Source organism: Capsicum annuum, chromosome 5 (assembly GCF_002878395.1).
Source record: "Capsicum annuum cultivar UCD-10X-F1 chromosome 5, UCD10Xv1.1, whole genome shotgun sequence".
Taxonomy (NCBI): Eukaryota; Viridiplantae; Streptophyta; class Magnoliopsida; order Solanales; family Solanaceae; genus Capsicum; species Capsicum annuum.
This window is the reverse complement of record NC_061115.1, coordinates 79,568,932-79,641,020: the sequence shown is the minus strand read 5'-3', so window position 1 is coordinate 79,641,020 and position 72,089 is coordinate 79,568,932. Positions and strand designations below refer to the sequence as shown.

Here is a 72,089-nt window from a genome sequence, read left to right as displayed (position 1 = left end):
TTGAATTGAGAACCCTTATACGAAGTATGATAAATATTCAATGGAAAACTCATGCAATATCCCAACCACGAGGTCCTGAATAATATGCTTTTCAAAATCTTATACTAGGCTCTTGATCCTCTCAACAAGACCTTGGTAGATAATTCTATAAAGGGCTCTCTATTGAAGTAGAATTATCAAGCGGCAAAATTTTCATAAGAAAGTTGCCAAGAATAATTGGGGATGGCATACATGATATGTCGTGGTACGAAAAGGATCCCCTACTACCTCCTTTATTGATAAAGAGAAAAAGAAGAGGGAGAAAGAAAGGAAGGAAAACATGGCAAAAATTATGACACACTTGGACTTTCTAGCTATGCATGTGATGGGTGCAGCCATAAAGGAGGTAAATGTCATGGCATCCAAGACCAATGATGATAAAGAGGCCAAGAATCTTAGTGAGGAGATTCATTAATTGCCAAATTATTTGAGGGGTTCCATACTTCCTCCAATCCAAGGCAAAATGGGAATCAAGATTAGACAGATCGTGATCGTGATTGTGATCGTGATTGTAGATATAGAGACCGCGACTATGATCATTATGTGCCTCCTCATGGTTGAGAAAAGAGAAAAGAAGGTAACCACGCCAACCTCAATAAATACAAAAGCAAATATATATTAGCAAGAATTTTGATGAAAGTGGAGGGAATAGACAAAATGGTCTGTGAATTACAAGGTGATTTTTTGTAACTCAATCAAAAATTTGTATCCCACTTCACTCCTATCAAATAATTAGAAACTCAAATTGATCCAATCTCCACTCAATATAATGCTAGACCAGAGGGGGTTCTTCCTAGTAACACTATTGTGAATCTGAAAAATGAAGCTTAAGTGTTGGATATAGTCACCAGAAGTGGTAAGAACCTTAGTGATTATTTAAGATAAGTTTAGGGAGAAAGTAAGGGTGGAAAAAAGCCCTAAGGGTGGAAAAAAGCCCTGATAGGTCTGGCTTTTTCTCGTCAAGAAAGCTCTCTTGACTTTCATAGCCTTTGACTAGGTTTGACAATATTGCCTCCATTCTAGACTTAGTATCACAGCTACCTGGTGGTACGTATCTTTCACACTTCTATTGGTAGTCATATTTATGTCTCCAAATATCATCTCGATCCCTACTTCTATCTCTGTATCTATCATTATAATAGTTCAAACCTTGATTCCTTTGCCCTTGGGCTCAAAAATCTGCCAACTGACGATCAAGATACCTTATTTCCTCTTCAAACTCAGTCTTGTAAGTTCTAGAAGTAGAAATTTATGCCCTTACTACATTTATTTTCTCAGCACTCATTATTGTAAATTGTTTTATAAGAAGCCCAATATCTGTTCGAAGTTGTGAAACCTCTTGTGCTACCAAATCATGACCAGCTCCATAATCATTAACTTCTCCAATAGCATATATACCTACACTATGCTCAACATCTTTAGTATTCTAACCTCTATTGGTTACCAAAATATCCTTCAGCATCTCTTGTGAAGCGTCATATTGAAGTTTCATAAATGCACCTCCTAAAATCATATCTACCATTGCTCTGGAACTGACATTCAGTGATTTATAGAAGATTTCCAATAGATTTAATCTTATGATTCTGTGATTAGGTACCATGCTCAGCTTCTTTTGGAACCTAAACCACACCTCATTGATGCGCCCAAATTACAACTCTCGTTAAAAAGTGTAAGCGGTCGCTGTCAAATATAGAACCCAACTGGGTTGGGTGTCGAATCACACAGGGAATACTATGATCACTAAGTATTGCAATTATTATTAGACTGTTGATTGAAGGTTCCAAGGTAAGGGGGGTTTCAGTTTAGGTGCACAATAATATTATCAGTGTAACGATGAGATGATATGTGTAATAATATTTGATCACAGAGAATGACAAGTTAGGGTATGTCCACCTTGTAGCTTCTACTTCTTTATTAACTATGAGTAATACGGATTTTATACATGCATGCACTTATAGAGAGACGTATTCTAATTCTAAATCAAATATTTTTCAACCATTAAGGATTTATTCACCTTAGTTCTTTCGAATCCAAAGTGTGCAACAAATTGTACGAACTCTCCAAGAAGTTAATCCTGCTAGGGCATTAACGTGTAAAATAGAGGTTGGAAACCCTATTTTCTCGTCACACTCTCTTTTCCAAACAGTAACTTTTCTATCGAACAAGTTATTGCTATAATGGCGCATTCCCTATGTTTGCAACCATGAGAATTCAATCAAAATGAAGAGAGTAATGATATAAGTGGATTAACACATCATAAATTCAAAAACCCATAGCAATAAAGAGTTTACTATAAGGTTTCCATAACCCTAACAGATAAACTTAGCTACTCATGAATAAAACAGAAATCAACATAGAAATATTCATCATACCAAAACTTAGAACGATCTTGGTGATGAAGGTGACTAGCAAAATTCAGAGAGAAACACGTTTCTCTCTCTCTGTCCTCAAGCTAAGCCGCTTTCTCTTATTTTCCAAAATAATACAGAATGTCCAATCCTCCCTAAAAATTCAGCAATAATGCTTTTAATAACATCCTTCTCTAATAAATTGCTACTGCATCCTTAACTATTTAAAAATATTGAGTTTACCCGGGAAAAAGTTCCCATACATCACATTCAGTCCAAAAGCTGCTTTCCTTTTTATGTGAAGTTTTCCTTTGCTGTCCACAGGTCCCCGAAGTACTATAATCTTCCTCATTAGTACCTGAAAAGCATGCTAATCATATAGGTCAGCTCACTTAACTAAAAATAGACTAAAAGCGGAAGAATTATGTATTTTATCCTCAAAACTTAGCTAAAACATGGGTAAGTTATGGTGCTTAGACGTATAAATACGCCCAACATCACTCATACACGGATTTTATAGGTAACTGTCTAAAATTGTAGATTTTATAATTCAACTATAGATCCTTGTAAGAGGAAAGAACTGGTTTAAAAATTGTCTATGTAACTTATGCCAAGTAGTGATTAAACCTCTCAGAAGTTCCCGTTACCATAGTGGTGTTGCTCCAATCAGCGAAAATAGGAACAACCTTAACCTCAAAGCTTCCTGGTCCATCCCCATAATAGTGTACAACGTAAAGATCCCAGTTAAATTAGCAAGATGCATGATTGCATTATCTGTTGTTGATCTCAAAAATACACCCATCAAGTTTAGCAATTGGACCATTGAACTAGTAATGTCAAATTTAACATTGGGGGTAGAGCAAAAGGAATGATGGATCCTATCTCAGCAGGTTCAACATATCCCATGTCCTCATCTTTTCCATATGGTTGAAGATGCTAATATGCGAGAATCACCAGAGAACTTCCTCTTTGAACTCTATCTTGACTCTCGTCCATTTGTCTTAGTCTGGCTAGCACTAATTTCTGGGCTAGCCTAGCCTCTTTATCTAATCGTGCTTCCTTAGCTATGATATATTTTTCAGCTATTGCTTCTAATAATTGCATAGTCTATCTGTCAGTAGTATTTTATGGATCATTATGTATGGAAGAAGGCACAATCTGAGGGTATCGAACCCCAGCAGGACCACCATCATGAACTTACTCTGACATTCTTTGAGGTGTTTAAATAATTCTTTCAGGCTCTGAATCCAAAAAGAGTAAAGGATTTCCTCTTCTTATTGTGTTTGACGTATACCGATGTATTCCAAATCAAGAACAAGAAATAAAAACCCGTAATCTTAACCAACTTCAATCAATAATTAACACTATCTTCCCCAACAATGGTACCAAAATTTAATGTCGCCCAAAACTAACCACCAAAGAAGTATGTTGTGGTCGATGTCAAATATAGTAACCCAAACAGGGTTGGGGTCAAACCTACAGGGAAATATTGAATAGTATGTCAAACTTGGCAGAATCCACGATCAGTGTGGATAAGTAAATTGGGAATTTGAAATGAACATAAGTAGTAATCAAACTTGAATTCTTGGGTTTGTAAACAGTAGAAGACGACCTAGGAATGTGTTCCCCCTGGATTCTCAACTCCACAAACCTGTCATTATCAACTCACCTATTCTCTTACTCTACATGCAAAGTTGATAAGTTATGTATCATCAACTGTCTTGTGAACGTGATGATAAATCATACTTTTTACCTTGTAAGTTTCAAGGTGTCGTTTTATTTCTCCTTGTCTGTAACCTAAGTTTAGCTTTTACCTTTTTGGTCTCAAGTTGATTAGGTGAAATATTGTAATTGTAAGATGGACGCAAATATCAAATTACTGTCATAATCCCCTTTTCCTAATCTCAAACTTCCTTGTGAGGACATTCTTGAATACAGGAAATCCTCAAAACTCTGTAGTAGCTCTAAGGTCAATTAATATGTAGAAGATTAAGATATATCCAATCACAATAAAATAGATGTATCTCCCACTTCCTCTACATAGTTAATCCACTAGGGTTCCCACAACCCTAGTTAGGGGAATTAGGCACTCATGTTCATGCAACTATCTAGGATAATCAATAAGGAATATATGTAATTAATTTCACAAGAATAAGAGAAAGAAAATTTGAAGTTTTCAATTGAATAAAACCTAAAATATCAAGAACAAAATCTCAAAGAACAAAGTATGTTAAAAGTAGTAGAAATATTGTAAAAGTACATAATAGTGTAATCTAATAAAGGAATAATCCTAAGGTATTTATAGTAATCAAAATAACCAATAAATTCTAATTAAAAGAGAATAGGAAAAGTATATCAACACAAGGTACAATTCACGTAGTCCACTCATAAGGTCTTCTTATAATTCGTACATTTCTTGTCTAAGTACTCCAGTGACTGGTCTTTCACGGCCTTAGGTTTCTATTTTCTTTATGACTCATCCTCATGAGTCATACCTAGACCATACGACTCATGGTCCTCACTCATCACCACCTGGGCCTTAATCTTTTAATGCCCTGGACATAGGTCTCTTCATAATTTATCCTTACGAGTCAAACTTAGAGAACTTTGCATACAACTATTGTTCCTTTATGGTTTGCGACACTAAACAAAGATGATTAGCATGATCCACCTCACTTTTCAAATAACCAAAATATCATCAATAATCACAATAACGAAGAGATCTAAATACTGCCTAAACACCCCATTCATCAAGTCCATAAATGCTGCTGGAGCATTGGTCAACCCAAATGACATCATTAAAAACCTAAAATGCCTATACCGAGTACAAAAAGCTGTCTTAGGGATATCCACCTCCCTAATATTAAGCTGATGGTACCCAGACTAAAGATCTATCTTAGATAAAAACTTGAAACCTTCCAACTGGTCAAATAAGTCATCTATCCGAGGAAAAGGATACTTGTTCTTGACCATCATCTTGTTCAACAGCCTGTAATCAATGTAAATCCGAAGGTAACCATCCTTATTACATACAAACAACACCAGTGCACCCCATGGATAAACACTAGGATAAATAACCCTTGTCCAGAAGACCCTTAAGTTGTTTCTTGAGTTCCTGCAACTCAGTCGGAGCCATTCTATATGGAGGAATAGAAATTGGATGAGTGTACAAAAGTAAATCAATACCAAACTCTATTTCCCTATCCAGAGGAACACCAAGAAAATATCCAAAAAGACCTTTGGAAACTAATTAACCACAAGGATCGAAGATAAAGAAGGACTATTTGAGTTAGAATCTTTAAACCAGACCAAGTGATAAAGACACCCTTTGGAGATTAACCTCCAAGCTCTAAGATAAGAAATAAACCTCTCCGTAGGAGCTAAGGAATTACCTTCCTATTTTGTAGTCGGTTCACTAGGGAACTTAAAGATAACCTTATGGGTGGTCCCGCAGGGCAAAGATTAGTAACAAAAATGCAACCAATCCATACCTAGAATTGCATCAAAATCTACCATATCCAACTTAAACGGATCCGCCAAGGTCTGCTTGTTACCAAAAGATACCACACACATATACTATAGACTCTCTTAGCACTAACCGAGTCACCTATCAAGGTAGAAATAGAAAAAGGATCTAAAATAACTTTTGGATCAAAACCAAAAGATACAGTCATATATAGAGTCATATAAGAAAGAGTGGACCCCAAATTAATCAAATAATACATCACTAGAGAAAAACTATAACGTACCAATAATGATATCAGGTGATGCCTTGAACTCCTGTCGAGACACCAAAGCATAGAACCTATTCCGACCAACACTAAAACCAGGAGCAGTAATAGAAGCAGATGACATACCACCAGGTGTAAGAGCATAAAATAAAGCCATAAGAATATTATTCTCCTCCGTAGAAACGTTATTAATCGGATAATTCCTGAGCTAATAGCCTTCCTGGACACACTTGAAGCATTTGTCCCTTCATTCCTCATAATAACCCTAATAAGGATGACCGCAGAATTGACAAGGAGGACACAAAAAAACTGACTGACCTCCGCTCGCTTGAGATTGGGCAACCTATGCCCAAGAATTATCACCACTTTAATGATGCCTATTTCTTGACTAGTAAGGAGCACTAGCAGTAAAGGATCTAAAACACCCACACTTGATATTCTACCACTTGCCACCATCTCTACCACTTCCTAATAAAAAAAACATGCTCTTCTTTCTCTGCCTATCCCCAAACTCTTCCTACCTTCTCTTCTCAACCTCAACCTATTGTATATAAATAGTCATCCTTGAGGTGTCTATATCCTTAATAAGAAAAGAATTTTTTCTCTCCAAGATCAAATATATATTTAACCCAGAAGCGAACTTTCTCATTCTCGACCTCATATCAGCCACCAAGTCAGGAACATACCTTGATAGCTGATGGAACTTCAAAGCATATTTCTTTACTGATATCCTCCTCTATCTAAGGTTCACAAACTCCTCTATCTTAGCTTCTCTCAACTCTTAAGGAAAGAACTGATCCAAGAAAGAATTAGAAAAGACCTCCCATAACCCTTTCTCTTCCATATCACCTTTATCCCTATCCCACTCCTCATACCACTAATAAGCAATATCCATGAGTTGATAAGCTGTAAGGTTAACCCCCTCTACATTGGTAGCCTGCATAACCTGAAAAATCTTTTCTATCTCATCCAAGAATCCCTAAGGATCCTCCTCTTCCTTCACTCTAGTAAAAGTAGGATAACCCATATTCATAAATTGATCAACCCTTATGGCCTTTGTAGAAAAAGCACCAGTGTACCCTGCTCAGCCTGAGTAGTAACTAGTTAGGCAATAACATGAACAAACTGACAAAATTTAGCATTCGTCATGTTGCCCAGAGGGGCCTAAGGAGAACTAGTCAAGATAGGAGGAACTCCAGCAGTATCAGGAATAGGACCATAAGATTGAAGATGTACTCTAGACGTCGGATGTACCCCTTCACCATTATCCCCAGATGCGATGAAATAATTTTCTTGTGTTCCAGATCTAGGAGGACTGGTCTGAAAAACAAGCAAACAAGGATTAGAGAAGATTCCAGGATTGAAAACCCAAGCTTAAAGATAGAATACCAAGAAAGTAAAATATTCCTAAATATCTTATAGTCTCTCCCTTATGAGTGTGGTGTGCTTCACACCCCTAAAAGAGACTCTACTCAACATGGCTTTATGGACTACCAAGTGATCATGAACCTAGGCTCTGATACCTACACAAGATATGATCCCGGGCCTTGTCATAATGAGTATCCCAAGTCAAACCAAGACCAGGTAACACCCCTTGTTACCTAGCCCAACCACCAATATCAAGCCTTAGATAGGCTAAATTTCAAACATATAACAAGATAGCGTAAATACTCTCATAAAGACTCTAAGATAGGGTCATAATCATGACCGATACAACTATGTCCACCCATGCCAAACCAACCATCTAACTATAATGTAATACCCCGTACTTCTGCCTAGCTTGAAATCATCCCAAAAATAATAGAAACTTACTTTAAAATATGAAACCATTTTTTCACACATGGAATTTTTAAGATTTTTACTTTACATCATATGGAAAATTGAATTAGCTTTCCAACGATACCAATTTCATCCAAATTCGGTATCAGAGTAAAAAGTTATGGATGTTTTACTCAGAACTGTTAGAATTACCCAGGTGCGACGGCCAGGTTGATGGACTGTCGATCTAGCGATGGACCGTCGATCTAATGATGGACCGTTACCTAGACCATCTCAGCCAAGGAATTTATTCAACCTTATAGATAAGGTATGACGGATAGGTTGACAGACCATCGAACTTGCGACGGACCATCGCCCAAGCCGTCACTGTAAGGCAATGAGTCTTTTTTTGGTCCACGTACGATGGTTGAAACGACAGACTGTCAAGCCATCGAAGAACTATTGCATGTCCCGTTCAGTGAATTTTAAGTCATTTTTAAAGGGTATTTTGGTCTTTTTCCATCTATTTTAATCCTAAATTATATCAGACTAAGGCTCATAAGTTCATTATTCATTCATAACATAAAATTAGGGTTTCCTGTAAAAAAATAATCCCCAAGAACAATATCCAAATCCTTATTCAAGAAAATAAGAGATTCAGGGTCTTCAAATCCAAGAACTTTAAGAAATTCACAACCCAGGTATGTCATGTGCTGATTCATGGGTCCCTTTCACCCATGAATCTCAAAAATCTCTTTTCAAAATCTAAGATTTGTGTATTTATGAATGCTTATGATTTAAATTGAATTGAAATTCATGTTCATGATGTTTTGGGGTTTTGATTCATGTTTGAAATTACATATTCCAATTATTGACCCTAAAATGTGGTGATTTGCATAATAATCATGATAAGCCCTTAAATTTATATGTCGATTGATGTATCCATAATTATTAGATGTGTTGGTGATTGTATAACCAAAGTATTCTCCTTATGTTTTCGATTAAATGCCTATGGGAAGGAAAAGTGCCATACTAGTATGAGAATATGAAATCCCTATTTATGTACAAATTTATACATGTCAAGTGTTTGATGAAATGTCTTAGTCAATGAGTTATGGATATATGTGTGGACATTGTGGTGCTTTAGAACTTCTACTTCATAAAATCTCCAACTTATTGTATTATGGATTATGATATTGGTCATGTATTTAAGAAAGTCATGCTTTGTCAGTTTCATGCTATCGAGTCTTGGGGTACTTGTACTCGATAATTAGTTGTGTGCCTAGAATCAGTCATGTTTTCAAGAAACTCTCAGTCAAGCCATGTTCATAGAAATTCAGTTAGTCATGTGACCCAGGAAAACTTAATAAACTCAAAAATATCAGAAATTCAGTAATCTCAGTAGTATTTCATCAGTTAATGAAACATAGTTAATTCAGTCCAGTTTAGTTCAGTAATCCATATTCAGTGTCTATTAAGATGGGAGCAGGAATTATCATTGAGTGAACCCAAGGATGGGAACACACACTGTTAGATGACAGTGTGATTCTTAGACATAATCCTTGCATTCCAGAACTACGTATCCAGCGTAGGTTGAGACATTATAGCCTATTATATAAGGGCAAATGAGGTGGCTTAACCTGTTATATGAGGGTTCCCACCATTCTAACTAGAGTTACCTGTTATATGAGGATTACTCATAAGTTATCCTTACCAGTGGTGCGATATTAACACCCTTCTAATTGTGGTTACAGATTGGACTCCAACTCAGCTAAAATGGTATATTAGGGGCATGTCGGTTAGATGACTACTTCCAACAATTTTAGTACAGAATCAAGACTGTCAAATACAGTCATTCAGTCTCAGTAATAGAACTCAGATAGCTATACAATATTCAGGACTGTCAGTTACAGTCAACTCATAATAGTATGGAACTCAGCTAGTTCCATCAGAACCTAGACTATCAGATACAGTCGCTCAGTATCAGTTATTTTAGTTATACAGATATCAGTATCTCATGCTATCAGTACTCAGACTCAGTAATCATTTTATCATAAACTCAGTTATAGTTATTTTGTTGTCATGTATGTATTCTCACATTCATGTTATGCAGTCAGTTAGTGTAGTTCATGCATATGAACACTTTTGCATTCAACCTACCTCACATGCATACCAGTACATTCAAATGTACTGACGCATTTGTGCTATGGTGTTTTATACCATAGGTTTAAAAGCACGAGCTCCACAGCATCAGTAGCATTCCAGTCTCCGTAGTCAGAGTTAGTAGTGAGTCCTCATCCTTCAAGGACATAACCATTACTTTATTATCTCATTAATTAATTTATTTCAGTAGTTGGAGTTAGTTGGGGACATGTCCCAACAACTTCTTATTTATACAGTTTAGTCAGTTATAGGCTTTTTAGACTACAGTATGTTCAGGTGATTTATTTCAGTTGTTTTGGGTACTTTATACCCAAACCATATGTTATGTTATATCAATTATGTTACAGTTTTGAACCTTATGGCCTTATAACCTTTATTTCCATATTTATAGAATATATTATGTAGTATTCAGGTACAGATATCAGTCATGAGTTAGCTTGTAGTCCTTCAGGGTCATGAGCACCGTGTAGAATTTGAGTACTAGATTCGAGGCATTACAAAATTAGTATCAGAGCCTAAGGTTCAATAGAGTCCTAGGAAGTCTGAAAGCCACATCTAGTAGAGTCTTGTGCATAGGTGTGTTGCGCGTCATATTTAGGTGCAGGAGGCTATAAGATGATTTAGGAATAGTTTTTCTTCTTTTAGTATTCATGTCGTGCCAGTGAGCATAATCTCCAATAAATCTCTCAGTCTGGTCTAATCCATTTGTCCCTTTCTTCTACAGAACATGCCTACTAAAAGAAGAACTAGAAATCAGCTAGCCCTTCTTCCCGAAGATCCTTTGGGCGAACATGTTTATCATGCAGTGTTCAGAGCTGCATTCACTACTCTTGCTCATTCAGTTGCTGCTCAAAAAGAATAACCAGTTGCCATTTCGGCCTACCCAGTGGCCAATTCAGCTGCAGCCAGGATTCGGGACATCACCCAAATGAATCCTCCATCCTTTTTTGGGTCTAAGTCAAATGAGGACCCTCTGGAATTTCTTGACCAAGTTCAGAAAGTTATGAATATCATGGGTGTTAATTCTAGTAAGAGTGCAGAGCTATCTACATATCAGTTACAGGATGTTGCTCACACTTGGTATAAATAGTGAAAGTAAGAGAGGGTTGTAGATGCAGGGCCTATTAAGTAGAGAAGTTTGCTACTGCTTTCTTAGATAGATTCTTTCCCCTCGAGCTGAGAGAAGCTAAAGTATTAGAGTTTATTAACCTCAGGCAGGGAAACGTGACATGAAAGAGTATTCTCTTAAGTTTACATAATTAGCCAGATATGCTCCTCATGTGGTTGCAGATAGTAGGGCTAAGATGAGTAAGTTTGTTTCTGGGGTTAATGATAGTGTAGTCAATAAGTGCAGGTCCACGATATTGAATAGTGATATGAGCATGGCCAGGCTTATGACCCATGCTCAGTAGATAGAAGAGAAAAAGATTAAGATGAGGGAGAAGCAGAATAAGAGAGCAAGGATAGGTTGTTTCAAGTTTACTAAACCCAAATCAGAAGGAGAAAACCATTCTCAATTTTGTCCTAAGTCTGCAATTCCAGCTCATTCTTCAGTGAGTGCTCCAACTCCTAAGTTCAGGGATGGTAATAGAGATAGAGCGCCAGGCTCTAAGTCTTAGGTTAGTGTTAGCACTTCCCATACCTATCCTCTTTGCCTGAGTTGTGGCAAGCACCATCAGGGTATTTGCAAAGCTAGCAGTGGTATTTGTTTTGGATGTGGTAAGCCAGGCTACAGAGTCAGAGAGTGTCCTCAACCAAGTCCTCAGGGGGTCAGTAGAACAGTTCCTCAGCTCAGTCCGGTCACCCAAACCAGCAGGGTGCCACCTCCAGCGCTACTAGTGAGCAACACCCAAATCAACTTTATGCTCCAGTCCAGGCAAGATTAAGAAAATTCACCTGATGTGGTTCTTGGTACGTTACAGATCTTTTATGTGCATGTTTACGCTTTGCTAGATCTATGAGCTTTTTATCTTTTGTTACTCCCTATAAAGCAGTCGATTTCGGAGTCAGTCTCAAAATTCTAGCTGAGCCCTTTTCAGTCTCTACCCCAGTAGGTAAAACCATCATAGCCCCACGGGTATACAGGAACTATCCGATTATAGTATTATAGAAAGTCACCTCAGCAGACTTAGTTGAATTAGAGATGACTGATTTTGATATCATTCTTGGTATGGATTGGCTTTATTCCTGCTATGTCATAGTCAACTATAGAAATGGAATAGTCCAATTTTAGTTTCCAAATAAACCTATCCTAAGGTGGAAGGGTAGTACTTCAGCTTTCAGAGGCCATTTTGTTTCCTACCTTCAGTCACAGAAATGATATCTAAAAGATGTGTCTATCATCTTATTTGAGTCAAGGACACTATTTCCAAAAAACCCAATACTGAATCAGTCCCAATCATGAATAAATATTCAGATGTCTTTCCTGAAGATTTTCCAAGAATTTCTCCCAAAAGGGAAATAGACTTCGGCATTGATCTTCTTCCAGATACTTGGCCCATATCTATTCCGCCATATAGAATAGCACCAGCAGAACTCAAAGAACTAAAAAAGTAGTTAAAAGATCTCTTAGATAAGGGATTCATCAGGACCAATATATCCCCGTGAGGCGCACCAGTCTTATTCGTGTGCAAAAAAGACGGTTCTCTCAGAATGTGCATTGATTATCGTCAGCTCAATAAAGTTATGGTCAAGAACAAGTATCCACTTCCTAGAATTGATAATTTTCTTGACCTACTTTAGGGTGCCAGCTATTTCTCTAAGATAGACCTCAGATAAGGCTATCATCAGCTCAGAGTCAGAGAATGTGATATTCTGAAAACAACCTTTCGTACTTGGTATGGTCACTTCAAATTCTTAGTTATGTCCTTTGGTCTTACCAATTCCCCAGTAGCTTTCATGGACTTGATGAACTAGGAGTTCAAGCAGTACTTGGACATGTTCATCACAGTCTTCATAAATGACATTTTGGTCTATTCTCATAGTGAGCGTGACCATGCAGACCCTCTCAGAATCGTACTTCAGACTCTCAAAGATCATCAAATGTTAGCCAAATTCATGAAGTGCGAATTTTGGCTAAGGTCAGTAGCATTCCTTGGTCATATCATTTTGGGTGATGGCATTTGGGTTGATCCTCAAAAGACCAAAGTGGTAAGAAACTGGCCCAGACCTGTCTCTCCATCAGATATCAGGAGTTTCTTGGGTTTGGCTGGCTATTATAGATGGTTTGTTAAGGGATTTTATTCTATTGTATCCCCTATGTCCAGATTAATCCAAAAGAAAGTCAAGTTTCAGTCGTCAGATCCTTGCGATAAGAGTTTTCACGAGTTGAAGACTCGACTCACCTCAGCTCCAGTCTTAACTCTTCAAAATATTCTGATGGGTTTGAAGTGTATTGTGATGCATCCAGAGTAGGTTTGGGTTGTGTTCTCATGCAGCATGGTAAGGTCATAGCCTACGCCTCTAGACAGCTTAAACCCTATGAGAAAAATTATCGTACTCATGATCTTGAGTTAGCATCCATAGTATTTGCCTTAAAGATTTGAAGGCATTATCTATACGAAGTTCATATGGATATTTTCACAGATCATAAGAGCCTTCAGTATGTCTTTTCTCAAAAATATCTCAATCTTCGTCAGAGAAGGTGGTTAGAGCTCTTGAAATATTACGACATGAGTGTCCTTTATCATTTGTGCAAGGCCAATATAATGGTCGACGCTCTTAGTAGACTCTCTATGGGTAAAGTTGCTCATGTTGAGGATAGCAAGAAGAAGCTAGCTCAAGAAGTCCATCAGCTTGCTAGACTAGGTTTTCACTTAGTCGATTCAGAGGAGGGTTGCATATGGGTTTAGAGTAGTTCAGAATCATCTCTAGTTTTTGAGGTAAAAGAAAACTAAGATAGAGATCCCAGTCTAGTCAAGTAAAAAGAGTCAGTCAAGGATCAGAAAGTAGAGGTTTTATCCTAAGGGGGAGATGGTGTTCTGCGTTGTCAGGGTCATTTATGTGTTCCAGGTGTAGACGACTTAAGGCAGTGAATTATTGCAGAAGCGCATGGTACGCACTACTCTATTCATCTAGGGGCCACAAAGATGTACCGCTACTTGTGGGAAATCTATTGGTGGAGTGGGATGAAGAGAGATGTTGTAGAGTTTATTGCTAAGTACTCTACATGTCAACAGGTTAAGATAGAGCATCAGAAACCTAGTGGTCCATGCAGGAGTTCAGTATTTCTACATGGAAGTGGGAAGAAGTGAACATGGATTTCGTGAATACTGTACAATCAGAGAGTTGGTCAGATTGTACAGTATTCTGTTATCTATTATCTTAGACAGAGGTACCCAGTTCACCTCTCATTTCTGGAAAGCATTCCAAAAGGGTATTGGTACCCAAGTTTATCTCAGTACAGCCTTCCACCTTCAGACAGATAGTCAAGCAGAAAGGACCATTCAGACTTCAGAAGATATGCTAAGGGCGTGTGCAATAGATTTCAAGGGTAGTTGGGATGACCACTTGCCTTTGATTGAGTTTGCATACAATAACAGCTATCATTCCAGTATTCGGATAGCTCCATTCGAAGCTCTCTATGGTAGGAGATACAGATCTCTAATTGGTTGGTTCAAAGTTAGTGAGGCTTTCGTTGTAGGGCCTGACTTAGTATACGATGCCTTAGAAAAATCAAGTTAATCAGAGAAAGAATCTAGGCTGCTCAGAGCTGATAGAAGTCTTATGTAGAAGTACCCAGAAAGGATCTCGAGTTAGAGATTAGTGATTATGTCTATCTAAAGATCTTTCCCATGAAGGGATTGAAGAGATTTGGCAAGAAGGGAAATCTCAGTCCCCGATATGTCGATCCCTTCAAAATTCTCAGTCGTTTAGGCAAGGTAGCTTACTGTAACGCCCGAAGAACCTGTCCCAAGATGTCACACGGTGCTTAAGGCCACACGTGGCCTCGAGCTAACCCTCTAAGACTGTCATCACTTTCAGAACTCACTATAACACTAATCATTTTAAAATAGGGAAACATAATCATCTCATGAGCATACTGTGATACAAAGAAATACTGTCCTATACAAACAAAATACTGAAAGTTCTGTACATACTGGTACTTTAGTCTAACAAAGCCTCTACTACAAAAGACTGAGGATTCATTGGGATAAATCCCCAACTAACTCGCCTGAACTGAAAAGAAACAACCATCTACTATCAAGGCCAAAAATCAGGGACATAGGTCCTCGAACCATGAGGACTCACCAACTGTAAGAATGTAGATAAAGGTACTCAAACATCACTGTTGCTGCTGAGACTGAGCACCTGAACCTACATCATGAGAAAATGTAGGACATAGAAGAGTATAGGAATAAGTACTTGGGATTGTACTGAGTATGTGGGGGTGTATGCAATACTTTTAAACAATATCATAAATGTAAAATAAAGTCACGCATGCTGACAATAATGACTCTCTTCGCTTGAAATTCCTGAAACATAATCTTCATAAATCATCGATAATAACGCACGCTCCACAAATCTCATAAATCATTGGACTCAACTCAAACTCTTTAAATCATGAATTAGAGTGACTCGGTAACTCAAGAAACTTAGATTATTATGGACTTGGGAGTTTCTTATAACCGACATAAACCATGTGAGCCACATGTAGTCCAATGTTTTACCCTCCTAAGGAAGGAACCCCACATTGGCAGAAGAGTTATACTTTTGCCAGGGAGTATAACCTCAAACTCATCTCTATGATCACAAACTCGGCTCTTTGGCCCTCAAATATCAATCCTACGATGGCAAGTACTTATGGTGAAGTAGGATGCGCTGAACCCACACTTTTCACTCAGTGCTAAATACTCCTCCCAGACTTAGCTCAGAACACGTTAGGAAATCCACCTTATCTAACTCAAGGGTCTATCATGAAGACTAAATCATAAATATATCTTATCTGTAAATCATAAACAACTTATGGATTCCTAACTCAACTCAATCACAAAATAATCTTTCTCATCATCAAGTACACTTTCTTGTCAAATTATATCAAGTATCAAAAGCTTCAAGAAAATATCATAGGACTCATTCTTGACTTTGAAGCTCAAATGTTAATATATATTTAATAATCAACTTCTCATGGAAAAGCTAAATCATGACTCTTATCATTTATCACTTAGAAATCATCAATTCATAGTCGCAATATACGATTCATAGGATAAATTCTCAATTTAAGAATAAAACAATAAAATAGTCATGTATATCAATCTTGAATAGCTCAATTCTCATAAATCAATGATAAAGTAATTTGGGTATAAATCCACTTTCACAATCATAAAATTCCAATAGTGAAAATCAATTCTTTGGGCACAAGAATGAAAGAATATTCTTGTTCAAGCCCCACATACCTTGATTATTATCCGGGATGAATAAACTTGCTATAGACTTCTTTTCCCACTTCTTGAGTTAGAGATCTTAATGTTCTTGACTTGGAAGTTTTACATTTGAACTAATTTGTGAAAACCATGGCTTGATGTTGAGATGTTTAGACAAGAATTAGATTGAATTTTGGAGAGAAACCCTAGAATTTTGGAGAAGATGGAAGAGGAAATGAGGATTTTCTCCCTCACTTGTATATATATATATAGGGTAAGGATGGGTGGAAAAGACCAAATACCCTTGAGAAAATTCTAGAAATGGAGCCCGATTTTTGGCCATGGCGCGATGCATCAGGATCACGATCCTTCACTGGAATTGGACAATTGGGAAACTGCTCAGTGGCGCGACGCGGTAAAGTTGCATTTGTCATCTTGGTCGTGACCTAGAAGGGCGCCGCGACATGGTGAAATGACGTTAGTGCACTAGAATTAGACAATCCTGATATTGAGCCTTGGCGCGAGGCGCCAATATTGTGGAGGCTCACTAGAAAATGACAATTTCTATTTTGGCTGGCTCCACGATGTGCTAAATTCCAGGTGGCACACTGTCTCACTAAAATGGCTCTAACTCTTCACCCGAGTGTCGGATTTGGGCGAATTTGGTATCAATGGAAAGCTTATTCAATGCTCTACATGGAAAAAAGTAGAAATTATAGAAATACCATATGGTATACACATCAATAACTTTGGAAGTCATCCATATTCACTAAAAAGGCAGATTTAGACTTAAGGAATGATCGGGGTATTACAATATCTCCCCCTTGGAAACTTTCATCCTCGAATATTGCTAGTTAGGCTCAAGATCAAAGAGGAAACTGGAAATACTTTATGGGAACCATTTGCTCAACCGACCTACTTTACTCTAGATTTTTGAGTACTTCATAGAATGCACGAATCATAGAATGGATATTTATTCAACTGAATACGCTGGATTAGTAGGAAACTAAATTAAACAAGAATAGTGCCCTCGATTTTATTTGAACTCGCGGTGAAGAGATGAGGGTATCTGGTTCGTATATCTGCTTCTACTTCCCAAGTAGCGCCCTCAATTGATTGATTTCGCCACAAAACTTTAACCAAGGGAACTTCCTTGTTCCTTAGTCTACGGACTTGATAATCTAGGATCTCGACCGGAACTTCATCATAAGAAAGACTATCCCGAACATCTAAAGCTCTCTGATGGTTCAACCACAACAGAATAATGTGCTTCTTGAGCATAGAAACGTGAAAGATAGGGTGGACAGCTGACAACTCTGCAGGCAACTCAATCTCATAAGCTGCTTTCCCAACACGATTCAAAACTCTATAAAGGCCAACATATCGGGGACTAAGCTTTCCTTTCTTTACAAATCTTTTCCCCTTTCATGGGCGAAATTTTCAAGTACACCAAATTATCAACCTCAAACTCAAGATCTCTTCTTCTAACATCTGCTTACGACTTCTGATGACTCTGGGTTGCCTTCAATCTATCCCTAATCAACTTAACTTTCTCCATGGCCTTGAACACAGCATCAGGTCCAATCACAACAGCCTGACCCACTTTGATCCAACCTATGGGTGATCTATACCTCCTTCTATACAAAGCCTCAAATGGAGCCATTCCAATGATAGCATGAAAACTTTTGTTATAAGCAAATTCAACCAATGGAAAATGCTCATCCCAACTTTCTTTGAAATCAAGAACACATGCCCTCAACATATCCTCCAAAGTCTGGATAGTCCTCTCAGCCTGACCGCCTGTCTGCGGATAAAAAATAGAGCTAAGACGAACTTGGGTACCAAGACCCTTCTGAAAGGCTCTCCAAAACTGAGATCGAAGATGATAGCCAACAAAACTCCATGAAACCTAACTAACTCTTGGATGTATAGCTTAGCATAGTCCTCAGCGATAAAAGATGTATGTACTGGCAGAAAATGTGCTTAGTCAACTTGTATACAATGACCCAAATAGAATCATGATAATGACGAGAGAGAGGTAAAACAGTCATGAAATCCATGTTCACCACTTCCCACTTCTAATTAGAAATGCTAAATTCTTGCATCATACCACCGAGTCTCTGGTGCTCTACCTTCACCTATTGGCAAGTTGCACACTTCTCTACAAACATTGCTACATCCCTCTTCATACCATTCCACTAATAAATTTCCTGCAAATCGTGGTACATCTTGGTAGCATTGAGATGAATAGAATACCGTGCGCCATGCGCTTCAGCAATAATTCTCTACCTCAGATCATCAACCTCAGGCACACACAATCTATTCTGAAGCCTCAATACATCATCTCCCCCTTGGGAGAAAACCCCCACCTTTTGGTCTTTAACTGACCCTTAGTTCGATCAAATGAGAATCCATATCCTACTTCTCCTTCACTTCTGAAACTAGGGAAGATTCAAAACTATTCTGGACCTAAATATTACCCTTGGCTAAATCAAGAAATCTAACACCCAACCTAGCCAAACAATGCACTTCACAAACCAATTCCATTTTATCATTCTCTACATGTGTCACACTACCCATGGACGACCTGCTAAGGGTATCCGCCACTACATTAGCCTTGCCCGAGTAATACAACACGCTTATATCCTAGTCCTTCAGCATGTCTAACCATCGTCTCTGCCGCAGGTTCAACTCTCTCTGAGTGAACACATACTACAAACTCTTGTGATCCGTAAAGACATCAACATGAACACTATACAAGTACTGTCTCCAGATTTTTAAGGCAAAAACTACTGCAGCTAGCTCAAGATCATGGGTCGGGTAATTCTTCTTATGAGGTTTCAACTATCGGGAGGCATAGGCTATAACCTTACCCTTCTGCATCAATACACAACTCAACCCAACTCTAGAAGCGTCACAATACACTACAAAATCATCTATACTATTAGGCAGGGTCATCACAGGGGCTAAAGTAAGTCAAGTCTTCAACTCCTGAAAACTTTTCTCGCAAGAATCTGACCACTAGAATTTAACTTTCTTTTGGGCTAACCGGGTCAAAGGAGCAACAATGGAGGAGAAACCTTCAACAAAATGACGATAGTAACCAGCTAGACCCAAGAAACTCCTAATGTCAAACGGGGAAATAGGTCTAGGCTAATTTTTCACAGTGTCTACCTTTTGAGGATCAACTCGAATACCTTCATAAGAAATAATATGACCCAGAAAGGCAACTGACCTTAACCAAAATTCACACTTGCTAAATTTGGCAAACAACTGATGATCTCTAAGGGTTTGCAAGACAATTCGGAGATGATCTGCATAGTCATTTTTATTTTCGGAGTATACAAGGATATCATCTATGAACACAATAACAAACATATCCAGGTACTGTCTAAACACCCGATTCACAAGGTCCATAAAAATTGTTGGGGCACTAGTTAGCCCGAAGGACATGACCAAGAATTCAAAGTGACCATAATGGGTGCGAAAAGCTGTCTTTGGAATATCACACTCTTTGACTTTAAGTTGGTGATAATCGAACCTCAAATCTATTTTCAAAACATAATTGGCACCTTGCAGCTGATCAAACAGGTCATCAATTCTAGGAAGAGGGTACTTATTCTTGACTGTGACCTTGTTGAGCTGACGATAGTCAATGCACATACGCAATGTACCATCTTTCTTTCGCACAAATAGAACAGGTGCACCCCAAGGAGACACATTAAGCCTTATAAAACCCTTATTAAGAAGATCTTAGAGTTGCTTTATCAACTCCTTAAGTACTATGGGGGCCATGCCATACGGAGGAATAAAAATATGTTGTGTATCGAGATGAAGATCAATCCTGAATTCTATCTCTCTATTGGGAGGTACCCCTAGAAGACCTTCTAGGAAAACATCAAGAAACTCATTGACAATACTAATAGGCTGAATAGTCGGAGTCTCGAACATAGTGTCTTTAACTCGAACAAAATGATAGATACAACCCTTGGATATCAATTTCCTGGCTTTAAGGTAGGATATAAAATGACTCTTGGGATCTATAGAATTTTCAGACCACTCAAAGACTAGCTTATTGGGAAACTAAAACTTGACTATATGTGTACGACAGTCTATAGACGCATAGCAAGAGCGAAGCCAATCCATACCCAGAATAATATCAAAATCAACCATGTCTAGCTCGATCAAGTCTGCAAACATGATTCTGTTAAGGACAATGATAGGACACTTCTTATACACTTGCTAAGCAGCAACAGATTCATTCACCTACTGAGGTATAAACTAGAAAAGGCTCAAGAATCTTTTCATCACTGATTTCAAAATTTATAGCCACCAATAGAGTCATATAAAAAAGACTTGACCCAGGGTCCATCAACACATATACATCGAAATGAAATACACGAAGCATACCAGTAATAACATCTGGTGAATCCATCTACTCTTGGCGGGGTGGTATAGCATAAAAGCAATTCTAATACTGACCACTTTCAGTACTAAATGAGGCACCCTGGGGAGGATTAGGATGAACAAAAGGGGCTGGAGAACTAATAGCCTGACTCTGGGGACGAACATCACGACTCCCCTGTCTAGAATATGGGCAATCCCTGAATCTGTGGCCCAACTTACTGCAACCAAAACAACCTCTTCAATTGACTAAGCACTCACCAGGATGGTCTTCCCTACCGCATTTCTGACATAGGAAAGGATGAGGTCTATTACTCATACTGTACTGGGACCTGGACATAGTAGGCCTATTACCCTGCTCCTACCTAATTTTGAATGTGGAAGCACTGGCTGATGAAGGCGCTGGCATAAGTGAACGGTTCTGGGACTTAGGGCAATTCCCTCCAGAAAATCTAGTCTGACATACCCCTGTAGCTCTAATCTAACTCTCTTATTTGCCCTTACTCTATCTCTCTCCTTTACCTTGTCTACTTTAATCTGCTGAGCATAAATCATTAGTCTTGAAAGTTCCATGTCCCTATTAAGCATAGCAGATCTACACTCTTTCATAATATAACTAGATACACCATCCAAAAACTTACTCATACTGGTTCTAGAATTAGTCATCATACCGAGAGCATACTTAGATAACTGGTTGAACTTATGACAATACTCCTTAACTGTCATGGGACCCTGTCTCAACTTCATAAATTCTTGTAATTTTGCTTCCCTCAGCTCCGGGGGAAAAGATCTAAGAACGCATCCTGGAATAACTGCCAAGTGGGAGGGACATCCTCCCCTCTACTCTTTATCCATATCTCCACCCAATCATAACCAACATCTTTCAAGCGATAGGAAGCTAGTTCCACACTTTCTTCCTCCATTACATGCGTAATTTTTGTGATCTTTTTCACCTTATCAAGATAAATTTGTGGTCCTCGCCTGTCTTTAACCCATAAACTCTAGCAGATTCATCCGTATAAAATTACGAACTCGAGCTACCACTGAATTACCTTTCTGTGGAGGTAGAACTATGGCCTGAACATGGGTCTAAGTATTGGCAGTAACCACCTAGGCTAACACTTGAAAAGTTGCCCATAATTCAGCGTGGGACACCATCTCACCTAAAGGATCAACGAGTTGAGGTCATTCATTTTTTCTACGAGCTCTACGAAGAGGCATTTTCTGTCATAATAGATCACGAATTATAGCAGAGAGAAATAGTTGTAGGCACAAAAGACTTTTGAAAGAAAAAAACAACTTTTCCTAAAATATCCCATAGCCTTTTTTTCATAGATGTGGTGCGCTACACACCGATGATCAAGACTCTACGTAACACAGCTCGTCAGACTCCCTAGGACTCTTCAAACCTTAGGCTCTAATACCAAGCTTGTAACGCCCCAAGAACCTATCCCGAGATGTCACATGGTGCTTAAGGCCACACGTGGCCTCGAGCTAACCCTCTAAGCCTGTCATTACTTTCAGAACTCACTATAATACTAATCATTTTAAAATAGAAAAGAATAATCATGTCATGAACATACTTTGATACAAAGAAATACTATCTTGTACAAACAAAATACTGAAAGTTCTGTACATACTAGTACTCAAGTCTGACAAAGCCTCTACTACGAAAGACTGAGGGGCCATTGGGACAGATCCCAAACTGACTCGCCTGAACTGAAAAGAAATAACCATCTACTATCAAGGCCAAAAATCAAGGACATAGGTCCTCAAACCATGAGGACTCACCAACAGTAAGAATGTAGATAGAGGTACTCAAACATTACTTTTGCTACTGAGACTGAGCACCTGAACCTATATCACAAGAAAATATAGGACATAGAAGAGTATGGGAATCAGTACTTGGGATTGTACTGAGTATGTAGGACAGTATGCAACACTTTTAAACAATATTATAAATGTAAAATAAAGTCATACATGCTAACAATAATGAATCTCTTCGCTTGAAATTCATAAAAAATAATTTCCATAAATCATCGATAGTAACACATGCTTCACAAATCTCATAAATCATTGGACTCAACTCAAACTCTTTAACTCATGACTTAGAGTGACTCGATAACTCAAGAAACTTAGACTATTATGGACTTGGGAGTTTCTTATAACCGACATAAACCATGTGAGCCATATGAATACCAACGTTTTGCCCTCTTGAGGAAGGAACCCTACATTGGCGGGAGCATTATACTCTTGCCAGGGAGTATAACCTCAAACTTATCTCTATGATTACAAACTCGGCTCTTTGGCCCTCAAATATCAATCCTACGATGGCAAGTACTTCTGGTGAAGTAGGATGCGCCGAACCCACACTTTCCACTCAGTGCTAAATACTCCTCCCAAACTCAGCTCAGAACGCATTAGAAAATCCATCTTAATCAACTCAAGGGTCTATCATTAAGACTAAATCATAAATATATATCATCTATAAATCATAAACAACTTATGGATTCCTAACTCAACTCAATCTCTAAATAATCTTTCTCATCATTAAGTACACTTGCTTGTCAAATTATATCAAGTATCAAAAGCTTCAAGAAAACATCATAGGACTCATTCTTGACTCTGAAGCTCAAATGTTAATATATATTCAATAATCAACTTCTCATGGAAAAGCTAAATCATGACTCTTATCATTTATCACTTAGAAATCATTAATTCATAGTCGGAATAAATGATTCATAGCATAAATTCTCAATTTAAGAATAAAATAATAAAATAGTCATGTATATCAATCTTGAATAGCTTAATTCTTATAAATCAATGATAAAGTAATTTGGGTATAAATTCACTTGCACAATCATAAAATTCCAATAGTGAAAATCAATTCTTTAGGCACAAGAATGAAACAATATTCTTGTCCAAGCCCCACATACCTTGATTATTATTTAGGATGAATAAACCTGCTATAGACTTCTTTTCCCACTTCTTGAGTTAGAGATCTTAATGTCCTTGACTTGGAAGTTTTAAATCTTGAACTAATTTCTGAAAACCATGGCTTGATGTTAAGATGTTTAGATAAGAATTGGATTGAATTTTGGTGAGAAACCCTAGAATTTTAGAGAAGATGAAATAGGAAATGAGGATTTTCTCCCTCACTTGTATATATATAAAGGGTAAGGACGGGTGAAAAATACCAAAATACCCTTGAGCAAATTCTAAAACTGGAGCCCAATTTTTCACCTTGTCCTGATGCATCAGGATAGCGGTCTTTCACTAGAATTGGAAAATTGGGAAACTGCTTAGTGGTGCGACGTTGTGAAGTCGCATTTTCTACCTTGGTCGTGACCTAGAAGGGCGCCGCGATGCGGTAGAATCACGTTGGTGCACTTAAATTTGACAATCCTTATATTGAACCTTGGCGTGATGTGCCAATATCACAGAGGCTCACTGAAAAATGACAATTGCCATTTTGGCTGGCTCTGCAATGCGCTAAAGTGACAGGTGGCACACTGTCTCACTAAAATGGTTCTTACTCTTCACCCGAGTGTCGGATTTGGGCAAATTTGATATCGATGGAAAGCTTATTCAATGCTATACATGGAAAAAAGTAGAAATTAGAGAAATACAATATGGTATAAACATCAATCACTTTTGAAGTTATATATATTCAATAAAAAAATGAATTTAGGTTTAAGGAACGATTGGGGTATTACACTTATGAGCTCGAATTTCCTTCAGATCTAGCCTCAGTTCATCTAGTCTTTCGTGTCTCTTTACTCAAGAAGTGCATAGGTGACCCAGCAGTCGTAGTCCCTATTTAGAGCATAGATGTTTAGAACATCCTCTCTTATGAAGACATTCCAGTCGAAATTGTTGACTACCACACTCATAGATTGAGGAACAAAGAAGTCCCACTATTCAAAGTTCTTTGGAGAAATTGTTTCGTTGAGGGAGATACTTGGGAAGCAAAAATAGACATGCATACCAATTGTCCTCACCTATTTTCCGCTAACTCAGATATGGCTCATGGTAATAGTTCTCCTTAAGTTTTTTAGTTTCGTGTTTAGCTTTCAGTTATAAGCTTAGTATTCAGTTCATGTTCAGAATTCCATTATAAACTTGGTATTAAGTACCATTGCATAGTCAGTCATGCATTTATGTATCAGTTTAGTTATATAATCATGCATCAGACATGCATTCTTATTGTGAGAACCTTGATTCATTAGAGCACTCAGTCATGCAGTCATGAATCAGTTATACATGCATCAGATATGCATGATCAGTATGATATATTCATTAATCAGTCATGTCAGTCATGAGATCATGTTCCAATTATTCATGTTTAGTTATATTCTCCCCTCTCACTTATTCTCATTCGAGGATGAATGTTTTCAAGGGGGAGATATTGTAATACCCCGTACTTCTACCTACCTTGAAATCGTCCCAAGAATATTAGAAACTTACTTTGAAATATGAATCCATTTTTTACACATGGAATTTTTAAGATTTTCATATCATGTGGGAAATTGAATTAGCTTTCCAACGATACCGATTTCATCCAAATCTAGTATTGGAGTAAAAAGCTATGGACGTTTTACTCAGAGCTGTTAAAATCGCCCAGGTGCAACGGCTAGGTTGATGGACCATCGCCTAGACCGTCGCAGCCAAGGCAGTGAGTCAACCTTCTTGATAAGGTGTAACGGACAGGTTGACAGACTATCAAACTTGCGATAGACCGTAGCTCAAGCCATCGCTATAACGCAGTGAGTCTTTTTTTGGTCCAGGTACAATGGTCGAAGCGATGGTCCATCATAGCCAGTGAAGGACCATCGTAGGTCCCGTTCAGAAAATTTTAAGTCATTTTAAAGGGTATTTGGGTCTTTTTCCATCCATTTTAACCCCAAATGATATCATACCAAGGATCATAAGTTCATTATTCATTCACAATATCAAATTAGGATTTTCTCTCAAAGATAATCCCCAAGAACAAGATCCAAATCCTTCTTCAAGAAACTAAGAGATTCAGGTTCTTCAAATACAAGAACTTCAAGAAACTCACAACCCAGGTATGTCATGTGTTGATTCATGGGTCCCTTTCACCCACAAAGCTCAATAATCTCTTTTCAAAATCCAAGATTTGTGTATTTATGAATGCTCATGATTTAAATTGAATTGAAATTCATGTTCATGATGTTGTGGGGTTATGATTCATGTTTGAAATTACATATTCAAATTATTGACCCTAGGATGTGGTGATTTTTATAATAATCATGATAAAACCTTAAATTTATACGTTGAATGATGTATCCATGATTATTAGATATGTTGATGATTGTATAACCAAAGCAAGCTCCCCATGTGTTCGATTAAATGTTTATGGGAAGGAAAAGTGCCATACTAGTATGATAATATGAAATCCCTATTTATGTACAAGTTTATGCATGTCAAGTGTTTGATGAAATGTCTTAGTCAATGAGTTATGGATATATGTGTGGCCATTGTGGTGCTTTAAAACTTCTACTTCATGAAATCTCCAACTTATTGTATTATGGATTGTGATGTTGGTCATGTATTCTAGAAAGTCATGCTTTATCAATTTCATGCTATCGAGTCCTGGGGGTACTTGTACAAGATAATTAGATGTGTGCCTAAAATTAGTGTCATGTTTTCAAGATACTCTCAGTCGAACCATGTTCATAGAAATTTAGTTAGTCATGTGACTCAGGAAAACTCAGTAAACTTAGAAATCTCAGAAATCTCAGAAATTTAGTAATCTCAATAGTATTTCGCCAGTCAACGGAACTCAGTTAATTCAGTCCAATTTATTTCAGTAATCCATGTTCAGTGTCTATTCAGTTGGGAGTAGGAATTAGCACCGAGTAAACCCAAGGATGGGAACACACACTGTCAGATAAGGGTGTGATTCTTAGAAGCAATCCTTGCATTCGAGAACTACATAGCCAGCGTAGGTTGAGACATCATAGCCTGTTATATGAGGGCAGATGAGGTGGCTTAACCTGTTATATGAGGGTTTCCTCCATTCTCACTAGAGTTACCTATTATATGAGGGTTACTCACAAGTTATCCTTACCAGTGGTGCGGTATTAACACCCTTCTAATTATGGTTACAAATTGGACTCCAACTCAACTAAAATGGCATATTAGGGGCATGTCAGTTAGATGACTACTTCCCACAGTTTTAGTATAGAATCAGCACTGTCAGATACAGTCATTCAATCTCAGTAATAGAACTCAGATAGTTTTACAGTATTCAGGACTATCAGATGCAATCAACTCAGAATAGTACGGAACTCAGCTAGTTCCATCAGAACCTAGATTGTCAGATACAGTCACTCAGTATCAGTTATTTTAGTTATACAGATATCAGTATCTCATGTTATCAGTACTCAGACTCAGTAATCATGTTATCACAAACTCAGTTATAGTTATTATGTTGTCATGTATGTATTCTCACATTCATGTTATACAGTTAGTTAGTGTAGTTCATGCATATGAACACTTTTGCATTCAGCCTACCTCACATGCATACCAGTACATTCAAACGTACTGACGCATTTGTGCTATAGTGTTTTATACCGTAGGTTCAGAAGCATGAGGTCCAGAGCATCAGTAGCATTCCAGTCTCTGCAGTCAGAGTTAGCAGTGAGTCCTCATCCTTCGAGGACATGACCATTACTTTATTATCTCATTAATTAATTTATTTCAATAGTTTGAGTTAGTTGGGGATATGTCCTATCAACTCCTTATTCAGACAGTTCAATCAGTTAGAGGCTTTTCAGACTACAGTATGTTCAACTGGTTTATTTCAGTTGTTTTGGGTATTTCATACCCCATCCATATGTTATGTTTTATCAGTTATGTTACAGTTTTGAACCTTATGGACTTACAGCCTTTATTTCTGTATTTATACAGTATATTATACAGTGTTTAGGTACAGATATCAATCATGGGTTAGCTTGTGTTCCTTTGAGGTCATGAGCACCGTGTAGCGTTCCCGGTACCATATTCGGGGCGTTACACATACGAAGCCAAAACAAAGGCCATAAACTATGCCATAACCAGATAAGTATCAAACCATAATATGATAATCAATCCCAAAATGTAATCGGATAGAACAACCAATAATATCATCCAATGATGTCAGCCCACCAATTTACTCTAATGCCAAGGCTAAGACCTATACCGATCCCACCCATACCAACCCCCAGAAGAACCACAAAGCCTCTATCCAAAAGAGTAAAAAATCTGGTTGGGACATGCCCCCAACCATGGCCACAACCAATATCCAAAATAAAAGAAAAGCATCTAACAATATCCATAATGTGAAATGATGCCTTACGAAAGGATGGAAGCTCACCACTTCAGTCCAAATACTGATATCAAATCTGTGTGCTAAACATGAGGAGTAGAATGGCCGATTCCAGTATAGCGTGGGCATATAGCCGCCAGTACATGGGGTTAGTGAGTCACCACTAGCATGAATCTCAAGATGAGGATAAAATAATGTCAGTTATAAAACCAAGTAAAACCATACAATGCATACAACCATACATATATAAGTTTCAAGAAAGGGAACCAAGTTTATCATACATTTAAAACCTTTACTTAGATTGTGTAGCTTGGCCGTCCTAAACCACCCATGGGTTATATGGGTTCAACTCCCCCTGCTAAAAAGTCCTAGTGTGTGTAGTCACATAACCAGGGAAGTACCCCATGGGATGAATAGTACATTCCTTAATAGCGTGACATCATGCACACGGTCCATTAAGACCAATCTTCATATCAGTAAATATGAGTTTCAGGTTTTGGTCCCCCCGAGACCGCCACCTTTCATGACTTAGTTACACATCCCACCATTAATGCCCAATTTAAACCATTTCCAACTAACTAACAAATCTATTTACCATTTTATTAACCAAGTCCAATAGTAGTGGTATCGTCATACCACCCCTTACTTGCATGTAATATCCATAGCCAAACTATTTAGGTTAAAGTGACTTTTAAGTGCCCTTCCATATACCATATTAAACCACTTGGGAGACTTTCATGTTTCCCATAAGAATAACTATTTAGCCTTTAGCCTTTTCAAACCATTTAATCCATGTACAATTCCTTTACCAAGTTTAAAATATGCAAGAGTTCCATTAAAAAAGTCTTGCAATAAACATATCTTTATAAGTATTTTATCAAACACCTTTGAGGCTTAATATACCAAAACCAATTCCAAAGACCATTAAACTATTACAATGCAAACCAATTTTCCAAAACCATCATTAATGTATATAAAAGCATAACTAAAACCATAGGAAACCATAACCAAGCATTTAAAATCGAAACCCCCAAATAATAGTTAAAAACCATAATCATGAAATAGAAAAACCATGAAATCAATCATGTAAACAATGCCTTTAGTTGAAATTACAATGAGGGAAGAGAATCATGCCTTATACCAAAGAATTGATGAGACAAGCCCCAAAGGAATCCTTATGATAAAACCCTAGCCTTCTTTCCCTAAAAGCTCTTGAGAGAATTTTGGAGTGTTTTGGAATAGTTTCTAAGTATTAATGAATAGAATAGTAGGGTAAATAACCTCCTAAATGTATTAGATGTCATGGCTCCTAATTAGGGTAAGTAGGGAAAAATCCAAAATACCCCCACTTAAATCCTTTAAAATTTGTTATAGGGATACGACTGGCCCATATGATTCGTACCCTCCCAATATGATTGGTACCCACCACTCGTATCCAAGCCTCAAACCATCAAAGATTGTCCATTATATGACTCATCCAACCAAGTCATAACTACAGTATATGATCTGTATCCATAACCCGTATCCCTAACAGAATAAAATACATCGGATTAAACATTTTTCACCATATGAGTCCCTGATATGATCATATCAAGCCCTACACTTGTACCCCTAAGTCGTACCCATTTCAGTGACTAAAACAATTCCACCAACCAATATTGGTCAGCATACAGTATTTTTAAAGTTTTAAGTTGGGGGCATTCTGGATATTTACCATTTTAACTTTCTTTGAGGCCATGACTTAAAACACCTTTTGGGAGTTCATTAACCTATTATTCCCAATCAAGCACTCTTAAAATCTCTCTCAAACTCTCTTTAAAGAAAAAGGTGTAACGTCCTGAATCTGGTAGCCAAAACGCTACATGGTGCTAACAATCCTGAAGGACTACTAGCCAACCCATGACTGATATTTGTACTGAGCACTGCATAACATATAGTATAAATATGGAAAAAGGCTGAAAGTCCATAAGGTTCAAATATTTGATAAAACATAACATCTTGAAATACGGTATATTAATACCAAATAAAACTAAAATAACTGTCTGAACATGTTATAGTCTGAAAGCCTCTAAACTGTCTGAATGAGGAGTTAGTGGGACATGTCCCCAACTAACTCCAACTGCTGAAATGAACTAAGTACTGAAAGAATGAAATAATCAAATAATAACATCCTCGAATAATGAGGACTCACTGCAAGTCTATCTACTGAACGTCTGCTCTACTAAGGGTGCTCTGGATCTCGTACTTCTAAACCTATGGTATAAAACACCATAGTGCAAATGCGTCAGTATGATTGAATGTACTAGTATGCAAGTGAGGTAGGCTAAATGCAAGGGGTTTATACGTATGAACAATAGTAACTGACTGAAGAACATGAGTGTGAGAATACATGCATGAATACGTGAACTGTAACTAAGATCATGACATCACTGAATCTGAATACTGATAACATAAGTTTCATATAATTGATATACTATTATCTAAATAACTGTGTCTGACAGTCCTATTCCTGATGGAACTAACTGAGCTTCGTACTGAACTGGGTAACTGTATCTGATAGTCTTGAATTTTGTAGAACTATTTGAGCTCTATTACTGAGACTAAGACTGAGACTGTAATTGTGGGAAGTAGTCATCTAACCGACATGACCCCAATAAGTTAATATAATTGAGTTGGGGTCCAATCTGTAACAGGTACTCTAAGGAGAACGATGGAACCCTTATCTAACAAGTTAAGTCACCTCAATAACCCTCATCAAATAGGTTAGATGTATCAACCTATTCTAGCTACGTAGTTATGGAGTGCAAGAATTGATACTAAGAATCACACCCTCTACTCACAGGTAAGTTCCCATCCTTGGTCTTACTCGGTGTTGAATCCTACTCCCATTTGATTAGACACTGAATTAATTATCCTAAAATGACTGGACTGAGTTCACTGAGTTCCGTTGGCTGATAGAATATTACTGAGATCTAATAACTGACTGAGATTATTGAGATTATTGAGATCACTGAGTTTTCTTGAGTCAAGAAAATGACTGAATTCTACAGAACATAGCTTGACTGAGAGTATCTTAAAAACTTACACTAGCACTAGGCACACAGCTAAGTTGTTGGGTACAAGTACCCCCAGGACTCGATAGCATGAAACTGACAAGACATGATACTTCCTGGACTCACGACCATAATCAACAATACATAATACAATCATTGGGGAATTTCATGAGGCACTTGATTATCATGGTTTGGTGCATGAATAGGAATGCATATAAACGTGTCATAATTTCATAGGGTTAAACTCATGAACAATCCATCAAACAATTTCAATGCATAACAATAACATGGAAGTCATTTTGAACATAAGGGTAAAGCATGGGTTCATCAATTTGGTCATAATTAGTCCTAAAGCATGATTCTTATTCTCTTAGGCATTTTATCAAACACATTACATGCACAACCTTAGGCTTAGGCATATAAACTAGTTCATACATCATAGTTACTTTAATCAACTTAATTTAATAGTTTTCAAACCCATATACTAGCATAATTTCATGAAAAGTACATAAAAACTCTAACTTGGGATTCATACGACCACAACAACATAATTAAAATCAACCCAATGCATGGAAATCAGAATTTATGAGTTTAAAATGGGATTCTTAAGCTTCATGGGTGAAAGAAACCTATGAATCAACACTTTACATACCTGGGTGGATGATTTCTTTAATATTGGTAAAGGAAAGCTTGAATTCTTAAGTTGGGATTAAACACCTAGGGTTTCTTGTTCTTGGGGATTGATCTTTGAGAGAAACCCTAATTTAGTGTTGTAGATGAATAATGAAGTTATAAGCTATGGTCTGGTATAATTAGGGGTTAAAATGGGTGGAAAAGACCTAAATACCCTTTTAAAAACAACTTATAATTGCTGATTGGAAGTGTCGATGATTTAGGCAACCACTAGCTCGATGGTCCGTCGGTCTATCCCATCGTACTTGGCCAGAACCTGAACTTCCTGCCTCGTCTGCAATGGTTTGGGCGACGGTCCATCGCTAGCTCGATGCTCCATCGGTCCTGACCATTGCACTTGGCCAAAAGATGGGTTCACTACCTTAGTCACGATGTCTTAGGCGACAGTCCATCGGCCTGACTGTCGCTTCTGGGCAGCTCCAATAGTTCTCTGTAAAACGTCCATAACTTCTTACTCCGACACCAGATTTGGATGAAATTGGTATCATTGGAAAGATAATTCAGTTTCCCATATGATAATAAGTCTAAATTGGGGAAATTCTATCTGATTTAAACAATAATCATTTAAGAATTCATCACTAACTCTTCTGAAGACTAGATTTGACTTAAAGAAAGTTTGGGGTATTACAATATCTCCCTCTTGGGAACATTCATCCTCGAATGAGACGACTAGACTGGAAAAATTGATAGACTGATCCTACTTAAGGGACGTGAACATTTGATATGTCTATATTACTGGAACTTCTGATATGCTAAAATCTTATACTGAATATGCATGTCTGATGCATGGATTTATGACGGATAGTCTTCATGAATGCATGATTGAAATTACTGAAAAACTAAATTTTTCGTGATGAGAATACATATCTGATGCATGAATATGTGACTGACATGATACATGAACATATGACTGGATATGCAAGGGTATTTGATACCAAGTTTATAACTAAAATCTCAACATAAAACTGAATAAGCTTAAGAAAAGCTATTACCTTGGGTTGAGTCTGAATTTGCGGAGAAGAGGTAAGAATACTTAGTCTGCATGTCTTCTTCTCCTTTCCAAGTAACTCCCTCAATGGACTAATTCCTCCAAAGAACTCTGATTAGAGGGACTTCTTTATTCCTCAGTCTATGAGTCTGGTAGTCAAGAATTTCAACTGGGATCTCTTCAAAAGAAAGGTTGTTCTGAATGTCTAAGACCTCTACCAGGACTACAACTGTTGGGTCACCTATGCACTTCTTTAGCAAGGAGACATAGAACACTGGATGAACTAAGGCTAGATCTAAAGGCAATTTAAGCTCATAAGCTACCTCCGAAATAGTTGAGAATTTTAAAAGGATCGGCATATCGGGGACTGAGCTTTCCCTTCTTTCCTAATTGCTTCACTCTCTTAATGGGAGAGATATTCAAGTACACATAATCACCAACCTTGAATTTGAGATCCTTTCTGCATACATCTGCGTATGATTTCTGTTAGCTCTGAGCTATCTTGAGTCGTTCTCTGATTAATTGAACTTTCTCTAAGGTGTCAAATACCAAGTCAGGCCCTACTACTATGGACTCACCCACTTCAAACCAACCAATTGGAGATCTGTACCTCCTACTATAGAGAGATTCAAATAGAGCCATCTGAATACTGGAATGATAGTTGTTGTTGTATGCAAACTCAATCAAGGGCAAGTGGTCATCCCAACTCCCCTTGAAATCAATTACACACGCCCTTAGCATATCTTTCAAGGTCTGAATGGTCCTTTCTGCTTGACCATCTGTCTGAGGGTGAAAGGCTGTACTGAGGTGAAATTAGGTACCAAGACCCTTTTGGAATGCTTTCCAAATATGAGAGGTGAACTAGGTACCTCTATCTAAAACAATAGACAACGGAACACAATACAATCTGACCAAATCACTGATATAGAGTCTAGCATAATCCTCGACTGGATAAGAAGTCTAGACTGGAAGGAAATAAGTTGATTTGGTCATCTTGTCTACAATGATCCAGACTAATTGTGCTGGCAACAATTATGAGGCAAACCCATCACGAAGTCCATGTTCACTTCTTACCACTTCCAAGTAGGAATACTGAACTCCTACATGGACCCACTAGGCTTCTGATGCTTTATCTTAAACTGCTGATATGTAGATCACTTAGCCATAAACTCTGCAATATCTCTCTTCATCCCACTCCACCAATAGATATCTCGTAAGTCGCAATACATTTTAGTAGCCCCTGGATGAATAGAGTTGAACGCACCATGCGCTTCTGCAATAATTCATTGCCTCAAGTCATCTACACTTGGAACACACAGACGACCCTGACAATAGAGAACACCATCTCCCCCATGGGAGAAAACCTCTACCTACTAATCTCTGACCCTCTCTTTCAACTTAACAATAGTAGGGTCTCTATCTTGCTTTTCTTTCACCTAGGATACTAGAGATGATTTTGAATTTTTCTAAACCCATATACTACCTTTTGCTGAATCAACTAAGTGGACACCTAGTCGGGTAAGCTGATGGACTTCTTGAGCTAACTTCTTCTTACTGTCCTCAACATGAGCAACACTACCCATAGTCAATCTACTAAGAGCATCGGCCACTACATTATCCTTGCTCGGATGATATAGAACACTCATGTCATAATTTTTCAAGAGCTCTAACCACCTTCTCTGACGGAGGTTAAGATCTTTCTGAGAGAATACGTACTGAAGGCTCTTTTGATCTGTGAATACATCTACATGATCATCATACAAGTAATGCCACCTAATCTTTTAGGCAAAAACTATGGCCGTTAACTCAAGATCATGAGTCGAATAATTCTTCTCATGGGGTTTAAGTTGTCTGGAGGCGTAGGCTATGACCTTACCATGTTGTATGAAAACACAACCCAAACCTATACTGGATGCATCTCAGTACACTATGAATTCATCTAAACTGTCTGGAAGAGTTAAAACTGGAGTTGAGGTGAGTCGAGTCTTCAACTCTTGAAAACTCTTTTCAAATGAATCTGACCACTAAAATTGAACCTTCTTCTGAGTCAATCTAGACATAGGGGATGCAATAGACAAAAATCCTTTATAAAACCAATGGTAATAGCCATCTAAACCCAAAAAACTCCTGATATCTGATGGAGAGATGGGTCTAGGCCAGTTTCTTACTACTTTGGTCTTTGAGGGATCAACTCTAATGCCATCACTAGAAATGATATGACCAAGGAATGCTACTGACCTTAGCAAAAATTCACACTTACTGAATTTGGCAAATAGTTGATGATTTCTGAGAGTCTGCAATACTATTCTGAGATGGTCTGCATGATCATGCTCACTACAGGAATAGACAAAAATGTCATCTATGAAGACTATGAAAAACATGTCCAAGTACTTCTTGAACACATATTTCATCAAGTCAATAAAGGATGTTGGGGCATTGGTAAAACCAAAGGACATGACTAAAAATTCAAAGTGACCATACCGAGTACGGAAAGCTATTTTTGGAATATCACATTCTCTAACCCTAAGCTGATAATAGCCTGATCTGAGGTCTATCTTAGAAAAATAACTGGAACCCTAAAGTTGATCAAACAAGTCATCAATTCTAGGAAGTGGATACTTGTTCTTGATGGTGACTTTATTGAGCTGACAGTAGTCTATACACATTCTGAGAGAACCGTCTTTCTTGCATATGAATAAGACTGGTGCACCTCACGGGGACACACTGGGTCTGATGAAACCCTTATCTAGGAGATCCTTCAACTGATCTTTCAATTCTATAAGTTCTGTTGGTGCCATTATGTATAGAGGAATAGATATGGGTTGAGTATCTGGAAGGAGATCAATACAGAAGTCTATTTCCCTTTCGGGAGGAATTTCTGGAAGATCTTTGGGAAAGATATTTGAGTATTCATTTACTACTGGGATTGATTTGAGACTAGGAGTTTCATAACTAGGGTTCTTAACTCGAACAAGATAATAGACACATCTCTTAGATATTATTTTCCGTGCAAAAAGGTAGGAAACAAGCTGACCTCTGAAAACTGAAGTACTACCCTTCTACTCTAGGACAGGTTCATTCGGGAACTAAAACTGGATAACTCTGTTTCTGCAGTCGACTGTAGCATAGTAGGAATAAATTCAATCCATGCTAAGAATGACATCAAAATCAGTTATCTCTAATTCGACTAAGTCTACTGAAGTGACTTTCTGAAATACCATAACTGGATAGTTCCTGTATACATGTGGAGCTATGATAGTTTTACCCACTGGAGTAGAGACTGAGAAGGGCTCTACTAGAATTTTGGGACTGACTCTGAAATCAACTATTGTATAGGGGGTAACAAAAGACAAAGAAGCTCATGGATATAGCAAGGCATAAATATGTACATGAAAGATCTGTAACCAGTAACCATATTAGGAGAATTTTCCTGATCCTATTAGGACTGAAGAGCATAGAGTCTATTTGGGCGTTGCCCACTGGTAGCATTGTAAGAGGCACCCTGCTAATTGGAGCGACCGGACTTAGCTGGAGGGTGATTAAGCTAACCCTGAGGAGCTAGCTGGGGACAATCTCTAACTCTGTGGCCTGGCTTGCCACATCCGAAGCAAACATCACTGCTAGCTCTGCAAGTACCCTAATGGTGCTTGCCACATGTCTGACAAAGAAGAGAGGTTTGGGCACTACTAACACATCCCTAAGACTTAGAGCCTGGCGCCCTATCTTTGTTGTATCTCTGAATTTCAGCATGGGAGCACTGTCTAAGGAAGGAGCTGGAACGGATGACTTTGGGCGGGACTGAGAATGGTTACCACCCTCTGACTTAGGCTGATTGAAGTTGAAGCTACCATTTCTAGCTCTCTTATTCTGCTTCTCTCTCATCTTAATATTTTTCTTTTTTATCTGTTGAGCATGGATCATAAGCCTAGCTATGTCCATCTCACTAATCAACATTATGGATCTGCACTCATTAACCACACTATCATTTACCCCAAAAACAAAATTACTCATTTTAGCCCTGTTGTCTGCCACTACATGAGGAGCATGTCTAGCTAATTGAGTAAAATAAAGAGAATACTCTTTCACTGTCATATTGCCCTACCTGAGGTTAATAAACTCTAACACCTTAACATCTTCAGCTCTAGGGGGAAGAATCTATCTAGAAATATAGTGGAAAACTCCCCCACTTAATAGGCCCTGCATCTGCGGCCCTCTCAACCTTCCATTGCTTAAACCATGTGTGAGCCACATCCTGCAACTGATATGCAACTAGCTTAGCACTCTTACAAGCAGTAACCCTCATAGTATCTGTAACCTTCTACACCTGATCAAGGAATTTTTTAGGGTCCTCGTCTGACTTAGACACAAAAAAAGATGGAGGATTCATTCAGGTGAAGTCCCGAATCTTAGCTGCAGCTAAATTGGCCACTAGGTTGGCCAGAATGACAATTGGTCATTCATTCTGGGCAGCAATGGACTAAGCAAGAGTAGTGAATGCAGCTCTAAACTTTGCATGAGAAACATGTTCATCCAAGGGATCTGCTTGGACAGATTAAGGGGCTGACTGATTTTCGTTTCTTCTTCTGGGAGGCATGTTCTGTAAATGAAAGGGTGAAATAGATTAGACCGAGGGTCAAATTTGAGCTCATGCTCACTGGCACGACATGAATACTGAAAGAAGAAAAACTATTCCTAAAATATCTTATAGTCGTCTGTACATAAATGTGGCGCGCAACACACCCATGCACAAGACTGTACTAGCTATGGTTTTCAGACTTCCTAGGACACTATTGAACTTTAGTCTCTGATACCAAGTTTGTAACGCCCCAAATCTGGTACCCAAAATGCTACATGGTGCTAACAATCTCGAAGGACCACTAGCCAACCCATGACTGATATCTATACTGAACACTGCATAACATATTGTATAAATGCGGAAAAAGGATGAAAGGCCATAAGGTCCAAATATCTAATAAAAGATAACATCTAGAAATATGGTATATTAATACCAAATAAAACTAAAATAACTGTCTGAATATATTATAGTCTGAAAGCCTCTAAATTATCTGAATAAGGAGTTGATGGGACATGTCCCCAACTAACTCCAACTGCTGAAATAAACTAAGTACTAAAAGAATGAAATAATCAAATAATGTTATCCTCGAATAATGAGTGCTCACTGCTAGTCTGTCTCCTCGAATAATGAGTACTCACTGCTAGTCTGTTTGCTGAACGTTTGATCTACTAAGGGTTCTCTGGATCTCGTGCTTCTGAACCTATGGTATAAAACACCATAGCACAAATTCGTCAATACAATTGAATGTACAGGTACACAAGTAAGGTAGGATGAATACAAGGGATTTATATGCATGAACAATACAAACTGACTGAATAACATGAGCGTGAGAATACATTCATGAATACGTGAATTATAACTAAAATCATGACATCACTGAATTTGAATACTAATAACATAAGTTTCGCATGATTGATATACTATTATCTAAATGACTGTATCTGACAGTCCTATTTCTGATGGAACTAGCTTAGTTTCGTACTGAACTGGGTGACTGTATCTGACAGTGCTGAATTCTGTAGAACTATCTGTGTTCTATTACTGAAACTGAGACTGATACTGTAACTGTGGGAAATAGTCATCCAACTGACATACCCCAAATAAGATAATATAATTGAGTTGGGGTCCAATCTGTAACCCCAATTAGAAGGGTGTCAATATCGCGCCAGTGGTAAGGACAAGCTATAAGTAATTCCTCATCTATTAGGTACTCTAAGGAGAATGGTGGGACCCTCATATAATAGGTTGATTCACCTCATCAACCCTCATTTAACAGGTTAGACGTCTTAACCTATGCTGGCTACGTAGTTTTGGAGAGCAAAGATTTCTTCTAAGAATCACACCCTCTACTTACAGGTGAGTTCCCATCCTTAGGCTCACTCAGGGATGAATCCTACTCCCATCTAATTAGACACTAAATTAATTATACTGAACTGACTGGACTGAGTTTACTGAGTTCCATTGGCTGATGAAATATTACTGAGATCTGATAACTGACTGAGATTACAGAGTTTTCCTGAGTCATAAGACTGACTGAATTCTAATGAACATGGATTGATTGAGAGTATCTTGAAAACTTACACTAGCTCTAGGCACACAGCTAAATTATCAGGTATAAGTACCCCCAAGACTTGATAGCATAAAACTAACACGACATGACTCTCCTTGGACTCACGACCATAATCAACAATAAATAATATAATCATTGGAGAATTTCATGAGGCACTTGATTATCATGGTTTGGTGCATAAATAGGAATGCATATAAATGTGTCATAATTGTATAAGGTTAAACTCATGAACAATCCAGCAAACAATTTCAATGCATAACAATAACATGGAAGTCATTTTGAACATAAGGGTAAAGCATGGGTTCATCAATTAGGTCATAATTGAGTCCTAAATCATGATTTTTATTCTTTTGGAAATTTTATCAAACACATTGCATGCACAACCTTAGGCTTAGGCATATACACTAGTTCATACAACTTGGTTACTTTAATTAACTCAATTTAATAGTTTCCAAACCCACATACTAGCATAATTTCATGAAAAGTACATAAAAACTCCAACTTAGGATTCATACAACCACAACAACATAATTATAATCAACCCACCACATGGAAATCATAATTCATGAGTTTAAAATGGGATTCTTGAGCTTCATGGGTGAAAGAAACCCATGAATCAACACCTTACATACTTGGGTGGATGATTTCTTGAAGATTAGTGGAGGAAAGCTTGAATTCTTGACTTGGGATTAAAAACCTAGGGTATCTTGGTCTTGAGGATGGATCTTTGAGAGAAACCCTAATTTGGTGTTGTGGATGAATAATGAAGTTATAAGCTATGGTCTGGTATAATTAGGGGTTAAAACGGGTGAAAAAGACCCAAATACTCTTTTAAAAATGGCTTAAAATCTCTGATCAGAAATGGCAATGGTTTAGGAGATAGTCCGTCACTGGCTCGACGGTCCGTTGGTCCATTCCATCATACTTAGCCAGAAACTGAACTTCCTGTCTCGTCTGCAACAGTTTGAGCGATGGTCCATTGCTAGCTCGATGGTTCGCCAGTCCTAACCGTCGCACTTGGCCAGAAGATGGGTTCATTGCCTTAGTCACGACGGCTTAAGTGACGATCCATTGCTAGCTCGATGGTCCATCGGCCTGATTGTCACTTCTGTGCAGCTCCGACAGTTCTCTGTAAAACATACATAACGTTTTACTCCGATACTGGATTTGGATGAAATTGGTATCATTGGAAAGATAATTCAATTTTACATTTGATAAAAAATTCAAAAATAGGGAAATTTTATCTGATTTAAATATTAATTATTTAGGAAGTCATCATTAACTCTTCTGGAGACTAGATTTGACATAAAGAAAGTTTGGGGTATTACAAATGACTAGGGTTTAATAAAGATAATCAATTGATTCTTTCAAGGGTGGTTTCTCTCCATACTTCTTGGTTTCTAAGACATGTGACTCTTCCCTAATTGTTATTTTACTAAAGGCATATTTTTTAATGTATGGTTTTCATAGTCTTGTTATGGTTTTGCAAAAAACGTTAGGGGTTTTGGTTGTTCATAAATAAATATTGTTTCTCATGGTTTGATTATGGTTTACCTTATTTTAATTATGGTTTTCCATATGTGGGTGTACAGGAATAGTGATTTAATTGAGTGGTCATGGTTGAACCCCAAATATGATGATTTTGGCTTTGATAATGGCATGTCCTCGACTTGTTTGTGAAAATGTCAATGAGAATGATTTTGTCACATAGTTTGACTATTTTTGGAAACCTTGCAAACATGAATTGGTTTTGGTTATTTTCACATGATTTTTGAAAGGCCTTGGTGGCCATGATTTTGGTTTAAATTGGAAATGGTGGAGTCAAATTGGTTTAAGGATTTATATGGCATAAGGTAATAGACTTGCAAGCTCTAATTTTTGTATGATAATACCAACGGTTAATGCCTAATTAAAAGACTTCTTGGTAAATGGTTTGGTTATGTGTAAGAGATTTAATTGGGCTTAAATGGGGTTAAGTAGCAAAGTCGTGGAAGGTGGAGGTCCTAGAGGACCGATATTGGAAACTCACGTTTGCTAATGTGGGGCTGGTCTTGGTGGCCATGTGCATGATGTCACACTTTATATTTTTGGGGATGTACTAGTCATCCCAGATTTTTCTCTGGTCGTGTACCTAATACGCACTGGGCCTTTTCAGCAAAGGGAGATGAAACCATATAGCCCATGGGTCATTTTAGGATGGCAGAGCTACAGAACCCAGGTTAAGGTTTTAAATGCATGCTAAACCTTGTTACCTACCTCGATATGGTATGTATCTATATATGTGATTGCATTTGATTATTTGTTTTGGTTTGAAGACTCTATTTCATGCTATGAACTTTTTTTTATTTTGTTATTTCACTGGACTTCATTTTGGCTATGGTTGGGGTAATGTCCCAATCGAATATTTCCTGATTGTGGTTAGAGGCTTTGTTGAACAACTATGGCATGGGCAGTGTAAGTATTTGTGTTAGCCTTGGTATTGGTATTGGCATTGGGATTGGAAATGGATGGTTAATTAGTTATGGATTTAGACTTTGGTTTTAAGCTTACTATCATCTTTTTAAATTTATACTGCCTTATCTTGTTGTATGTTTGGAATTCATCTGACATAGGGTGTAGTATGGTTAACGGTGGGCTATTGGGGGTGATTTTTGGTCTGGGTAGGAGTTAGGATACTAGACCCGACTAGGACCTGGTCTGATTATATCACAAACTTCTTCATTCTAGTCCTCATGCTAGACACTAATTCCAGAGCATATTGTGACAGTTATTGGAACTTCAAGGCATTCTCCTTCACTATCATCCTGCCTTGCTTCAAATTCACGAATTCCTCATCTTTTGCCTTCCTCAACTCCTAGGGAAAGAAACGATCAAGAAAAACACTAGAGAAGTCATCCCACAAAGTGGACTCAGCATCATCACCCCTAGACTGGTCCTATTTCTTATACAACTAATATGTCATATCATTCAACTGATAAGCAGCAAATTCCACACCCTCCACATCAGTAGAATGCATCACATGGAAAAAATTTTCCATCTCATCAATGAAATTTTGAGTATCTTTCTCAACTTCACAACCACTAAAAGTAGGAGGACTTAACCTCATAAATTGTCCAACTCTAGTGACTTCAAAGGATAGCGCAACGGAAGCAACACACTCGGTATGAGAGGCCACCAACTGGGTAAGCAAATGGATCAATTGGCAAAACTAAACATTAGACACGCTAGCTTGAGGTTTCCGAGGACGGCTTGTGGGAACCTGTGGAACTCCACTAGGGAAATCAGAAGCAGTGACCCTAGACCGGGTTTAAACTCCTTGAGTTGGACTAGCTCCGTCCATATTATCCTTGGATGGGACAAAAGATTTTCCATGAGCATTAAATCTTCTGGGAGGCATGATCTAAAAAGTTATCATGCGGGAATTAGAAGAGATTTTAATATCTTAGACTCTATAGCCTGAAATAGAACAACAAGCAAGGGAAACATTCCTAACTGCCTCATAGCCTCTCCCTTATAATTGTGGTGCGCTACACACCCATAAAAGAGACTCTATTTGACACGACTTTGTGGACACCCAATGACACCAAACCTAGGCTTTGATACCAACTTTGTCACGACCCGAACCAGTGCCTGGTCATGATGTGTATCTCAAGTCCAATGAGGACCAGAGACCACCCCCTGCACCTAACCAAACATAACAAAATATCCCAATGTCGGATGAATTTCAAACATTTAACAAAATAGCATAACATAAAAGATTTAAGATATATTTATAACCGATAGCCGACCAAAAATGACCAACCAACATCACCCAAGTCCACAGTAATCCAAAAGCATTTTAAACAACACCAAAATTAATAAAGTTTTGGGACATACCTCTGACCCTGACAATAACAATGACAATGACAATGGGAATGTTAATGATAATACAAAATCTTAATTCTAAAAAAAAAGAATGGAAACTAAGGAAATGTCCTAGTCAACTAGAGAATGAAAGGTCATTACTTCACCACCAACGACCGACAAACCGAGTTGATTTCCACCTAACACTGCGCAGAAAAAGTAAAAGTATCTTCGATGCCTGCATTGCATGGGGATACAACGTTTGGAGATAGTTAGTAAGTTTAGCACTAGTATGTAACTCAGGGATAGGGGATAAAATAAAGTCAAGTTAAATTCAATTCAAAACCATGTGTACATCATCATATACATACATAAATATTATGTCGGAAAAGAGAACAGGATTTGACATGCACTATAAAACTTTAGCCTAGATTGTATAGATCAAGTGTCATAGTATAAAATAGCACCCACGGGCTATATGGGTCCATCTCTTCCCTATCCAGAAAAGCCCCAGTGCGTGTAGCCACATAAACCAGAGAATGTACATAAGCATCATGGGGGACTCGAATCTCCTGGTATACTAAGATGACTGACGCACCTAATTCTGTAATATAATATGAGGGACTCAAACCTATCAGTCATATAGTAAGGGGGAATCGAACCACCTGATCAATTAGACCCCCCGCGTCGACAATTGTAGTTTCCAGTGTAAGTCCCTCGGGACCTCCACTTTTACGACTCAGCTACACAATCCTCATTAAAGCCCAATTAAATTATTTATCACACATTACCAATCATTAAACCATATTATACATTTAGGCATACTCTATTGGTATCCTCATACCAACTACACTTTCAAGGTAACATCAACATGCCATCATAATTTCTTATCTTAGGAAAACAACTCCCTTTGTTTATTAATACAAGATGGGGAAAACTAACTCCCTTAATTTATTAAATCAAACCATCATGTTTTAATAACCTCTTTATATCATGAATTTATTTCAAAATTATTTCAATATAATTTTACTCATACTCAAAACCACTTTCACAAAATTGGGTTGGGGTTATTACCAATTCATTTTTCAATATTCACAAAATTTGGGGAAATCACAATCCCCTAGTTTATTCATCATACCCATGCATCAAATTGATTTCAAAACCACTACTTAAGCGTAAATAATGAATATACAAACATGAAACATCATATAAAAAATATTATTCAAAACCCTCAACCCATGTTTAAAACCCTACATCAAAACTATATGAATAGTACTTTAAAACAGATGCTTTTAACAAAATGACAATTGGGGAAGAGTAACATGCCTGAAATACCTAAGGTTATGGAGAGAATTCAACTGTTGAAGCTCATCTTGACCTTCTTCTTAGAAACCCTAAGAATAGATACTTGAGAGAGAAAAAAGAATGTTTGGAGTGGGTTATCGATGAAAATAGGGCCCCAAGTATGTTTATAGGTCGTGGGTTATTATTGGGATAAGAGGGAAATGTTTAAAATACCCTATTAAAATATGGGAAATAAACCATCAGTCATTACGATTCTCATAACGACTAGTCACGACCCATTACGACTTGTCTCCATGGGTCATTGTCAAGACAGTGTCACCAGGAACATACACTATTGACCTTAGGACTTGTATACCATGGCTCGTAATGGGACACTACAGTTCCTAGGGTCCAGTTGTAGTCATTATAGAAAATATTTGGGTAGACACTAGACATCCTACGATTTACACACAACGACCTGTAATGAGTTCTCACAACTCGTAGTGATCCACTCATACTCAGAGAAAATACTTAGCCACATACACTGGCCAGGCTATAATTTAGGTCTAATGACACGTCATGACTCCTTACGACTCATAGGATAAGTCGTAGTCAAGACAGTGAGGATAAAATTTTAGAAACTCTTAGAGATTAACACCTAGGGTGTTTCAGATTTATTGTACTCAAAGTTTGGCAAAACTTCTAAGTTAATTAGTTTTTGCAAAGTTTTGTAATTGACATATCCCAACCATTCATACCATCATTCACTAGACTTAAGTATGTAAGAAGAATTAGAACATTTATTGATCTCAATAGTCATTACATTGATCTTAAACAGTCCCTTGGTGAGGTAACTTTTTCCTACATATACTTCTCTTTTGCTAATTTCAGCCTTATCATTAATAAATACATATTTGAATCTATTTTTGGTCAAAAGTGATCTAAAAACCAAGTTTTTTCTCAACTTTGGTACATGAAGGAAGTTATTGAGTGTCCTATTTCTTAAACCTTTACTGTTAAGGAGTTAGCCATATAAATCTTCTCCTCCTCTTGAGCTAGAGCATACAAAGCAAACAACTCCTTGTTGGCACAAGCATAGCGGGTGGCATCAAAATCAATCCACCACTATCTAGGATTACCTACCAAGTTGCATTATGAAAGCATGGAACATAGATTATCCACTTTATTTTTGAATTCACCATGTTGGCTTAATCCTTCTTCTTGCCTTTCTTAGGGTCCCAACAATCTACGGACTTATGGCTAGCCTTGCCACAATTAAAGCAATTCCCTTTGAATTTCTTCTTTTAAGGATTACTTTGTTGTCCAGATGCTTTCTTTCATTTCTTTGAGTTGTTAGCGTCATCATCCATAATGTTAGCTCCACTAATTGTGTAATTCCTTTTTGTCCTCTTCTTGGCTACCTTGTTATCTTCTTCAATACGCAACTTCACAATGAGGTCATCAACAAATATATCCTTTCTTTTATGTTTCAAGTAGTTTTTGAAGTCCTTCTACAAAGGTGGAAACTTCTTCATTATGTCCGCTACTTAGAAAGCCTCATTTACAATTAAACCTAAATCAAAGGTCGTGATTTTTCTGAACACACTTAACATGTTTAAACAAGGTATTCACTATATTCATACCTTCTACCAGGAGATCATGAATGATTACTTATAATTCTTTCACTTGAGAGACGACAGTCTTACTGTCAATCATTGTGAAGTCAAAAAATTTTGTAACAAAGAACTTTTTATTTCCTACATCCTTAGTTTTATATTTTTGTTCCAAATCATCCCATAACTCTTTTGAGGTCTTCATACTACTGTACACATTGTACAAGTCATCTTGAAGGCCACTCAGTATATAATTCTTGCATAAGAAGTTCGAGTGTTTCCATGCCTCCATTACAATAAACCGCTCATTTTTCGGTGTCTCTTTGCGCAATTCTAGAGCATTTTCAGAGATGAACCTTCGAAGACTTAGAGTCGTCAAATAGAAGAACATCTTTTGCTATCAACTTTTGAAATCTACACCCAAAAACTTTCTAGGTTTCTCCATGGTGCCATTGCGAGCAAAACACTTGTACGACTTGTCGTATCAATACTTTTTTCTGCTACACTTGTCATTTCAATATTGCATGACTTTCAGTATTTATTTTGCGGTCACAAAAAGACAATCAATTTAGTATGCCAGAATACTAATTATAAAGTTTTAAAAAATTTAAGCACCAACTTATTTCTTGTTTAATGATGAAGTTTTTATGTTCTTTTAATCATCAGTCGAATGAACTTTAATTTGTGATAAAGTTTTTATATCTTCAAATCACTATTAAGTTCAAACATAGTAGAAAGCAATAAGCTTTAATCTCCCGAAACCAAACAGTACAGATTAGATAAATTTCTTAAGTTTGTTATTGTGTAAGTACAAAAATCTGTATGTTTCTTTACAAAATTCAAGATTAAGTTCAAGAATGACTTTCAAGAACTACAATGAAATTCAACACACTCAAACACAAGTTCAAATAAATATTCAAATGAACTATCAAACTGAAGTGCTTATCAACTCTTAAGAAATAAAGATGAAGCAGAAATATTTGAACCAAGTTCACTGACTACACAGTGTGTCTTTCAAGGAATTTATTTCCTTCATATACCTGAGGTTATGGATCTTTTCTACCAGGATAAAATGGTTCAATTTCTGAAAGTAGCGGTACCTTAAACTTTCAGAAACTTCGAACGTACTCAATGATTTGATGATCACACGAGAGTTTTACAAGAAGAAAAAAAATATTTTTTCACTCAAAAATTGTACCTATACCTGAGGATAAGTTTTGGTATTTATAGCCATTAAGTGTCCCATTAGAAAGTAAGCAATGGTTTATAAAAAGAGATAATTTTTTCTAAAACATTGGTTGTTTGTGCCAGTCCGTGTTAGACATGCATTGGACCTGCGACCGCAGGTGGTATTCAACCCATTCTAGTAGCTTATAAGTTGGACCTGCGCCAGGTCTGCACTCGACCTATGCGTGTAGGTCGCATATTTTGTCGAAACAGTGTGTCTCTTCCTCGAAGGGATGCGACCCTTCGAGGTGCATTTTGTATGCATTTTTATTTGCACTCGAAATGCATTCGCAAAAGAAAAAAACATTTTCATTGAATTTTTGGATTAAATTTTCTCTTGTTTTCCAAGTTTCAAATAAATTTTATCTAAAAAATTAATCTCTTGATCATTTTCCAAATACAAAGCTGAAGTCGAGCGAGTGAGGACGACGATGCAAAGAATCCCTTGTTCTTGGCTCACTATTCATTTGAAGGAGTGTTTCGCAATATAAATACAAGAAAATTTCTTTCTCCCACCAATGTGGGAGAACTTGACTTTCCTAAGTGAAACTTCACTTTTCCTCCAAATTATTCCCTTCATTTTTCATTACTCATTGGCTTAGAACCCAACACATCTTTGACAATGTCAAGGGTGAAAATTGTAACTTTCTCTTCAAGACACGTAAATCCAAATCCGTCTTGAAAAGGTTCCATTTAACTGAGTCATATTATTAAATAGCATAATATGATGAAGAAAAGTAAATCCAAATCCATCTTGAAAAGGTTCCATTTAACTGAGTCCTATTATTAAATAGCATAATATGATTAAGACCGAGGACAACCCCAAGAAAGAAAAAGGTAGAGGTGAATTTACACATAGTGATCGAGCCCCTCCTTCTTATTGAAAAAATAACCTTTTAGTGGAGGGACTGATAGCCTAAAGGAAGGCTAAAACACGAAATTGACAATAGAAGCTAAAAAACAACAAACACACAAAAGGAAAAACAACACACATAGAAGAAAAGAGATGAAGAAGAGATGCATAAAGTAAAGATAGTAGAGAGACCCTTACTTCCACTATGCAATTAACAAAAGGAGATGTATCAAATCTCCAATCACACCTCAGTAATGGGAGCTCAAACCACTCTCTTAGATGACTCAAAGGACTCACACTTCCTCAAGCACACCTTTCTTGTAAAATAACCCAATACAAGTGAACAACCAATTTCAATTGCATTCAAGGTTCAAATTTATGTTTTACTCTCTTAAGGAGGAGGAGAAGACTACAATCTAACACTAAGATTACAATCTAAAAAGTCACTCAATTCATTATCTCGAAAACTAAGAAAAATAAGAGCTAAGGTGTCTATTTATACTATTACAAACAATGAAAAAAATATCCTTAATGAAGGGTGCTCTTTTGGAGTGTAAAAAGAAGTCATTAAAGGACAAGAATGCCCTTAATGAACCCCCAAATAGAGATAGCTTTGGAGTGTATTTCAAAGCTTCTCTTCATACTTTAGCATATACACTCCAATAGGTGAACTCATGACACAATCACAAGCTTCCAACTTCATAAACATTACTTGAAAACCATGTAACTCTTTAGCTTGACTCCTTGTGAAAGGTCTTGTGCTCTTGTTGCTTCTCACGCTTGTATCAGGGAGGGACAACCCACTCATTCCTAACTCTTACAACTTCACTTTAATAGTTAATACTTATTCAATTGCTTAATTATGTATTAGGAAATTAAGAGGTGGAGAGAGAAAAAGGGAAAAGTGGAAAAAATTAGTTCATTGCAAAGATAAGGTGGATGCCCTTATCTAATTTGACTCCTGGTATTTTAAATTCAGCTCTTAACCATTATCACACTTTTCACTTTCTACCATCCAATATTCAATAACGCAATATCAAAATAAAAGTGTAATGTATTAAAACTTTTGCTATACGTAGGGTCTTAGGAAGGATTCGATCACAAGGATATATTGTACGCAACATTATTTTGCATTTCTATTAGAGATTGATTTCAAGGCTTAAATCTGTGACCTCCTAGTTAAATGGTAGCGACTTTACCAGTTACTCAACATCAAATACTAGTAAAAAATTTTCTAGGGCAAAGGGGCAAATATACTATTCAACTTTGTGATTTAAAGAAAAGATACAATCTGTTAAAAAAAGTGAAGCAAATATACCTCTGTCGTTTATGAAATGGTGCAACTATAGCCCTTACTAACATATTTGTTCATTTTAAATTAAATAACATTTATCTTTTAAAATTTTTTAAAAAGAGATGATTGGATTTATTTTTGAGTAGTCCATTTATTTTCTAGCTAACCTGACCCCCCGACCCAAGCAAAAACAATAACCCACATATCTATAATACATTTCCTTAAAAAAGCAAATTAATTTGTCTTTTTAAAAAAAATAATTAAAAATAAGATAAATATTATTTAATTAAAAAAATACAAATCCATTAATAAAAAGAATATATTTACACCATTTCATAGACAACATACGTATATTTACTTTACCATTTTAATAGATGATATATTTAGTCTAAATTATAAAGTTGTGGTATATCTGTCCTTTTTCCCTTTGTTTTAAAGTAAGAAAGGAAAGGAGAGATTGAAGGTGAAACAATAAGGGGTTATCTAAACCAGCTAAAAAATCACAATCGAGTGTTACCAAATTGTATTAGCTTATTATAATTAAATTAAGTGAAAACTTAATTTAATTAAAATACAGTAAATTTTTATGTTAGTTTGATTTAAAAACTTAAGAAACGTGTGTATTCCTTTCACCATCTAGACTGTGCTCCAAGATAGATAGCACAAGGAAAGTGACCTCTTCCAAATACAATAGAGACTGATGGTTTCGTCTTTCGTGTTTGTTTAAAATATTAGTCCTTAAAAATAGGTCCTTATTCTTGTGTTTTAGCCTAACTGTTTCCCATTGACACATAAAAAAAGTAATTCTTATTTTAGAAATATTCATTTCACAAAGATTATTACTGGTTACAAATAGACTTCATCATAATAATAAGAATTATTAATACTCAAAAAGGTTTAACGTGTTTAGGGCATTGGATGAATATTACTACCATTAAAACACTCTCCCCTCTTCTCCAAAACGGGCCGTCCTAGTCCTACCCAAAACGCCGTTATCATAATTCCGCTCCGTTAACTCACGTGGCTTCGAAAAAAGAAGTATGAAGCTTGAGCGATTGAACCTAACTCCGTCTATAGTTAACGCTGACTCCGACGTCCGTCAACAATCCTTCAACGGCGGCGCCGATGATGCCAACAAAGTTGCCAGGCTCCCTCGTTGGACCAGACAAGAAATTCTCGTTCTCATACAGGGGAAAAAAGTCGCTGAAAACCGGATCCGTCGAGGGCGAACCGGGAGTCTAGAATTCGGTTCAGCACAGGTTGAACCAAAGTGGGCTTCTGTTTCTTCCTACTGTAAAAAACATGGGGTGAACAGGGGACCGGTTCAATGCAGGAAGAGATGGAGTAATTTGGCAGGGGATTTTAAGAAGATTAAAGAGTGGGAGTCTCAAATAAAAGAAGAAACAGAGTCCTTTTGGTTGATGAGGAATGATTTAAGGAGAGAGAAAAAATTGCCTGGATTTTTCGATAGAGAGGTATATGATATTCTTGATCGTGGAACTGGAAGTGGAAATGGGGATGAAGAAGAAGGACTGGTTTTGGCTTTGGGGTCGTCGGGTGTAGCGGAGGAGTCAGAAGTTTTGTTTGATAGTGGGAAAAGTGCTGCTGCAGGGGATGATGGCTTGTTTTCAGATTTTGAGCCGCTTCAGGATGAAGTAGGCGCCACTTCCCATGAAGATTTCCCACCAATCAATCAGCTTCCCATTCCTGCTCCAACTCCAATTTCAGGTACAACCTAATTTCTCTACTATTATTTGTAACTTATATCAGTGAATAAACACCGTTCGTTAAGCAGGAATTACCTGAACTTTTTTATAACCTACTTCAAAAGTATTTTAATCAACCAAAATACTCAATGTAGTGATAGAGTGATTACGTTAAAAATTCAAAATATTGTATTAGTATTGTGAATTTATGCTATGACTATTTTCCCATTATGTGAGAAACCACACGACCCGCAGCTCATGTCTCATGGCTTTTTCTTTTTGTGTTTTGTACTAGTAGTAGTTTCACAAACAAACAATTTTGTACTGCATATTTTGCTTTGTCACGGTTGGATTGGATTCTGGGTGGAAATGAAAATTAAGTTTTATGAGATATGTTGACTTTAAACATCTGTGTACTTGGGTGTAAAATTATAAAATTGCACTACAATGGCGATAGTATATATTCTAAGGGGTAGTTCAGTACACAGGTTGGGATAAGTAAAGATATTTTATGTGGTGGGATATCTTATAGGACTATTTTATCTTGCCCTCTATGTGGGATGGTCATTTTGCTGATGGGATAAATAGTCCTGGATCGTAACATCTTATACCAAACATGCGATAAAATTAATCCTAAGCTTTATCCCGATATTATTTTTTTTATTCCTTTTACCAAACGATCCCTTAATGGTGTTATGTTCAAGTTTAAAGCATTTCTTTTCCAAAGACGAGTATATCTTTTTCTTCTTCAATTCAAACAGCAGTGGATAGTGGACTTGTGAATTCAAATTATAGGAGTACTTCAACAATAATATACATGGTAAAATTTCATAAGTAGGTCAATAAATATTATGTGTAAATTCAGGTCAATAAATATTATGTGTAAATTCTTCTTTCTCTTTTTATGTTGCTCCATTAATAATCTCCTTACGAAATGAATATCATCTGTGGTAGAATACCCGACATGAATCCAATTCAATTATAGGATTAAATATTTAAATAGGTACTAAATATTTATTTTCCTTTCCACCAGAAAGTACTACTTTTTTTTCCTCATCTTCCTTCCGGTGAAATTCAAATTGTTGTGAACTTTATTATTTACCTCTCGCACTTGCATTATCAATTATTTGGCTTTTCTTAATTGTTTTGAATTTATTATTCCTTCAGTCTCAATTTGTTTGACATATTTTTTTAGTGCTCGGGATTGCAATCTAAATAGAGTTTTAGTCCGTTTAAAAAGAATGACTCTTTTTATTTTTAACTTTTAAATTTCAATTTTCCACTTGTCATGTTTGGAGTGAATTTCCTAAATAGTCACTCAAGTTTTAAAAATTTCCTTCAAATATCACATATGTTTTATTTAGAAACACAATATCACTCAACTATCACTCTTTCCCTTAAAAAATACCAACACCTCAAAAGTATTATTTTCTCTTAATTGACATGTCATGTCATTAAAATCTCATTTTTCTTTAAATAATAAACCATCTAATTCATCAAAATCATTTAACCAACATTATAATTTTTTTTTTTTGAAAAAATGTATTAGTTTAGTTTCATGCTTAGAAACTCTTTACCACACTTAAACTTTATCATATTATTTTACATGTCGATTAAAATCTCTAGATAAATTATTTAATTTAGTGATATTATTTTTTTTTTTTTGAAAACAATTAATCTTTTTAGGCAATTATATGTAAAAATATGAATGACTATTTAGAAAAATAACTCTAGAAAAAAGGTATAAATACCCAAGTATGAGAATTTCTTCTTAATAAAGTAATGTAATTTTTTTTAAAAAATAAGATTATAATTTTGATTAAATGAGTTTGATGAGCAAATATGTTTATTATTTTTAAAAAATAATGGTTTACTGATATGACATGCTAATAAAAAAAGAAGGAGACTTTTGAGGTATTTAGTGATTTTTTGAGAAAAATATTGATAGTTGAGTGATATTATTGTCTTAGCAAAATAAAAGTGCTTTTTATAAGCGACTCCAAAAACATAGATAACAATCTAAGAAAATAACTTAAAAAAAATATAAATAGTTTAAGTAACGGTAAAAGATTTCTAAGCATGAAATTCCTTCTTAATAAAATAATGTATTTTCTTAAAAGAAAAGAACAACAACAACAACAAACCCAGTGTATTCCCACATCGTGAGGTCTGGGGAGGATAAGATGTACGCAATTCATGCCATTACCTCCGGAAAAGTAGCAAGGCTGTTTCCGATAGAATGTGTTAAATAGGTCTATTATTAAAAAAATAATTTAATAACATGGTATCTCAATTAGAAGAGAAAGAGACGAATGAGATATTTAGTTAGATTTTTTTTTGAGAAAAATAGTGTTAGTTGAGTCATATTATTATTTCTAAAAAAATAAAAGTAATTTTAATAGACAATTCAAAAAATATGAGTGATCATCCGAAAGAATAATCCTTAAATTATTATTTTCTTAATTGACTCCTAAAATATAATGGGTTAGAATTAGAAAGTATTTTGATCTATTAAAAACTCCTAAAATTACCAATTTAAATTTGACTATTTTTGATAAAGAATAAACAACAATAGGAGTACGTTAATTACTTTTGACAAATTAAAATTTTGATCAATTAAGAACTAAAATTTGTGACATAGCCAATTACTTTTGGCAAAGTAAACCCTATAACTTTAAGGAGTCCTTGCATTTTAGTTTTTATTTTTCCGACTTTCAAAGTAGGAGTCCTAGCTAATGTGAATTATTTATAGAAAATTACATAATATAAGGAGCCCTAGATTGATTTGTAATTTTTATCACTTTTTTTTCAAAATAATAGTATAAAGTTAGCGACCTACAACTTTTATAAAGTAGTACGGGACAATGTACGTTGCACATTTTTCGTAGATTCAACAACACCAACATATCCAGTTTATTCCCACATAGTAGGGTCTGGGGAGGGTAGAGTGTACGCAGACCATACCACTATCTCAGGTGAAGTAGAGAGGCTGTTTCTGATAGACCCCCGGCTTAGGATCGACAACAGTATACCAAACACAAAAGATAAGTGCATATAAACTAGTACTGTATGCAAAATAAACTAACAGTATAACAAACACCAAAGATAAGTGCATATAAACTAGTATGGTATGCAAAATAGCCACGCGATAATACTACAGCCACAACACCATGAACAAGAAACTCCAGACACAAAAGAACGTTCCCCTACTATTACCGACGCACTCCCACCTCCCAACTATATACCCTAATTCGCGACCTCCATACCTTCTTATTAAGGGTCATGTCCTCCGTAAGCAATAACTGCTCTGTATCATTCCTAATCACCTCCCTCCAATATTTCTTCAGTCTACCTCTACCCCACCTAAAATCATCCGTAACTTGTGTCTCGCACCTCCGCACTGGAGCATCAGAGCCCCTCCTCATCATGTGCCCGAACCAACGTTACCTTCTCATATCTCATCCTCCACCGAGACAACTCCCACCTTTTTCCGAATAATGTCATTCCTCACCCTATCTTTCCTGGTATGTCCACACATCCATCACAACATTCGTATCTCCGCCAATTTGACATGACATGACACCCTATCTTAAATGAGTTTGATGAGTTAATGAGGTTTAGTATTTTTTCTTAAAAAAAGAGATTTTAATGACATGACATGTCAATTAAGAGAGAAGAAACTTTTGAGGTGTTTAGTATTTCTTGAGAAAAAGAATCATACTTGAGTGATATTGTAATCCTAAATGAAACACAAGTGATATTTGAATAAAATTTTAAAAACTTCGGTGACTATTTAGGGAATTCACTCATATATTTAAGATCATAATATTAAAGGATAGTTTGATATATTTGACATATGTTTAATTTAGGGCCCGTTTGGCCATAAAATTTTTTTCCTTTTTTCTGAAAATTTTTCACTTTTTACACTTTTCAGAAATTGTGGTGTTTGGGCATGAAAATTCGGAAAATTATTCCGGAGTTGGATTCCAAAAAGTGAAAACAACTTTTTGTTGTTTTCACAATTTTTCACTTCCATTTTCAGCTTTCATTATTATTACATATAACCCCAATCTTTAAACCACCAAGAAAAAAATTATTATTTGTTTTCTATGGTACAACATTTTTAATTGTTACTGATATTCTAATCTCTTTTTCTTCTTTTAATCAAAATTTACTAACGTGTGAAGTAAATGGCAATCTATGGCGGTAATATATCAACTTTTGTTTTGAATGAACTATATTATAGAAATATAAGGCCTAGTACATTATGTTATTTAAAAATGAGAAATTTAATATTTTTTCCTTGCCATTCTAATTTTCTGTATATATCATATAATAGCTATTATGATTTTAATAAATTATTAAAAAGTTGTCAATAAAGTCGCATATCAAACATAACGTAACGATCCATATTTACGATACAATAATATTCAAGAAAAATCAATATCATCAATAAAGAAAAATAAAAAAATTAGAACTAATCTATTTAGAAATAATTCATCCATAAATTTTTTTAAAAAGATCAAATTCAATAAAATAATTAATTCAAGTGAAAGTAATTAAGAATTTTCATCAACAAATTTAAGAATATAAAAAATATATTTATATCGATCAATCATATTTATCAAAATATATTTTCTCTATTCAATCGATTATGGTTAGATAAACTTATTTAACTTGTGCTTGTGATATTTTTATTCAAATTTTAGAAGAATAACAATCATAATAATTAATTTGTTGTTAATTGTTTTATAAATTGAAGATATATAAATTATTTTTTCAACATTTGGTTGTATATTAGTAGGTAAATTAGTAGTTGAGTGATTTTGATAGTTTTTAAAAGTTGAGGACATAAAATCATATTAAACTTTTTTTTTTCAAAAGTCTAAAAAAAAATTTCAAAAAGACATGGTCAAACACAGCTCCAACTTCATCTTCAACTCCAACTCCGGAAAAAAGTAATTTTTATGACTAAACGGCTACTTAATATCACAAAATTTAAATTATTTTTGACTTTTCAAAATTTCTTGTCAAATTAAAATAGATCAAACAAATTATTGAAATAGATGGTGGAGGGGTATTTGATTTTCTTCCTCTATTTTCTATCAATTATTTGTTTATTTGCCCTCTTCGTCGTAGCTCCTTTTCCTTTCCTCCAGTAAGTACCTAGTTTTAGTATTTAGGTTTGGGATTCGATTGTCTTCTTGATTTGTTTTGAACTTATTATGTTGTTTTTGGATTGCAGAGCAGAAACATCAACCACTCTCTCAAGTGTCTCCTACACAAGGTACTTCTCTCTCTCTCTCTCTCTCTCTATATATATATATATTAAATCTGGCACTAACCGAAAGGTTCCTTTCATTTAGTTAATTCTATTTGATTTCCCTTTTTGCCCTGCGGTTATGTGTATTGGCTACTTTTGGGTTTCAACTGAGATATTTAGGTGTGGTGCTACTGCAACGTTTATGAAGTCAAATTCTTGACAATTTTAGAATAGTTGAGAGTTGGATACTTGTAGGAGATTGGACAATATTTGGTTGAAATTTGAAGGGAAAAACAGAGTATTTGACTGTTTTTCAAATATTCCCAATATTATCTTAGGACAAAAGATTGGATTTCATACTAGCGATTGCCTATCAACATACTAACCACTAGTCCATATAAATAGCAACGAATGGTGAAAAGTTTTATTTGTTGTTTCAATATCTTGACCCTAGTTTCAGTAGTCAGCACTCGTAGGCCTTACAACGTGAGTGGCAATGTGTACTGGTATTCATAATACTAATTGTAGAGTTTGTGCTGGCAACAGAATGCTCATAATTTCATAAGATTAGGATCTCTACATATCAGTTGGTGCCCTTGCAAAAATCAGTTGGTATGCATAGTAATTTGAAAATAGGATGCCTTTTAACAGAGTAAAAGCCCAAAATAATTAATCCCTTTTGTTGGTTGTAGACTCAAAGTCATTTCTCGCTCTTCTTTCACATGGAACATTAATAATTCTTTATTTTTGAAATATTGGTGCCCTTTAGGTGGGTCTGTGCACATGGATTCACGTCCCATAGAAATAATTTGAAAAGACAAAATAATGGAACTCCACAATGTTCTGACACAAACGAGATTCTTCTTGAACTTATTCTTGAAGTTGGAGATAAACAACTTAGAAATTACGTACTGTTACAAAATACAGATTAAAAAGCTTAGGTAGGCGTTTGACCATGAATATAAATTAGAGTTGTTTTTGAATTTTCGTGAGAGAAGTGAGAGTGAAAAAAATGAAAACAAGTTGTACTTGTTTTCACCTTTTTCAAATACAACTTCTATTATTTAATTAACTAATGTATTGTGTATTTACTCAAATAATAGTTCCCAAGTCTAATAGACTTATGTACAAGTATATCATAAATAGACTTGTGTTGGTTATCAATTACTTTTTGTCAAAATTGACCACTTGATATACATAAACTAGATTACTGTTTTGCTAAATAATAAGTTAATTAATTAAATTGTATTAAATAAAGGACTTAATACTATTTAAACATGACATAATACTTTATTTATATCATATGAGTCTCCATCAATTGGTGATATGATCCAAAGAGTTTGAGAATAAGTCATGATTTTATAAAGTAGTTCCTCAAAATAAGATTGCCGTTTAATAACCTTGTTCTTAAACACATTGGATCATGTAACCAATTGATGATTCTTCACATAATAATGCCTCACAAATTAGTAATTCTTAACATAATATATGTGATTAATACATGATATTACTACCTAACGAATGGTCCTTAGAGCACTGCCTTGGAACAAGGATGTGTTTTGATAGCCATTACTTATTCTCAAACTCTTTGGATCATGTCAGTAAATAGTGAAGACTCTTATATGATATAATTAAGTATTATTTTCATGTTTAAATCATTTTAAGTTCCTTATTATAATTTGATTAATTAATTTATTGTTTATTTACTCAAATAGTAGTTCCTAGTCTAATAAACTATCGACAAGTATATCTATCGGGCTGTGTCAATTATCAATATATATGATTTCTGCTCAACTACACCATTTGTCAATAATCGACTATCTGATATATATATATATATACATATATATATATATAAACTAGTTATTAAACACATTGGATCATGTAACCAATTGATGATTCTTCACATAATAATGCCTCACAAATTAGTAATTCTTAACATAATATATGTGATTAATACATGATATTACTACCTAACGAATGGTCCTTAGAGCACCGCCTTGGAACAAGGATGTGTTTTGATAGCCATTACTTATTCTCAAACTCTTTGGATCATGTCAGTAAATAGTGAAGACTCTTATATGATATAATTAAGTATTATTTTCATGTTTAAATCATTTTAAATTCCTTATTATAATTTGATTAATTAATTTATTGTTTATTTACTCAAATAGTAGTTCCAAGTCTAATAAACTATCGACAAGTATATCTATCGGGCTGTGTCAATTATCAATATATATGATTTCTGCTCAACTACACCATTTGTCAATAATCGACTATCTGATATATATATATATATATAAACTAGATTACTATGTCGCTAAATACTCAATTAATTAAAATAAAATAAGAGACTTAATACTACTTAAACATGATAATAATACTTTATCATATCATATGAGAGACCCCATCAATTGATATAATAGTGGATTAGTTTCATATTGAAATAGTGATACACGTTTTTTATAAATCCAACAACAACAACCAGATACTTAATGTATTCTTTCAAAGTGGGCCTGGGGAGGGTAAGTGTACATAGTTCATACCAGTACCTCCGACGAGGTAGAGAGGTTTTCGATAGATCCTCGGCTCCGAACACAAAATAGTATTAGTAAAAAACCTAAAAAAAGGGAATAACACACCAATAGATAATAACGGAAATAAGACAACCGCAAAGTAGTTACAAAAAACTACTAAATAAAAGCTACTAGCATTACACATAGCACTTTCGACCACAGAGTCCTACCTATTAGCAAGGACACACTCCCACCTGCTAATTCTCTATCCTAATATACGTCTTCCACACTTTCCTATGTAGGGTGTAAGATAACTTTTGTAAAATATTAGGTGAACTTTCATATCATTCAAAACAACTCCATGAACATGAATAGGATATACAATCAAAGGATGAATTCAATTTAAGATTTCTAATAATTTCATGGAAGATTCAAGAAGTATCATCAATGGATAATGAAATTAGATTCTATGACTCAATTTGAAAACCCTAGCTTTATTCATGAACAAAGACTAGATTAAAACATATTTGTGGGGAAAAATAGGGTACCCTCACTAAAGGTTAGTCATACATACCTTGGAAGAATGGAGGAGTTTGAAGAAGAACTTGAAGATTTCTTTCTTAAGTTCATAAAGCATTCGAGAAACAACACAGTGATTCTAAATGTTCCCCTTAGTAAAAAGAAGTTTTAAAACGTATATATTGAGTATCTTAAAGTGGTAGTACATAATTACCCTTAAATGCATGAAGTAATCAAGCTTTTTGGCTGAAAAATGGGCTTAATGCATCCACTGCATAGCAATGTTATTGACAATGCATAGAATCTGATGTAATGACATGTTGCATCGTTACTAAAATCACCACGTTCATAGGGGCATGGGGTACGAGAATTTCATTAATATCTTTGAAATATGTGCTTAAAAAACTGACTTAAATAAATTTAGAGTACAGAAATTTTGGGCGGACTATTGGTTTTTAACTTTGAAATTAAAGAAATAATAGAGAAAGACTCGGAGAGCAAAAATACTGCAATTGTATTGTTAAAGAAAATTATTTTATTAATAACTCAAAGCATATATTTATATCTATATTTCTAACTAGACTAAAATTCAAATAACAAAAGGATAACTAATTCCTAAGTGTAAGCCATATAGAACTCTAATAATTTAAAACTACTAATAGTTATCTACTTCTACTTTATTTCTGAGACATGTCTTCAACACTCTCTTTGGATCAAAAATTTTATATTGCAGGCTCGACTGAATTTGACCTCTTGAATAACTCTTACCAATTCATCTTTTGGTCTTGTAAGGTTTGTGTGCATCTTCTGTTGGATTGAATAAGAAATTTTTGCCTCTCATATCAACTTGTAAAATCTCATGATTAGTGAAATCAAATTTTGACAATATTTGTCTCCAAATAATAATTTAAATCCTTCTTCCATTAGCTTGCCAACACTTAACAAACTCTTATCAATATTAGGCACCTAAAGGACATTTGAAATTATTTTTGTACCTTAAATTGTTTTGATTGCAATATTTTTTTTTCTTCTGCAGGAATATAGTCACCATTCTCAATTCTGATTTTCTTATTTTCTAAAGGCAGAAACTCTTTAAAAAGTGATTTTTCATATGTCATGTGATTTGTACAACCACTGTCAAACATCCAAAAATAAAATTTCTTGGTTGAAGAATATGTTGTCACAAATAAGTGATCATCATCTTCTTCTTTGGTGACTTGGGCATCTGCTTCATATTTTTGAGATTTGTTTTTGCAAATCGCAGCTTTATGGCCAAGTTGATTGCAGTTCTTGCAATGTGCATTTGGTCCCTTCCAACATTTAAATGGAGTTTGCTAAAGTGCTGGCAAGGTGGTTAGTTTTTTCTTGAATTATTAAGCTTGCTTTGAGTCTTGTGATTGACTGTCAAAGCTCCTTCAACCATACTATCCTGCCTCATAAGCCTCCTTTGCTCTTTTGCCTGCAACATATTTAACAATTCTGTCAAGGTAATCTTGGACACGTCTTTTGTATTTTCTAAGGTAATTATTGATACTTCGTATCTTTTATGCACTGTAACAAGAATTTTTTCAACAATTCTTGAATCTTTATATTTTGTTCCAAGCAATCTTACCTTGTTAACAATGCCAAGAAGTCGATCTGGTACTTTTTAACGGTCTTAGATTCCTTCATCTTTTGCAATTCGAATTTCCTTATTAGATTTAATACCTTCATGCCTCGTATTCTTTCATCTCTCGTATATTCTTCCTTCAGATAATCCCAAATTTCTTTTGCTGATTTAAGGGCCATAATTATTGTGAAAATTATTGGAGAATCACTAGCACACAAAGTTGCTTTTGCCTTTGATTTTTGATTTTCTTTTTCTTTTGGCTTTTGATCTGGACCACCGTGGGATTATCAGGTAGCGGAAGAACATAATAATCCTCCTCCACGGCCTCCCAAAGATCTAAAGCCTTAAGATAAGTCTCCATTCTTACTGCCTAAAATTGGTAATTTTCTCTATCAAAGATACGAGAAGCTATTTGGGGAAAGTTGTTTTTAGAATTCATCTCACTCACAGATCCCTCAAGAAAATGGCTCTAGATACCAATTGGTAGTTTTTAACTTTGAAATTAAAGAAATATCAGAGAAAGACTTGGAGAGAAAATACTACAATTATATTGTCAAAGGAAATTATTTTATAAATAACTCAAAACATATATTTATAGCTAAATTTTTAAGTAGACTTCAATTCAAATAATAAAAGGATAACTAATTCCTAAGTCTAAGCTACATAGAACTCTAATAATTTAAAACTACTAATAGTTATCCATTTGTACTTTATTTTTGAGACATATCTTCAACATGGTAATTGGTAAAGTTGTCTCCATGTGATCAGGAGGTCACGGGTTCAAGCCTTGGAAACAGCCTTTGGCAGAAATGCAAGGTAAGGCTGCGTACGATACACCCTTGTGGTGGGGCCCTTCCCTAGACACCGTGCATAGCGTTAGCTTTAGTGCACCGGGCTGCCCTTTTTTTTATCTTCAACATGGACTGACGTCATCCGTGAGAATAGTTCCGCTATAAAGGCATCGTGGTAATGGGATGCAGGCTGCTATAGCGGGATACTGAGAAACAGTCCACCCATATTTTTAATTATTCTTTTTCCTTCTCATTTGTAAACCAGAACGAAGCTTCAATTTAAAAATCCCTTAGGATTGCCTCTAGGCTCTGGAGTAATAGAGAATAAGAACACTTAGAGAGGTTTGGGTAAAACCTGATAAATTCTCGCAAATTTCTTGACAAAAATCACTAGAACCAAGCCAGTAGTTCAATTTCATGCCTCCATAGCAGGTGCTTAGCGCCCAGGTAGTTTAGGTTTAATGGATTAATAAATACCTATATTAGAAAATGCATGCATAACATAGATTGATGGGAGATTTCATGTGTAGGCTTGCGGGTAAGATGTTTGGATGGATGAAACCCAGTAGATTAGGTTTTGTGACTGAGATGGATATTCTAGAATGAGTATTGTGATGTTATTGACGTTGCCCGGTTATTCCTTGTGCATAATTAATTGGTTAGTGGGTATAAACGGCTAGATATTAGTGTAATGAGTGTCGATGCCTTGTTCCTTGCTTAATAGATTGATTGTATGATTGGAAGAGGATCTGCTTTCTTTGGTATTAGTTTTTATATGAAGGCCTATTTGTCAAATTATATAATAATATTATGTTTTTTAAGTATAATTTGTCATCTGATTTATGGATGCAATTATTAGCTTTCACATGATGCCATATCGATTTCAAACCTACAAGTGGTATCAAATTTAGGCCCATCCTAATTCTTTGTTCACTAATGTTGGGCCCCATATTATACTGCCCACGCTCTAGTTAACAAGGTCTGGGCATGCGTGGGAGTGTTAAGAGTTTCACATTGAAATGGTGTTGGGAAATTGGTCTTTTTATATGGATTTGGACAATCTTTCCATCATGAGCTAGCTTTTGGGGTGTGAGTTAGACCAAAAACTTAATTTTTTCATGGTATTAGAGCCAGTCCCATATCAATTCGTTGTTCATCGATGTTGGGCCCCCATATTATATTATTCACGGTCTAGTTAACGAGGCTTGGGCATGCAAGAGAGTGTTATGATATTGGAAAGGGAATGGGTAATTGGCCTTGTTATATGTATTTGGCAAATCCTTCCCTCATGAGCTAGCTTTTGGGGTTGAGTTAGACCCAAGATTCATTCTTCTCACATTATTTGACATTAAAATCGAAATCCCTAGTGATAATCTTCCTAAACATGCATTATGGGCAAAATAGTACAAGGTTGTACATGTATTCAAACTGTTTGATGATATACAAACTTGTGATTGCTTTATTTTTGGTAGCGAAACAAACCCTAGAACTCATAAATCTAAACTATATGCCTTATGCGTATGTTTTGGGACACAATGACTAAACCTAACATGATAAAACCACCAGCTAGAAGGCCCAAATATAAAAGGACAGTTTGGTGCACTAAAGCTCCCACTGCGCGAGGTCAGGATTAGGGGAAGGACCGGACCACAAGGGTTTATTGTATGCAGGTTTACCTTGCATTTCTGGCAGAAGTTGTTTCCACAGCTTGAACCCGTAACCTCGTGGTCACATGGCAACAACTTTTTGAGTTACTCCAAGGCTCTCCTTCAGAAGGCTCGAATATGTTTCTATTTCCTTTTTCTTCTTTGTCATATTTCTCTTTGATTCTTTGATTTTGCTCTAGATACATATGCAAAAGCTCAAAAGAATCTGGTTTGCAGATCAATTGGGTATGAGGAACAGAGAAAAAGCTAAAGAATCAGCAAAATCATGGATATGTATACTGAAGTGAAACACAGGGCAAAAAAGTTATTAAGTACAAATCATGACTCTTGATGCAGCTACAATTAAAAGTTTAAGAAGGAATTTAGTTTGTACCAGATGATATACAGAAAGAGACTAGTAACATACGTGCACACAACAAAACGTTAAATACCAAACAGAGGATATGGAATAGACTAAATGTGCATATTTCAACCGTGGAGGACTATTAGTGCTCCATGTGAAGGGAAGGGGATGACTTTGAGTCTAAACTGATAAAGGGTTATTTTTGGGCTTTTTTTTTCTATATTAACACGTTGCTGCTTTATTTGGCATCGTGATAGAGTCATTTTCAAGAACTTTGGACCAACATCTTTAAAAACCTCAGATTGCTGTGGAGCTCCTTTACTGTTTAGACCTTATTCAACTAGTCCTTGGTTTTCTCATGGCTGCTGGAAGTTCCACAGAAATTGTTAATTTCATCATACACATTTGAAACAAATATGGTTTAAGCAAATTAGTTTCGGTAAAATTTAAAATTGTATATATTGCTTCATAATCTTGTCTCTATGTCAAATGTCCATCATTTATTAACTATTGCGTTTTCAATGCCGAAGTAAGTGTGGTTTATGCATTAGACTGTTGTTAAAGTCCAACAAAATGGAAATGCATCTTTTGAAGTGTATCAACTAACATTAAGTAAATTTGTAGATATGAGGTAGTATGTCAAATGTCGTTCTAACTTTTCCTAGACTGGTAATTCGCATTCTTCTTGAACTTTTGCATTTCCAGTAAATATGTCCCTAGTCCGCCCACCATCCTTGAAAAAAGATTAAAAAGAGAGGAGAAATACTTTGTTGCAAGACTAAAAGAAATTATCAAAAGAACAAATTGGCATGCAGTGAAGTTGGCCTTTCTGAAGTGGACTATTTTATTCAGCAGGAACAAGCCATCAGAAGCAACCTATCCGAGAACCTGATATAGGAAGCGGTCAGGAAGGAAGGAAAAGAAAGCGAGATGACTCAGATGCAGATGAAGAATCAAGCAATCTGCAGCGTCATTTAGTCAGAGCATTGGAGAGGAATGGCAAAATGGTGAGCACCCAACTTGAAGCTCAGAATATGCATTTTCAAAAGGATAGGGAGCAAAGAAAGGACCATGTTGATAACTTAGTAGCAGTACTTAACAAGCTTGCAGATGCTTTGGGAAGAATTGCAGATAAGTTATAGTTGATTACCTAATGGGAGTGTACATAACATGTTGTCAGGTTGTATGTCACGTCTTTGTGAATCTTCATACTCGTGGCTGAAGGATTTTTGCGACCTAGACCAGATGTTGGGCCAATGTCAGTTTTGGTTGGATAATTAGTAGTTGGAGATGAGATGTTCTTTTCAGCTTTTGTGCTTTCAAGGCGTAGTCTTGGCACAGGTGTACAGAAATAGTAATAAATACAGCAATTGGAGAGGCTGGTGTCGTTTTTTGTTTTTCTTTTTTCTTAATTCTTGTTATACAAGTAAATTACCATCTCTTATTTTGTCACAATTGTGAGGCTCTGTTTATGGAGCTTAAATTTTATCTCAGTACTTGGGATTGCTAGGCTTGCGGACAAATTGTATACAAATCATAATATTTCGATTCTATTGTGAAAAATAGTTGTCATTGTATTGTCAGAACTTCCTTTAATAATGGCTTTAAATCCCGGCGGGGAAACTGAAGAAATCATTAGTGAATTAATTTTCTTCAGTATTTTTTGCTTTCTTTTCTAAGATGGGTCGGGTCCTTGTTTTGGGCCAGGCCTATCTCAGTTTGTACAGCTCTTTCATTCTAATTCTAGAAGGGAGCCTTGGAGTAACTGGTAAAGTTGCTGTTATGTGATCAGGAAATTAGGTGTTCAAGCCTTGGAAACAGCCTCTGGCGGAAATGCAAGGTAAGGCTGCATACGATACAACCTTGTGGTGGGGACTTTCCACGGACACCGCGCATAGCGGTAGCTTTAGTGTACCGGGCGGCCCTTTTTTTCATTCTAATTCTAATAAAAAGGGACCTTCAGGTCTTGATTTTTTTTCTTGTTTTCAAAAAGAAGTCTATGACATCTAAATTTTAAAGGGTTGGTTTTCAATTGATAGTGTTTACCCTGAAATTGGTACAAAATTTGTGTATGAGTTCAAGAGCACGTGGCTTGATTTAACCTTTTTAAATTAGTTTATTAGCAGCTCTTATGTTAGACAATAATAATGTATAGTGAAAACGAAATGCGTAACGTAAAAATTTTAAGAAAAAAATAGTCGAATTTGGCATCTCCGAGCTGTGGAGTTTGAGGGTAATGATGTAATCTTTCCTTTGAGAGTACCAGTGAATATCAACTAAAAACAAGGAAATCATGTATTGCTCTCAATAATATCCACGGAACTCCTCCCTTACAAAGTGATTGAGAGCCACTATTTGTAGAGTAATGAGACCACTGATGGTGAAATTTCTATTGTACCTTACCACCAATTAGATTAACCAGTGCATGCCAAGACGCCATCCTATTATTTGTGCTGGCCAATATTCTTGTTGCGTTCAATTTCGTAAGAGACTCACCCACGCACCTGAATCTTCTGAAACTTGTTTCCCCCTTGTCTTGTAGACTTATCGATACAACACATTTTTGGAAGTTTTTTAGGCACGTCGTTTCATGAGACAAGTCATCAATAATAAGGTGCTATTAGACTTTGTCATTGCCATGCATCCGCCACGTTATAACTCTTTGCTATCATGTGTCATCCATGTCATCTAGGCATATTACTCCATTACATATAGTCCCTGTGTTTCCTTAGCTCGGCCCAAGTCGAAATCGGGAAATGGTAAGAAGAAAAACCATCGACCTTGTCACTTTCCTTGCCACGTGTTAGGTTCTATTGAGGCACACTTTCCCATGTGGTATCTCAAACTCGCATCCTATAAATACTTGCCTTTCATGAAGCTTCTGCCATTTATTCACTTTTTTTCTCTTATGAGCCTCATGTCTTCTTCCTTTCGAGGTCATATGTGTCGATTTTCCATATCTCTTTCTTTTCGACACATCTTTGTCATCCTCAAGTCTCATTTGAAGGGCCTACTCCAAGTGTGGATAAAAAATAAGAGCTAGTAATTAGGGGGATGATACCTCACCGAGCCTTGCATGGATAACATCACTCGGAGGATTTTCCATTTTAATGATGACTTCAAAATCTCATCGAATGATCCTATGTAATACCCTGAATTTTCAAGCTCTAAACCCGTCAAAGGATAGGCCGCTAAATTATCTTTCCAACGCCGCAAGTCTCGCCTTAGTTCAATATCATGGCGAAAACTTATGCAATTTTTCCCTTGAGTGACAGTTGTTAGCCTCCAAAGTTTATATTTTAATAATGACAAACTAATAAGTGAATCCTTGCAGGATATTAAAGACCACTGATGAAGGAAGTTGACTCTAGAAAAGGAAGGACATTCAATCACAAAAAGATTACGACATTCTAACAAATATGGTAGATAAATCAAATACGCTAAAAAAAAAAAGAAGAATCATCATCCCAGAGTCACGGCAAAATGGGAATCACGGCAGAACAAGATCAATCAAAGAATCAATCAAGATCTAAATAAAAGAAGGAAGGACACAATCATCACATAAGACATCAAGACTAAAAGGAAAGAAAGATCACGGACATATCTGATATTGATGTGATCCAAAGCCGTATATGGATATATCTGATATGGACATATCAAACGGCTCTATTTCTCAATTAAGGAATCAATCTAAGTCCTTGATTGAGAAGAGATCTCTTGGTTTCCTTATGAAGAATAGCAGACGAAGACTATAAAAGAAGAAGACCAAAGACAGACACTACTTACGCAAGTTCAAGCAGAAACTTTAAAGTGTCTCAATCTTAGTCTAACAAGGTTTTGTAATTGTACTTTACAATTTTTATATAAAGAGTAGGATCGAGTCAACTGTAACATCAACTGAAGTTGTTTCACGAGATCTGAAGAACAAAATAAGTCTTCAAAACTTGTTTCCTATCATTGTACTCGAACCAAACTTTCAACAATCTAAAGGAAACTTGAAACCCAAGAGGACTAGACGTAGGCACTGGATTGGTGTGTCGAACCAGGATAAATCTTTGTGTTGTTTAATTTATTCTTTATTATTTACGTGCTTAATATTTTAAGTTTAATCTATTTGTGAAGTGTTTTTGATATTCACCCCCTCTTAAATTTCAATTGCTATCAGAGTAGGTCTCACAAATAACATTGCCTAACCGCAAGTGAGCAATCAAATGGCCAATTGTCAAATTCCCACTGCTCTTCTTCAGGATGGTCACTCCTCCACAAGACCACCATACTTCAATGGACAACACTATTCATACTGGAAAAATAGATTCATTATCTTTGTCCAATCAAATGACTACCAAGCCTGGGTTGTCATAATAAAAGGGTCCGAAGCCAATTCCAGGCCTCAAGAAAAAACAAAAGGACAATGATAAGGAATCCAGTAGTACTGATATAGAAGATCTTGAAAATTTTGATATTACCAAAGAACAACAAGAGGTAATCCAAACTAACATACGTGCTATAAGTTTACTTTTGTGTGCAGTTAGCAGAGAAGAATATGATAAGACCTCAACATGTAAGACAACAAAAGAAATGTGAAACAAACTAGAGGTAACCTATGAAGGAACCACCAAAGTCAAGAAGTCAAAAATTACAGCTCTTGTAAATGAATATGAGTTATTCAAAATGGGGGAAATAGGGATATTGAATCAATGTCCGCTAGATTCAGTAAAATTGTCTGTAAACTGAAATCACTGGGGATAATCTATCCTCACAGCCTGCAAGTCAAAAAACTAGTCTGAAGTCTCCCAAAGATTTAGGAAACCAAGATTGCCAATCTAGAAGGAGGAAATTTTCACAACATGAATTATGATGGACTGCGAGGTAACCTTATTGCATATGAGAAAAATTATATTAGCAGGTTTCATAAGGATGTAAAGAAAAACCAGCAACTTTCAACGCTAATCAAATTAGAGAGGAGGACATTCTAGAAGATGCTAATAGTGAAGGAATGGCCCTCATCAACCTTAGGGTAAGGCAAATCACGAGACAGAGACAACAAGGATCCTAAGGAGGCAAAAGTAATAATTCCATAAGAAATGATGAATGCTGTTACTACTGTAGAAAGCCTGGTCACTTCAAATAAGATTGTCCTGAATTGAAAAGAAGAACTTCCAAGAAAAATCAAAACTTTGGAGCCTGGAGTGATGAAAATGAAATCAAAGAAGAAGTAGAAGCCGTGAATATTTGATTCATGACAACTGGTGAATCTAGCGAGGTAAGACTACATGATTGCCATAACTGTAATACTCTTGAATCTAACCTAGATATGATTAATGATGAACTTCAAAAAGTTAAAGATGAGTACAACAAACTCGCCCAAGAGAAGAAAAGTTGCGAAGCTAAATTTAAGAAAAAACTCGAAGAGGAACGAAAAAACTAGTAATAGAAATTGAAGCATATCAAATTAAAATTGACTTACTTCATGAAGAGCTTGATGATAAAAGAATAAAATTAAACATTTTTCGGGCATACCCAAGCCATAGTTTTGTAAGATCAAACTCTTTTAAAAGCTACTCAAGTTCCTCATTAGGGTCGTTCAAATCAGCTAAGCACTATTTCTCTTAACGAGGGCCTACTTGTTTCATCTGTGGACAGAGAGGGCACAAATCCTACGGTTGCAGGCATAAGCCTAAAAATGTATGGGTTTGGAAGCCTAAAGAAAGTACATCTAACCCGCAAGGACCTAAGATCGCTTGGGTACCTATGCAGAATTAATCTCCTTATTTTGTAGGAACATGTCCGCAAGATCCATAATAGGAAGGAATTGATGGAACATGTTCCAGAAGTGTGGCAGGAGAGTAAAAAAAAAGGGCCTCGATTGTTTTAGACAAAAAATTATCAGTGATAACACTGGAGAAAATGTTACTAGAGTCAACTACACCTCTTTCAGAGTCGACTCTTGCAACTGAAATGGAAAAATATAAATAAAATTATTTTCCCTCCAAGAAAATACTTTTTTCGTATGACAAATACAAATTGTCCTTGTCTGTTGCTACTCTCAATTTTTAAGTTGTTGTCTGTCTTTTTTTTAAAAAAATTTTGTTAACCATTGTATATGCTGTATTCTTTCCTAATAATTCTAACTTTTTTTCTGAGATTTTTTGGCACTCTGATGAAAGCTTTATCTCATGAGCATTACTCCAAACTTATGACTCAGCAAGAAACAAACTTTAGCTGACTCACTAGCAACCGGAGTTGTATTCACAACTCTCGGAAGCTGTTGTATTTAAATTCTCTAGATCCTACATCAACTACTTAGCTTTTATTTGTCTCCTAAAATTATCCCCAGAACGTGTGGCAATGCTATGTTAATCGTCTGCTTAAAATGTTCTGTGTATCTACGGAGTAAGTATGTTGGAATTTTCTATTCTTGATTGGATCATTGTTTTTCTAAAAAGAAAAAGTGAATCTTAAAATTTTTGTGTCAAATGAGTCATATTTTTGGACATAAATCATTTTACTTAGTCAAATCCTATTGTTACTGAAGGAAAGATCTTAAAAAAGATTCTGCATTTAAGAGTCATAAGTTATTTTTGACCACAATATTCTCTTTACTTAATCCAATTTTTACCTTTTTTTAAAAGAACTCTTTTAAAATGGGCTGCAATCATTGCATCATCCTTTCCCATGCCACCTCTGCCTCCCTTCACCCTTTCCCATACTGTGTCGTTTCATCTCCATTAGTCCCTTTTTACCTCATGCCCTTTCAGTTCCCTATTCCTATCCTCCTCGAATAGTCACCTCCCTAGTTTCTCTTAATCGACCTTTTTTTTCCCCTCTCTCTTTTTTTTTTAAGAACTCTCCATTTCATTTTCTCATGCCCAAACCTCGATTAATATCTAACATCTCCAAAATTTTCTCTGATGGTCCTATTCTTCTTTTAGAATCCTCTAATGAGTCTTCGTCCATTCTTCTCAAGACACGATGACCCTCTCACAGCCCCGTCTCTTTGGCAAAGAAAATTGTCCAAATCCCTCCAACTCTCTTCCTCCAGACGAGATGCACCAATTCTAGAAAAACCTATCCAAAAAAAAGTTCCTTTCTTTAAAGAATCGCTCAACAGTTCCTAGGCGTATCATCAATCTCAGCCAACTTAAAGATGCCTCGTGCAATGTCAGCTACTTTTTCAAATATCAAGACCTATACTTATTTTTCTGACTTTGTGGTACTCTAGTCTTTGAGGACCCTATTCGTATGTTCTATGCCAATCTCAGACTTTCCCCAGATAGTGGAGTGCTCGAGACCCTTGTGCTCAGCACAAGAATTATCTTGAACAACTTTTTATTCGATAAAGTTTTTGATACTAAATTCTCTGATGTAGTGCCCTTTATGAACAATAACTGGCCTGAGGACTTCAAAGTGGGCTTCAAGAAATCTAAAAAGTTTTTGTGTGATTCTGAATCTGTGTCTTCTATCCTTGGTCTTTTGTCTCTCTACTTTAAATATCACGTTATGGCTCATATTTTTGCCACCACTTTGATTCCCAGAAAAGTATCTCTAAGAAACATCACTTGTCGTGATGTTTTTGTGCTATATTGTCTGGTCAAGAAGATAAAAAATAAATTGGACAACTTGGATTCGAAAGTACATGCTTGAGAGCGCAAGGGAAGCAAATGCTTCAGCCAGTTTTCTAATGGACTACTTATCACTCGGATCTTCCTATACTACTCCATCGATCTCCCCGCCTACCCCCTATAGAAGGCAACTTATGACTCAAGAACCTTCTACAGCATGGGCTATGTCCTAGTGGAAGATGAATGGTGTAGAAAAACGTCATCTCGAGCAAAGACTAAGCCTCCGAAGGCAAGTAAACCTATCTATAACCCCTCTATTTCTTTGATGAAAAAACTTAAAGAGTTCATGCAATGGTTCAAGGCTATAAAGAAAGGTATCATGTATCTCCAAGAGTCTACTGCTAAGATCTTGGACCTTTGAAAAAGTACAAGCTCCAATATAAGTATGGTCCAGCTGGGGCTTAATGGGCTCAAACAAGAAGGAGTCAAGTTATTCTCTTGAGTTCTCTTTAGCATAGACTCCTTAAAATCCCAAGTCTCTTCCTTGAATGATGGTTTGGTTGTTTGTGTTCAAAACTCCTACTCTTCCTTTATAAAAAATGTTGAAAAATCTTATGGCAAGTTCTGTCAAAACATGCATAATACTCTTACCTATTTTTTGGCAAAACGGTGAATTATGAACTTCAAATTCAAAAAGGGGTCTTGTACCTTACGTCTTTGGGTTGTAAAGATGATTTTTACTTTAGTAGGGCTTGACTTGGTGTTTGATGGATTAGAGAAGGTTCAATTGATCAGAGAAAGGCTTAGGGCTGCCCAAAGCCAATAGAAATCATATGTAAATGTAAGGAGAAAGGATTTCGAGTTTGAGGTCGATGATCTTGTGTACTTGAAAATCTCTCCCATGAAAGAAGTGAAGAGGTTTGACAAGAAAGGGAAACTCAGTCCCCGATATGTCGGTCCCTTTAGAATTCTCAGTTATTT

General features: G+C 36.2%; 1 protein-coding gene across 2 annotated transcripts; it reads left to right on the top strand.

Annotated features, from left to right (window-relative positions):
• The first annotated feature begins 49,886 nt into the window (after nt 1-49,886).
• LOC107870625 (trihelix transcription factor ASR3) lies at nt 49,887-65,126 on the top strand. Of its 2 annotated transcripts, none has more exons than XM_016717214.2 (3): nt 49,887-50,860; nt 56,084-56,125; nt 64,402-65,126. In XM_016717214.2, exons 1-3 carry the CDS (start codon nt 50,173-50,175, stop codon nt 64,686-64,688), a joined length of 1,017 nt encoding a protein of 338 aa, XP_016572700.2. In that variant the 5' UTR covers nt 49,887-50,172; the 3' UTR covers nt 64,689-65,126. The 2 variants fall into 2 exon arrangements, with proteins under 2 accessions (XP_016572700.2, XP_016572699.2); XM_016717213.2 differs by having other exon boundaries at nt 49,927-50,860; nt 64,399-65,126.
• The last annotated feature ends 6,963 nt before the right edge of the window (nt 65,127-72,089 follow it).

Bases quoted from the DNA above. Each gene is read 5' to 3' on its own strand.
- LOC107870625 (XM_016717213.2), top strand. From the start codon at position 50,173: ATGAAGCTTGAGCGATTGAACCTAACTCCGTCTATAGTTAACGCTGAC. The intron at 50,861-56,083 runs GTACAACCTAAT...TTTGGATTGCAG, and splicing joins TGCTCCAACTCCAATTTCAG to AGCAGAAACATCAACCACTC. The intron at 56,126-64,398 runs GTACTTCTCTCT...TATTTTATTCAG, and splicing joins TCAAGTGTCTCCTACACAAG to CAGGAACAAGCCATCAGAAG.